The following is a 72,089-nucleotide window of genomic DNA, read 5'->3' as shown; positions in this document are numbered from 1 at the left end:
AATATAGGGCCATGGTGATGCGAGATTTATACGCACACAAATTAAACCCTCTTTTTGACAATTGTAGTATGGATGTAAGTAGGGATCGTTCTGGACCGGGGATTAGGAGGGATTGTTAACCACTTGGATTTGACTTCAAAAACGTAAAAACAATATAAAACACTAAACTAGACTCAAAGAATGTGAAACTAAACGTTAAAACACTAAGACAAACCAAAAGACTCAAAATGCTTTAAAAACACAAACTAAAATGATTTCAAACTAAATTGAACAATAAAGTAAAGGGGGATTGAGTTTTGGACGGAATTAAACTAAATGAACAAATTGCAATTAAAACATAATGTAAATGTGAAATTGATGAAATTGATGAAATGGAATGAATGGATGCTAGCCAAGGGGTTCATCTCCACACACGTTACACTTGCATAATAAAAAGATTTCTAATTGCATTTCAATAAACCATGAATTCTCAACGCTCCGGGTTAATTAGGTCCGCTTAAATTAACCGTCAAGTTTTCCTTAAGTTAATGAATTGGATGATTGCATACGACAACCCAAAGCATTCCTCACTAGTTCCCTACATGAATTGCATAATAGAGATACAAGCAAGAATCATTAAGCAACATGAAAACTATAAGTGTTGACGAGGCATTCGTTACTATGATTGCATGAAACTTATGCCAAGAATTTGTTTAACGCGATTGTTTATAAGCAACCTCCACTACTTGTGAATATAAGTTCATAACTATTACGTGAAACTCACTTATATTCTAGCGTCAAATTCATGCATGAAAATTAAGCGTTCATTCTTAATAAACATACATAAATAGGATATCAATCAAATAGTTAAACAAATTGAATTCACAACTTATGAAACGTAATTAAAAGTACTCAAATCATATTGCAAGCATAAACATATATTTCGAATCACCCCCTAGCTAAGGGGGGTTTAGTTCCTCATACGTACAAAACAAAGAGAATTGAAATTAAACATTGAAATCAAAGAAACGCCTAAACATTCCAACAACTCAAACTTGAATTGTATGAACGTTTAGGCCCTCTTCTCTTCCTCTTCGTTGTAGCATAAGGTCTAAGGATAGTTTGATGGTGTGGATGGTTTGGGGAGTGGTGGAAATGGAAGCAATGGAGGAGAATGGAAGGGAAACTCACGGCCAAAGGGGGAAGAATGGATGATTTTGAAGAGTGTTGTGTTGTGAATGAGATGAAGAATGCCTTGAATGATGAGAGTGCAAGGGTATTTATAGGAGTAGTGGAGGGAACATATAGGGAGAGAATGGATGGGAGAGCATGTGAATGATAGCTAGGAGAATGATTAAAGGGGTGTGAATGGTTGGAAATGCATGTGGGTGAATTGGTGGTGCAATGATGAAAGTGAATAAATAATGCATGTAGGGTTAGCTAGGTTGGCTTTGTTTGGGTGCATGTGAGTTAAAGAGGGAGAATGTGGTGAAATGATGAAGTAGGAAGGTGGAAATGCATGTGAGATGTTGGAAAGGAAATGGGAATATGAGTGCATGTGGGTGAATGATTTGTGGTGCAATGATGAAGAGTGAATAAAGAATGCATGTAGGGTTAGCTAGGAAAGTGGGAATGTGGTTGAATGATTAAAGGGACATGCATGTGGCTTGTTTGATTGCTTGGTGAGATGATGCATGCTTGTAGTTTAGGGTGTTGAATATGGATTTGCATGGCATTTGAATTGATTGTGGGCTTTGGAATTGGAATGAAATGCATGGCAAAGGGCTTGGTTTAAGAGAGAATGGGCTAGGCCCTTTGTTTTATGTCCAAAGTGAATACAAGGCCTTCAAATTCGTCCAACATTTTGGCTCCAATCATATGCCATCCATTCCAAGCCCAATTTTGCTCCAAAATGCTCCAAAATGCATCTTTTTTCTTCCTTAAGCCCTTAGAACCTGAAAACACACAAAAGAAGCATAAAGGACTAAAATAACTAGAGAAACATAACGTAAATGCACGAGAACAAGCCATTTAAGTCGCATGAATATGCTCCTATCAAACTCCCCCACACTTATCTTTTGCTAGTCCTCGAGCAAAACAGAAAGAAAAACAAAACAAAACGAAACGAAACAAAACAAGTAAAACACACCTAAACCTTCCAACAACCGTCTTAGGGATTTCCAATGCACATGACAAGTTAAAAATCATCATTCCCACAGATTTTAGTCATCTTCACACTTAAGTACATTCTTAATCATAGTCACCATATACTAGTTCACAATTAAGCATTTAAAACCATGTTTTGAATGTAGTAACATGCCTTAGAGAATTTGCTCAATTCCTTACAAGATATGCACTCGATTTTCACTCAGAATTTCTAACTACACACCCTAATCTAGTCATATGTGAGAAGATTGATGTAAACATGAAAACGACACTCACATATATGTATCACAAAGAACGCAATTTCTGGAGTTAATAATCAAGTTTAGATATGATCTCATGAATGGAATGCTACTACTTAGACGCGAGAACCAGTGACACCATATGCTCATACCAAGTTCAAACTCCACAAATTGAAACACATAACACTCAAGATTGAAGTCACGGGTTGTAATGGGGCTTGGGGTGTGTGGATAACAAAGAAGGGATATGGAAAACAAAGGTTCTTAAAGAAATAGTGAGCAAGACAATTGAATCAACTTAGAATTCACTTTTGAATGAAAACTCAACTTTGGAACAAAAAGGGGGACAATTTAGGGCCAGAATTGGTGTTTTGAGCCCTTTCTTCAATCACTCATTCTTTCATTTTTCAAGCTCTTTCTTTTTTTTTTTTTTTTTTTTTTTTTTTCTTTCTTTCTTTCTTTTCTGTTTTTCTTTTCTGTTTGAAACTCAAAACATACTTAAGAACAAGCATTCCTTCCCCCACACTAATTTTCTTGCATAATGTAACTCAAAAGGAATTCATTTAAGTTATGCTCACTATCTTTTAAGAACAAGGGTGTGGATTGTCCTAAACTAGGCTAGGTGAGGATAATGTGGGTTGACAAAGAATAAAGGCTAAACAAAGCTCAATGGGGGTAAAAGTTACAACATATACGAAATATGGGAAGTGAGGTTATTTGGCTATGGTGGCAATTACACAACTTCATCTTGAATATGTTATGTAAATCAATAACATGCTTTGAATGAAATGGGCATGAGTTCTAGCATTTGGAACTATATGATGAAACGCCTTCTAAGTAGTAACCAAGCAAAGAATAATGAGATCATGCAACAACTTTGGAAAACAAGAAATCACAGATTATACTCTCCAAAGAACGTTATAGGCTCAAGTCTCTCAGGGTTGTAGCGTTTGTTTGAGTTCCTTCCTTCAAGCATGTTACATAACTAAATTTTTTTTTTTTTTTTTTTTGTCTTTTATGATTACATGTGAAGTCATACATTATAACCATAACCAAGCATATACCAAGAGTAAATCAAACTTTTCTCCATGTTTATAACTCTTTTCAACAGTCATGCAATTAGAAACCAAATCCTTATCATTGTGTTGGAAGGTGACCTACGACACAAAAACGACTCAAAACACTCTTTTTAGGCTTTTCAAAACATGTTTTTCAAATTTTTATGTGATTTTCGAATTTTTTAAGTCAAAACACACTAAACACACTTAAAAACAGCAAGAAACAACATTTGAAGTTTATGGTGGATAAAACCCTTACGAATTTGCATCAAAACACTTTAATAACTCCCCCACACTTAAATCAAACATTGTCCTCAATGTTAAAAGCCACACTAAACATAAACAAACATATAAACAGCAATTAAACATACTAAACATGGCAGAATGTATCTAACAAAGAGAAGAGTTTAGAAATGCAAATCTGGTTGTGGAGTGTTCGTTCCATCTTCTCCTTGATCATTGCAGTGAGGCTTGGATCTTTGTGATTTCACAGGCTTACTCTTGAACTGCGCTGCTCTCATCGTTGATTTTCCTTTGTGCTACTCTTGAACTGGGCAGCAGGCTTCCTTTGGTCTCCCCCGAAGGTCTGAGCTTCCTCCTCTTATCTGTTTCTTTGTTCAATCTCTCCAATTCGTATTGAAGAGGGTTAGAGGATAGCTCGGCAAAGCTAGGTAAGCAACCAGGGAATAGAGTCCATATAGACTCCAAGTGTCGGCTGATTGCTTCTTTCACTTTGCCATGCAAATAATATCAAGGACAAAGGAAAAGACAGGGAAAGAGCATGATATGAGATACCTTTGCTTTTGCCCTTGATGATATGAGATACCTTTGCTTTTGCAGAAGCGGTGAATGGAGTATGCTGCTTCCTCCTGGATCATCTGTACTCCAGGCATCTGGTATCATATTTGGGGAAGAAGAGAGAATGAAGTATCTCGAAAGGCTTTGCTGGGAGTGCACCCTCAGAGGTGAGAAAGAGTTGGGCATTTTCTTCAGTTCTGTCTTGCCAAAAAAATGAAGGTCGACATGTATAGGGAATTCAATAGCAAGTGGTGGTACTGTTCTTTTACCGTTGTCGACAAACGTTTTGATCCCGCAAATCCGGCTTTTTTGGAATAGTGACGACTCTTCGATCTTTGAAGACGCCTCTTCGATTTCTGAGCAGTCGCCCCTTCGATTTCTGAACGACACGTAGTAGCGCGGATGCGGCTCTGTCTGAGATCTTTTGACACGTGGCACGCGTTTTCTGCAAAGCTGAGGGAGCGTCGCCGAACTTTACGCCTCAAATTCCGGCTTTTTGAATCGGTGGACGCGTTGCCTTGGCTTTTTATAGAGCTATCGATCACCGCCAACTTACACACTCTGAAGATTTCCCATTCTTGAAACTCGTTTCCGGCCCTTTGAAAATTTACTCCGTCCACCCCTTCTCTTTGAACACTTTTTTTAAAAAAATGGCAAACCCATCGAACCTTAGCTTAGAATTGAGTCTCCGCAGTGATACGGGCGTGCCGCTTCAAGGTAACGTATGGCGCCCTTCTTTCTTATCTTCTAACGGTCCTCTTACAGGTGAAGATTCCGTGATGCAGGACGCCACAACAGCTACGATAGTAGCTCGGAACCTCCTCACTCCCAGAGATAGTCAGCTGCTTTCAGGACGGTCCGATGAGTTGGCCGTTCAAGAGTCCCTGGCTCTCAGCGTTCAGTGCGCTGGTTCTGTGTCAAACATGGGCCAACGCCTCCTTGCTCGCTCCCGTCAGGTTGAATCATTGATGGCGGAGGTGAAGAACCTGAAGCAAGAGATAAAACAACTTAAGCACGAGAATAGAACTTTGCACGTGCTTGCAAATAATTATTTATCAGGCATGAAGAGGAAGCTTGATGAGCTTGATGACCGTCAACGGTTTGCAGCTTTCTTCCAGAGGCACCTCTTTCCTGGGTCATCCAGCGTTCCACCAAGGTTTGGGGCCTTGAATGATCTATCCTCGGTGCCTCCCGCTCCTATGCCTCCTGCTCCGATGTCTCCTGCTCCTATGCCTCCTGCTCCGATGCCTCCTACTCCGAGACCTCTTGCTCCGAGAGTGTTGCCACGTAGTGGGGCCTCACGTACACAACCTTTGTAAAGGCTCCATCTTTCTGCCATGTTTAGATACAATTGTAATTTATCGAAAAAAATCAATGAACAAGCAAAAGTTTTATTTACTGTATTGGGTTGCCTCCCAAGTAGCGCTTGCTTTTACGTCTTGTAGCCGGACGAAGAACACAATCATGCCTTAATGGAACCCACGGCATGGAGTTGATCATTGAACTGGATGATGATACTTGAAATGTTCCGGCAATGGTTGAATTTCAAGAGTGGGTGCCCTAATCATTGACATCAACAACATATTAGTCAAAAACGACTTTGGATTTTGAGTTGGTGGCTTACCTATGGGCTGCAATATTGGCTCTAAAGTCGCAGCACATTCAACAAATGCACAAGGGATGTTTTCATTCAGATTGGACATTTTGAAGGTTGTGGCTGTGTGATCCACTCCAATTTCCTCCTTGATGAATTCAAGATGCTCCTCAACCACTTTTTCCTCGTGAATTGTTGGAAAGGTGTCCAAGATGTCTTTCTTCCCCTCATCTTTCATGGATTGCATGAACCTGCCAGGGAAGGGTGCATTTGGGGGAACAAAGTTAGAAATAATTAAATTTGGAACAACCTTACTTGAATGGGGTGGTGTAGGAATATTGGGAGGTTGCGGCAAGGGTTGTTCTTCCCTTGCCGTGCCTTGTGCATCCTCCTCCTCTTCGAGCAGTAGCAATTCATCCATGGGCTCATCTTCAACCATTTGTTCTTGAATTTGTTCCATGCATTCTGCATTCTGCCTAAATTGACTGTTCCACTCAGCCAACTTTTTTGCTTGATAGAAATCCTCAATTGGTCGCCAAAATGCGTCTTGTTGAAATGGTTGAGCTTCCCTGCCCTGCTCCACAGAATTCAGTTGTTGAATAACTTCATTATAATAATTTGATATACCTGAATTTGGATGTGAAGATTGAGGGGAAGGCTGTGGTGGTGCATATGAATCCTCATATGATTGCCAATATGTTTCTTGGTGAGTCTCCTTAGCTTGATTTTGTGAACCCTGCACCAAAGAGTTTAATTCATTAAGAATTTGATTATAATCTATTGACGAATTTGAGTTTGGTTGGGCATATTGAATATAAGGTGGCTCCCAATATCTTTCTTGTTGAACATTTTGAGGTTCCCACCACATAGAAGTTGAATGATCACTCCAATCCGAATTGTAAGTATTGGAAAACACGTTATTCCTTGATTGAAGATCAACTATATCAACGTTTTGCATTTGGGACCTTTCCATGAGCTGTGACAAAAGATAAGCATTATCAAATGCCATGTTGTGCTTCTAAAATCAACAAAATAAAACTAAAAATATATACACACAAATGAAAATAAAACAATCCAAGGGATTAGCAAAGTTGCTAATCCCCGGCAACGGCGCCAAAATTTGATGCGAGATTTATACGCACACAAATTAAACCCTCTTTTTGACAATTATAGTATGGATGTAAGTAGGGATCGTTCTGGACCGGGGATTAGGAGGGATTGTTAACCACTTGGATTTGACTTCAAAAACGTAAAAACAATATAAAACACTAAACTAGACTCAAAGAATGTGAAACTAAACGTTAAAACACTAAGACAAACCAAAAGACTCAAAATGCTTTAAAAACACAAACTAAAATGATTTCAAACTAAATTGAACAATAAAGTAAAGGGGGATTGAGTTTTGGACGGAATTAAACTAAATGAACAAATTGCAATTAAAACATAATGTAAATGTGAAATTGATGAAATTGATGAAATGGAATGAATGGATGCTAGCCAAGGGGTTCATCTCCACACACGTTACACTTGCATAATAAAAAGATTTCTAATTGCATTTCAATAAACCATGAATTCTCAACGCTCCGGGTTAATTAGGTCCGCTTAAATTAACCGTCAAGTTTTCCTTAAGTTAATGAATTGGATGATTGCATACGACAACCCAAAGCATTCCTCACTAGTTCCCTACATGAATTGCATAATAGAGATACAAGCAAGAATCATTAAGCAACATGAAAACTATAAGTGTTGACGAGGCATTCGTTACTATGATTGCATGAAACTTATGCCAAGAATTTGTTTAACGCGATTGTTTATAAGCAACCTCCACTACTTGTGAATATAAGTTCATAACTATTACGTGAAACTCACTTATATTCTAGCGTCAAATTCATGCATGAAAATTAAGCGTTCATTCTTAATAAACATACATAAATAGGATATCAATCAAATAGTTAAACAAATTGAATTCACAACTTATGAAACGTAATTAAAAGTACTCAAATCATATTGCAAGCATAAACATATATTTCGAATCACCCCCTAGCTAAGGGGGGTTTAGTTCCTCATACGTACAAAACAAAGAGAATTGAAATTAAACATTGAAATCAAAGAAACGCCTAAACATTCCAACAACTCAAACTTGAATTGTATGAACGTTTAGGCCCTCTTCTCTTCCTCTTCGTTGTAGCATAAGGTCTAAGGATAGTTTGATGGTGTGGATGGTTTGGGGAGTGGTGGAAATGGAAGCAATGGAGGAGAATGGAAGGGAAACTCACGGCCAAAGGGGGAAGAATGGATGATTTTGAAGAGTGTTGTGTTGTGAATGAGATGAAGAATGCCTTGAATGATGAGAGTGCAAGGGTATTTATAGGAGTAGTGGAGGGAACATATAGGGAGAGAATGGATGGGAGAGCATGTGAATGATAGCTAGGAGAATGATTAAAGGGGTGTGAATGGTTGGAAATGCATGTGGGTGAATTGGTGGTGCAATGATGAAAAGTGAATAAATAATGCATGTAGGGTTAGCTAGGTTGGCTTTGTTTGGGTGCATGTGAGTTAAAGAGGGAGAATGTGGTGAAATGATGAAGTAGGAAGGTGGAAATGCATGTGAGATGTTGGAAAGGAAATGGGAATATGAGTGCATGTGGGTGAATGATTTGTGGTGCAATGATGAAGAGTGAATAAAGAATGCATGTAGGGTTAGCTAGGAAAGTGGGAATGTGGTTGAATGATTAAAGGGACATGCATGTGGCTTGTTTGATTGCTTGGTGAGATGATGCATGCTTGTAGTTTAGGGTGTTGAATATGGATTTGCATGGCATTTGAATTGATTGTGGGCTTTGGAATTGGAAGGAAATGCATGGCAAAGGGCTTGGTTTAAGAGAGAATGGGCTAGGCCCTTTGTTTTATGTCCAAAGTGAATACAAGGCCTTCAAATTCGTCCAACATTTTGGCTCCAATCATATGCCATCCATTCCAAGCCCAATTTTGCTCCAAAATGCTCCAAAATGCCTCTTTTTTCTTCCTTAAGCCCTTAGAACCTGAAAACACACAAAAGAAGCATAAAGGACTAAAATAACTAGAGAAACATAACGTAAATGCACGAGAACAAGCCATTTAAGTCGCATGAATATGCTCCTATCAGCTACATTATCAGTTAACGAGAGAGTTAATAGACAAATTAATTTTCAAAATTAATACTTTATGTACTAAATATTGAAAACTATAAAACGTGAGTTTAAACTAAAGAAACTGAGATTTATCCTAAAATAAACATAAACATTATCAACAAAGAATCCTATTTGGTATTTCAATTAGTCTGTCTATGGCAGGATACTAGGCAAAAAGCTGTGGCATCTTTAATTATATTTCCAAATTTGTACCTCCCTTATGAGTGGAAACTTGAAAGGGTCTTGGATTTATTGGGCTATAGAGATTCTGGGAGTTCCCTTCATTGCAGGTTCGCAGTGGAATATGTCAGACACGATACCATATCTAAGCAAAACCAAAGCTGCAGCTGATGATGATCCTAGAGAAACAAAAATAGTGTAGCAGCTGCAGAAAGATCAGTCCTATCAGTCTGAAACCCTAAACCCATTTGTAATTCAAGATTTTGTTTTCAGCTTAACTTCAATAACAATTTAATAAACAAGAAAAAAGCAGACGAAGAGAATTAATAACAATTAATAAACAAGAAAAAAGCAGACGGAGAAAATTAATCAACCTCCTAAAACGGTAAAACCTGCCATAACTTCTTCTTCAACCCTCCTTTGTTTTTTTTTCTCGCGAATCTCTCCAGAAGGTGCACGAAGTTATTGTCTTCTACAATTTATATGGTTGTTAATTCCGTAATAAATATTGGAGCGGCTAAACATAAAGCCAAATCATCCAAAGTTGGTCCACTGGTTGTCTGGTTGGTACAACTTCCGACATTGCAATTGCACTGAAATTAATTAGAAAGTGCAGGAAATACGCCAGCGTACACTTGTGGTGGGTATGAAAATTTACATGCAACTAGAAATATTAAAGTGGTGGCGTTTCAGTTTTACGTAGTAATTGATTTGAACTACTCTCTCTGGTTTCTTCTCGATGGTGAGATAGGAGACACATAGGTATAAAGATGAAAGGGCCTCTAAGAAACCTGCAGAAAACGTAGTAAATCGTACCTAGACAAATTAGGCATCCAAAAAAGTAGGCCCGGATATAAGTGGCGGGTTCGTTACACAACTTTTTTATACAACTTTAGAAATATTTTTTTAGCTCACTTCTTAATGTATTTTAAGGATCCGAATCGTCTATTTTTTAGGTATTCTCATAAATGTCATGTTTACAAAAAAATTATCAAAATCTAAAATCATATGACTGTTAAATTAAGAATTTAAAGTTTCTTTGTAGAATCGTATTCTTCAAATTTTTTTACTACAAATTAATGTTTGAATTTGTCTAATAAATGTTAAGATTTTAGTAAGATCAGTCATCGTGCATGCGTAATTTCTTACCACTTGTAAAATGTGAACTCGGCAAGACCAACGTGCAAACATGCAGGAACGGCTAATCGTGCATAAACCACTGAACATATCGTCGTTCGTATTCTTATTTCTTATGCCAAAGCCAACGATGTCGTATAAATGTGGTTCATGGACCCACAAAGTCTCTGTAACTCTGTTGAAGTCAAAAGCATCCTGAACAGGAGCTTTAGTCATTCTGAACCATGGAAAGAGGTGTGTTCAAAGAGATGTAATTAAGGAAATATTGGATTCATCGACCAAAGGCTGACTATTTGATGCATAATAAAGGAGAATGTGACGGAGGCATGTGTTTTGCCGCAGAGTAACAGGTGTGAACAGTATCACACAGAAGAGAAGATTGTTTTGTTGTCTTGTGGGGTTTTTGCAAAATGTCAGCGATTCTAAACTGCACATTATTAGTGTTAAACTAGGCTTCGGCCGAAAAGAAGAAAAATAAATTAAATTAGGCCTTTTACAGTAGGCCAAAAATTTAAGTTTGATTTCAATTTTATAAGAATCAAACTCCTACAATAGGTCGAAAAAATTTGAGTTTTATTATGAGAATAATTCTGATTGTTGAGTTCAATATATTGACTTCACAAGTTTGATTTGATTCATCTACAACAAATGACTAACCTTTTAAGAGGAAAAGAAAAACTAATAGTAGATTAAGAAGTATATATTACTAGGATACGTACTTAAAAGCCCTTTTTTCTCTCTGGCACGAAACCCCCCGAAATCCCAAACTGGAAATACCTCCTTAAATTCACATCATCCATCGTGATATTCTATTTCAAACTTCACCGAGATAACATGATCAACGACTATGACATTGACAATTAAGATCTATTGTGAACTTGAGGATACGTATGCAGTAAAACATAGAGTAAATAAGACATAATTTTTAAGACGTTCGGCAAGTGTGCCTATGTCATCGGCGTAGTACAGTGGTCCCTCTCCTTATCATTCTGAAATTACAAAGTAATAGAAACAATTGATTGTATATCTTCTTCTCTATATCATTTATGAGCTAATAAGCCTTTATATAGGAAAACATATAGGGCACGTTTGTTTGGCCCCTTTAAGTCTCATTAGCCTGGACTATCTTAGGTAGGAGTCCTAGCCCGTGTTTGGTGCAAACAAAGACCGCCTTTAATGAGATTAAGTCGGACTTGCACCGAATAAAAGCTTCACTAGCTGTTCTTAGCTGGTCCCCCTGAAAACTAGCGGATTGCTAATCCCGTCTCTAGCGCCCACGTCGTCTGCAAACATGCATCCCGAATCTCCTTCTTCCCACGAACCCAGTTACCAAATCATGCCTTCCTCCCTCTTCTTGAGTCACCAAATTTGAAACAACTCTACCCATTCCGTCCTGTGAACCCAACCCCCTCTTTGCTTCAGAGATGAATTCATTCAATTAAGCTTCCAATAAGCTTAATCCACACCATACACAACATTTCAATTCGAAGATTAAACCTTATAAATCCTAAATATAGAAAAATATCAAAATCTGCAATAAACCTAGAAATCTATTACCTTGGGTTGCTGTGCACTTCTCCAGAAATATGTAGGCAAAAAACGAAAGACCTCCAGAAATCCACAATGCTCTTCTCCAGAAACCTAGAAATCTATTACCTTGATTTGGGATTTTTGTGAAAAAGAGGGCTATCTCTGGTTAGAGGAACAAGAAGAAAGACTTGTTGGTCTTTGATCCAAATTAGGTGCAAAATGCACAGCTTCCTCCGTTGAAGAAGAAAACAGGGAGAAAAAGGGGAGAAAAAAGAAGGATGAGAGGGAGACGATGTGCCGGAGAAAACGAGGGAGAATGGTGGAAAAATGGTGGATGTTTCCAGAAAAAAGGAAGAGATTCCAAAAAGAAAAAAATAAATTAAAAATAAAATAGATAAAATATTAATAGATATAAATATAATATTATAATTTATTAATTAGTCTGCTTCTTAGTTCGACGCTGCACCAAACATTTCACTAAGCTAGTTCAGCTTAGTCTAGTTTAAGATAGTTCAGCTTAGTCCCTGAAACTAGTTTAGTTCGAGACAGTTCGGTACAACAAACACCCACATAGTTCTCTTCTAAGACCAAAATATCTTAAAGTAGCACATGCTACATGAGAGTAGCAACATACCTTCAACATTTGTTGGCTGACAAGAACTTCAACATTTATTGGCTGACAAGAAGTGGTACGGTGACTGTTTCTTCATGTGAATCATCCACTTTTATAACAAAATCTTCATTTTCCTTTTCCTATTTTTTTCTCTTTTCTCGAAATATTACCATCCATCTTTGTCTATTCAAACTTGTTAAAGTTCGTTCTCCATTTATTTTTCTTCAACCATTCGGTGAATTGAGTTAATAAAAAATAAAAATAAAAGAAAAAAATTTCCTGATGCACTCATCTATTTACCAGTTTATGCACGGGCCTGGATGCATAATTTGCTTCTCGAAAACTTTCTGCTCAACCATAGATGAGATGGCCTACCAAGTCACCTCAAAGTAAGGCGTGAGAATTAAAAGTAAAAACCTCCACTAGGATAGAATTTGTATTTACCATAATTTTCGTACTTATGGAAACGGTCTTGGGACGTAGCAAGTTAGCAACAAAGAAAACACTACTTCATGACCACAAAAGAAAATAACGAACTCTAGAAGCCAATGCAGAATATTGCATATACCTTGTCGACTGCATTCACTTTACAAGAGCATTTATAGTCAATTTTTATGTGCATCATGACGAACATAGGTAAAACTATTGTCAAGATCCGATTTCGATTCCTTACGCAAAATCTTACCACTGACTTGATCAAATTTAGGATCGGCAAGAAATATTAACCTGAAATTTGTTTGATCTCCTTCTGGAAATAATCAACATCATATGGATGTTTTCTGTTGGGAGGACTACGGTGATCTCCTTCCGTCTTGTTTCCTCGTGAACGCCTTCTTGTCCAATTCGTAGATTTGGGACAACAAATCCACCATAAAAGGCATTTTATACAGCATCCCGTATTTTCTTATCGTCTCATCAACCATGGAGACATGGAATCTATCAATCAACAAAGCCCTAGCTCAAACTTCTCCATACACCATTTGTTGTAGGAAAAACAACAATTTTCATCTCCATTAGCACTTTAAAATATTATTTCTTTTGATGGGAACTCTGAGTATAATGAAGAAATTGTGGCCAAGACGGTTGTCCTTGATACTCTTTGTATGCATGAAGCTATTTGGTGAGATCGTGCTTTGGTTAAATAGCTAGCTGAGGGTGATCGTAATACTGCTCTTTTCATGCTTATGCTGAGTAGGCATTCACTTTCTAGAATTACTACTCTTTTAGATGGTGATAGTGTGCTCTCTTCTCCTGTTAAGATTGTTGATCATGTGGTAAATTTTTATCGATCTTTATATAATTCTTTATTCACTCTAAGTGGAATTGATGATGTTTGTGGTGGATTCCACCTATGGTTAGTGAACATGAAAATTCTACTCTTTTTTATTTGCCTTCAGTGGATGAAATTAGAAATGCTATTTTTCTATGAACCATTCAAATGCTCTAGGACTTGACGATTTTCCTAGTTCTTTCTATCAGTCATGTTGGGATATTATTGGATTAGATACTAACGTTTTTGTACAAGATTCCTTTAAGCGTGGATGATTATATCTAAATGTTAATTGCAACTTTGGGGTACTTATCCTTAAAGTCAAAAGGACCACCACTATCTTTCATTATCGACTCATTGCACTTGCTCACTTTTTGTCAAGGATTATTCCGAAGATTCTTGCTGATCGGCTCGGGCCTATTGTCACACGTATTATCTCTCCCTAACAGACACCATTTTTGAAAGAAAAAAAACGTATTTCTGATTGCATGGTTTGGTTTCAGAACAGTTCAATTTTATGGACAAAAAAATCTTTGAGTGGTAATGTGTGTATTTTTGTAGATATTACTAAGGCCTTTTGATACTTTAAACTGCCATTTTCTTCTTCATGTGCTTTTTCGCTTTAGATTTTCTCTTACTTTTGTAGATTTGGTGCATGTTCTATTATAGTCAGCTTGGCTTTCAATTTTGATGAATTGTACTCGTTCTTCACATATTTGGATAGTACATGTCGATACGAACGCGTAGGTGCAAATAGAATGTAATTTGAAGTTATAACGAAGGAGTTATAAATGATTGAAGTTGATGACAAAATGGTTATTTAGTTATTAATCTAGAAGGCTCCAGATTTGTTGGAGCATGAAATGCTGGGATGAAGCCATTTGTGTGGCTGTGATGGAAAGAAGAGCAGAGAAAGGAGAGAAAAGAGGGGGAAAACTGCCCAATTAGAAGGGAAAGTGAGGAGGGGAAATGAGGGAGAGAAAAGCCACCCAACCGGATCCCAAGTTTTGAGTGGTCCGAAATCCCATTCTTCAGAGATGTAAGCTTCAGCTGAACTGTGTCGCTCTAGTCTTGCATTTTGGTGCATTGTATAGTATATGTTGTTGATTGATAGGATTGTGGAATAGTGTTGGAATGCATATGTGTGTGAATGGCGTACCTGTGTGCATGGCAAGATGACAATTGTTATTTGGCTTATGGTGGATGTGTAGTGTAGTACTTTATGTTTTTTGCTAAAAGTATTTTACGAAAAGTTTAGAGATTAACAAATGGTGAACTATGAATGGTTTGATCCCTTTTTAGGGTACATAGGCAGTCTAACGAGGAGGTTAGATGCAGCCATAAAGTATACAAAAATTTGCACGTAATTCAAATCTTGAGTTGTGCTTTATGCATATTCTGGAGGTAGGGTATGTTAGATATACGGATACTTGATGACGTTACGTGTCGATCCTGGACATATGTTGGGATCGGGGCGTGATAACTTTTAGTGGTACCAAAGCTTAGGTATTAGGTCTAAGTACCTTTACCTGTGGATATTAATAACTGTACCATGGAATTGGTATCGTCTTTGATGACATGGCTATGTTTGTAATTATTTTTGGTATGGTGAATTGAAGTTCAAAACTTGCGAACTTGAGGTTAGCGTAATCTGAGAATTATTGCAATGTTGAGTAAATGGAAATGACAAGGGAAATTTCGATGAAGAAATATTTATAAGGGGAAAGGATGTGAAATCCCGTCCCCATATTTCATTATTTAAAATTACGTATTTCGTATTCATATTCGTAGTTTCAACGCTTTCATATTTACGGCGTATATTTTTTTTTGATAAGTAAAAGGACGAAATTGCCCCTATTGTATTAAACGGGATTCTTCGCAGACGTATTTGATCCTTACATGATTTTCCAGGATTTCTTCACATATTTAGATAGTACGTGTCAATTGTGGAATAGTAATTTGGAGTTATAACAAAGGAGTTATAACTCCAAATGGAATGTAATTTGGAGTTATAAACGATTGAAGTTGAGGACAAAATGGTCCTTTAGTTATTAATCTGGAAGGCTCCATATTTGTTGAAGCAAGAACAGCTGGGATGAAGCCACTTGTGTATTTGTGATGGAAAGAAGAGTAGAGAAAGACAAGAAAAGAGGGGGAAAACCGCCTAATCAGAAGGGAAAGTGAGTAAGGGAAAGGAAGGAGAGAAAAACCACCCAACCAGAACCCAAGTTTTGACCCGGTTTTGACCCGGTTCTAACCCGACGACCTGAACATAGACCTAGTTCCCTGTGATTATTCTGATGGGTTTTCCGTGGATTTTTCCGACTTTCTTCAATCTCCCATCACCACCAAACCTCACCACAACATCCCAGCGTTCAATTAAAGCCAAAATCGACGAGTTTTCATCTTGATTTCACGAATGACACCTATACAGGTGCCGTGAAACCCGAGCATTTGATCTACCATTTCTGAAACGTTCTCCGTCAACCACCACCACCACCCTTAGGTGTCTCTTGAGCCCAGGAACAAACCCCAAACAAGTTTGGGGTTGGTGGAGCTTCGAATTGACGCATTGAGGTTCACCCATTTTCGGGATTTCTGACGATTCGAGGGATTTTTTGGCCAGTTGCCAGCCGAATTGGACTTCGGCCTAGGTATGAAAATGTTTCTCTCATTGAGTTGTACATTTCTGTAAAATTTGGTAATTTTTAAAGTTAGTCGGAAAAATTAGATGTCCTAATTTCATATTCGATATCCGCTTGATGTGATTTGATTGTTTGAACCTATTTTTATTATAATACACCACTTAATCATTATTTGAATCGATGATCCGACTCTTGGATCGTCAGCAAACTTTTATATATTATAGTACATAATATTTGAGACATTAAAAACTGACGGATTGGGAATCTGATGTACGGATCTTCTCGAATTGAATTTCTAAGTTTGTAAAACCAAATGTTGATCGCCACTTGAATTTGTGATTGGCAGAGATCTGACCGTTGGATTGCAATGAAATTTTAATATGTTGTTCTATGAGCATAATGAGGACCTTAGAAAGTTACAGATCTGAAATTAGATGTGCGGATCTTCCGGATCGAATTATGTAGTGTTCTGGACCACACTGTTAACTGAGAGTTGACTTTTGGTCAACATTCTTGAATCGTTTTAAATACTAAAATTAGTACTACGGGAGACTATGTGAAGTCTAGTGGGCATTGGTTAGTAAGTGGCTTGAATATATGTGATATGGTTACTACTTGCTATCGTATTTAGCATTCTTTGTGGTTATCACTTGATTTTATTGAATGTGATTTGACTTTGTACTGAAAACATTTGTGAAATGTGATTGACAAGCATATTTGATATGTGGTTTGATTTGCATGATTGGTATGATGTGATGAAATGTGAGGGCTAGTAGTGGACCGTTAACCATTGCCATGAGGTTTGTTGCTTTAGAGCTTGTTTCATATCCCGTTTCATTGTATCATTTCTCGCTTCGTTGAACCATTCTAAATTCAGTACATGTTCTTTGTTTCATTTCGTTGAGCTTTTGTAATTGAACACTTGAGTCATATTTTGTTTCTTCGAGCCGTTGTTATGTTCCTTGGACTTCCGCTCGGTTCCGTTGAGTGATCCGGAACAGGGTTCCACTGGGGTTCCGTTGAGTGATCTGGAATCTTTCGTGTTCCACAGTTTTGTTGAGTGGTCCGGAATCATATCCTGCCTTGGATTTCATTAAGTGGTTGATAGCCATTATACTCCACGATTCCGTTAAGTGGTCCGAAATTGTATCCACTCGAATTCCATTGAGAGGTCCGGAATCCCTTCTACTCTGCAATTCTGTTGAGTGGTCCGGAATCGTATCCTGGTTTGGATTTCGTTGAGTGGTCCGAAATGCCGCTTGGTATTTTGGTTCTGTTGAGTGGTCCAAAACTTGATGTTGTTGGATAGATGCAGCCATAAAGTATACAAAAATTTGTATGCAATTCAAATATGGAGATATGCTTTGTGCATATTCCGAAGATGGGGTATATTAGATATACAAATACTTGATGACGTTACGTGTCGATCCTGGATATATGTCGAGATCGAGGCATGACATGACGAGTTCAATTGGTGCAGTTTGTTTATCAAAGTTATTTTTTGCATAGTTTCTCAGTATGTTAGTGGCCAACTTACCTTTTGAAGCATATTTCTACTTGTGCAAATAACTTTATTTGGTCTAGAGGTTTGACATCCCATTAATTGGTAACTGTTAAATGGAATATGGTGTGCACACTTATAATGTCTTAACCTTCGTGATTTAGCTACTTTGAACATGACGGATTTGCTCAATTTTGATTGGATGCTTTACTATCTTTTGCTTTATAGGGTTCTTTTGCTCGTCAGCATTTTCAGCTTGCACCTTGCAAAAAATAAGATATCTATTGCATTATTCTATGTGGCATGGTTTAAAGGGTGCTTTACCTGTTCTAAATAATGGCAGTTGTTGAATTAGTGATGATGGAAGGTCAGTTTTCTATATGGCATGGTCTAAAGGGTGCTTTACCTATTAGATGACCCATGTGGGTTATCTTAAAGTGTGTCCTAGCTTGTGAAAGCAGCGAGAAGTTTTGACTAGACAGAACCTCTAGACAAAATAAACTTGAAATAATGGCGTGAAATGCATTTGTATGAACAAAACTTTGATGTAAGAAGTTAAGCTCTTGAAGTGATATTTCCAGTAGCAAGATCCCAAAGTAGCATTTTAACCCTAAATCTAACTAGAGCATGGTGGTCCAATTTACAACCTTTGACAAGGGAAGCCAAACAATAAAACTAAACTTTACAATCTCCCCCTTTGGCTTTCCTTGACAAAATAACCCAAACCTATAACTAAATTCACTCCCCCACACTCAAGAGAACCCAAAGAACGAATCCTACAAATAAGTACTCTTGACAAGAACAAGTGAAAGTTACCAAGGTTAAAGCAATTGCAAGGAATGTAGATTGATTGTGACATGAATTTTTTTCCTCATTTTGTCATGGCAAAGACAAAGGATTTAAAATAAATGATATGCCCATTTAATTAAACAAAATAAATGATATGTCAATTGAGCTCATAAAAGAAATGTCTAACCACAAACGAAAGGCCAATAAGAACAAACAATCAAGATTAGGCACAAGGTTTACAATATAGCATGGCAACACAAGAAAGACTGATAGATGATTTTGCAGTAATAATTAGAACAATCCAAGAACATAAGTACAATATGAGCAAGATAGACAACGCAAACCATAAAGGTACAATTCTCGATGCCAAGACATTTAAAGCAAGTAAATTGTTCAAAAACAACCACAACAAAGACTTACACTAGGAATATCTCAATCAAGGTACATCAGAAGAGAGGTTCAAAAATAATAAAGCCCCAAAATATATCAAGTTTGCCTAATAAAAATTTGAACTCCCCCATAATTTGTACTCTCCTAGACAATAACTCCCCCATAAACCTAGAAGTCTACATACTAAGTGGCGGCAACAAATTGGAAATATCAAAATTTGCATAAAATACACAATGCAAGGATAGCAAAAGCACAAGGAATAAAGAATTAGCAATAGATCATATAAGCATATCAAAGTAAACTGAAGCAACGATTAAGCACAAGTAAGTGAACCAACTCCCCCACAAATGATGCATGTGATACGAATAAACTTCCCCAGAAACCAAGACCACGGCTTGAAACAAGCATTAATAGTGAAAACCTTAAAAGATTTCACTTTTTCGACCAGGGACAGTGACTCAACAGAAAAGGAAGATGTCTAATTACAAATTGTTTTGTGCAAAAGCAAAAAACAATGTACCCAAAAATATTTGTGCAAACATATAAAAAGATGGAGAACATGATGACGCCTTTGGACAGAGGAACAGTGGGTTCCTGATAGGATTGATGGTGGCAGACTTCTATGTCATAGCGACAAGTGAACAACTTATAAGGGTGCATACTAGCAGTGGAGGTGAAAGTGAAACTCTAGATATGTTAGAGAAGGTAAATGCCTAAGATACCAAGAAGAAATCTAAACCGTAGAAGCGACATGAACGGTTGAGATGAGGAGATTAAAAACATAAAGTGCAATGATGTACATGCCCTTAAAAATCTTCACTTTTCTAACAAGAACTAGTGACTCGTCAGAAGAGGAAAGTGTCCATTTTTGAAAACAGATAATACAAGATCTTACAACAATAAAGTTAACTAATCCAGACACCGCACAAAAACCATGATAGATCATAGGAGAACAACATGATCTTAGCACCAATAAGCTGCAACTAACCAGACAATCCACAAAGAAAATGAGTGAATGAACAACTCTAATATATATGCTTCCATGAGAAGGAACCAAAAATAAGTAACGACTTGAAATTAAACATGCAATGCAATTCTTAAATAGCATGTCTTTAAGGTCACACATGGACAGTAAAGCATAGATTAACACAAGTTCATCAGTTAAGTCTTCAGAATCATCCAACACAAGTTCATCATCATTGAGATGACCTTTTTCCACTAAAGCAATATGAGCAACACTTGTACTTCATCATCTAATGACTAGTTAGATAGTTGAGAGTGCTCAGTATAATTATTACTTGAAGGTTCTGTCTTAGCTTTATCTCTTGTGTAAATTGGTATTTTCATGTTATTGGAACATGTAACAACATAATGACCAACTCCATAACAACTGAAACATGATCCAAACATACTTAAGATGATGATTTCTATGATTGAAAACATTTCCTTGTTTCTTTCCGAAGAATGGGTCCCCGTTCCTTTTAACATCATTTCCTTTGTTCTTGAGAATTCTTCCAAATTGTTTGACAAACAAAGCCAAATCCTCTTCAGGAGATAGATCATTTGATCTCTTAGTAGCTTTAGCTTTTGGAATCCCATGGAAAGCAACATCATTCCCTTTTTTTTTAGTCTACATCTTCCATGTCAGTGAGGAGATAATCAATAGTGTGATTGGATCCCAAGCATCTAGAAAGATTTGAAACTTCTCATTCATGTGGCATAGTACGACCCATGTGCAAGAGCTAGTAACACGATCACTATCCATGGTGAGATTCCACCCAATACCAATAAACCCTATAGATCATTATTTGTGTATCTAGAGCATCACTGTATATCTAGGCCGAATATTTTGCAAATAAAGATTTAACTTTGCACATTAGACTAGTCAAATGAGCTAGTCAACTAGTTACAAGTTAGTCAGTGACAAAAAATGCAGTTGCAAGAACAAAACCTAACTAACCAATATGTTCAACTAGTCAGAGTCTGCCCAGCTTAGTTTCACAATGATAATTCCTAAACATGAACACATTTACATATCAGTTCATTATGCAAACAACAATGACAAAGCAATTATGAATTAAAGTATGTTAGATTGACTAGTCAAGCTCACCAGTAAACTAAATACATATTTGTCAGTTAATCAAACGCAAATCTGCAAAACAAACTTAGTTCACTACAAGTTATCATAGTCAACGACAATTCAGTTCATTGCTCATAATATACAGTATAAACTTAGTCTCTTAACACATATCAAATAACAATTCATAGGATGCATGAAGCATATGCAAGTAAATAAGATATGTGAACAAGTTTAAGAGACAAAGAACGCAATAAGTTTTTGGCCGAAAAAACACACCTATGAGTTAAAAAACCGAGGACTCTCCATTAAGTCCAATCAACTAGTATAATCAACATTCTTACAAAGTACCACGCCAAGCTCAATTCCTAGGCCTAGTCTACGGAGCAGCTTTACCTTTTGTGTAACCTTGCCTTACACAAAATGGCTCCTTTGGTCTTCATGAAGTTGTAGCTCCTTCAAAGCTCTTCACCTTGTGGCACCGAAATAGTGTTGTCTCCAGTTTTCACAAAATGGCAGCTTATCCTGAACTCTTCACCTTTTGGCGCCGAGACCAACACACAAACTATGTATATGATGATATGGCAATGATATGTAGATCTGGATTCAAATGTCTAGTCAGTTTCTCAAGTCAAACTGTTGAAAGAAGAAACTGACGAGAATCTAAAGAATGGGTTCAATTTAAAGATTTGAAACTTAAAGAACTTGACCACCAAATTAAAACAAAACCACGAAGTCAATGCTACCCTAATATGCAGTGATTAGCTATTTGATGAACATGGTTTTGTGGTTAGGGTTTCAATGAAGAACACAAGAGGTAGCTCAAAGCTAAAATCAACTCTTTTCTAAAAAATGTAAAACTCCTAGCCAAACAAGTGAGCATATAAAACAAATTTAAGAAGAAATTTCAAAGATAGATTTAGAAATATTCGATGAAGAACATTACCCATAAAATAGCTTGATACTCCTAGGAGGTCTGGGATAGAGATGAAAAATAAAGTTTTAAAATTTTTTCAATCTCAAATCCCAAAAACCAAATGAACCCTAGCTTGATCTTTATAAAGAGGCTTGATATTTAAACAAGAAAAGGGATCAGAAAAGCCACGTATCATGTGCAAAATCAATATGGAAAGATATAAGGTTGAAAAATCATTTTCAGGTAAAAGCAGTTAGATGACCTATGTAGGTTCTCTTAAAGTGTGCTCAACTCGCGTGAAAGTTGCGAGAAGTTTTGACTAGATAGAACCACTAGACAAAATGAATTAAAAATAATGAAATGCATTTGCATAAACAAACCTTTGATGTATGAAGTTAAGCTCTTGAAATGATATTTCCAGTAGCAAGATCCCAAAGTAGCATTTTAACCCTAAATCTAATTAGAGCATGGTGGTACAATTTACAACATTTGACAAGGGAAGCTAAACAATAAATCTTGACTTCACATTTATTTTTAGGGGTGTGATATCCACACACCTCTCACACACCTTTTTAATTTTCGACCGTCAGATCAGATAAATTGAAGAAGATTAACGGACAGAAATTATCAATGGATGTATGAGAAGTAAAATGGGGTGTGTGGATAGCATACCCCTATTTTTATCGCTCTTTTTATTTAATAAAATTACATAGATAGGGGACATGGGGTCGTTCTATCGAGGAGTAAACACTTTCTAATTGCTCTAAGCAGGAAAGAAGCAGCCTACTTTGTAGTTGATGGCTAAATATTGGGGTCTTGATTCTTTCTAACCATCTTATGCGAGCTTAGAGAGTAAGACTACTATGGTAGACCAATGATCAAGTCATATGTATAGCTAAATTCGGGTAATCCTTTATCATCCTTTTACGAAGAAAAAAAAAATCGATGTGACTTGTGTCGAAAACAAAACAAAAGCATACAGTTGATCACAACACACAATGGAAATTTTGGAAAATGGCCATTTAGATTTGAGTAAAAAAATCAACGTGCTATTAAGTTCGGTCCAGTTTTACCTTTTTAGACTAGTATTTTTTTTTTAATATTCATTTTACATGTTTTTAAATATATTATAGATAAATTAAAATTTTCAAATTTTATGCATCTTTCTATTTGAATTTGTATTTTTTATTTTTTGAATATTTGAACACTGGCTTATTTTCAAGAAAGAAACTAATACTCAAACATAAACCCACCAGCAAAACATATGACCTAACTCAAAAAATAAATACATGAATGGATAGTTACTTATAAGCAAGATATAAGACTAACTAAAACGCACAAAAACATAACATACTTACAAGTAAGGCACATTAATATGTAATATAGGTTCATTATTAAAAAGAAATAGTCGTACAAGAAGATAAATATAATTAACATGTGAAACAGGTTGATTATAAAAAATAAAATAAAAAATCTATGCATGAGGTTTAGAGCTTTATTTATAATTTCTAATATTCTATATGTACAAATATTAATTCAGTCAACTCTTGAGTTGATCGATGAATCTATTGATTCAAAACCATAGGATGGGTAAATTTCACAAATGATGAATTGATTTCTTACTTATGTTACTCTATTTTTATTACCATCGTCTATAATATTGATGAATAAAATATTTTCAATTGGTTGGTATTTTTGTTTATCCTCATATCTTCAAAAATTGAAACATAAAGAAGTGCTTTAGAAACTTATGAGAGTAGACCTATTTCAATAAAATAGACTATTCCTAATAATAACTTACAAAATTGACTTAAATCAAATTTTCTTTGAAAGCCGCATGTTTTAAAGGCTTAAAAATAATTTACCCATCTTTTTAAAAGTCTAGAATTGTTTATTCTTTACTTATAAGAAGACTTGACGTTATAGTTTAAATTGGATTGCGTAATTCTCATTGTTCGATATCTCATCAAGAACAGCTCGAACTCATCTCGGCACCCCTCAAATAAATATGGCAGCAATCAAATATAACACTTTAGATGAAAGAGATTGCTCGACAAACACTCGATATCGGCTCGAGTGGTTCACAAGGCGAGCTCGAGTTGTTCTCGAGCAACCATGGAGCTTGAATGCAAATAGCTATATAGGGCCAACCAAGTCTTTTTCACATGTAAAAAAATTTAAAATTCTAAAATTTTGAAAAGAAGGGCATAAAATTTTGAACCTCTAAGAAGGAAACGTTTTCAAATTTCTCAGCATAAATCATTACCAACATCACCAATATTGTTCTCAATTTAGTCACATATTACTAGACTTGGGGTTTTTAAAAGTTAACCTCCTAAATGTAAGTTGTATATTATTTCATTATATTTTTTAATGTGGGACTCTATACTCCAACACCCCCTCGTGAATGATCCCACACAGGGTCACACCAAAACCAATTCCCACATTAGGAACTACTTAATTCATTATACAGAGCTAACATAACTTTTCAAGAGTCTGGTCATTCACTAGATCCAACATAACTTTTTGAAGACCTAGTCATTATTCAACCCCCTAAACTGAAGTTAGCGCAACTTTTCAACTTAAGGAAGCATATTCAAGTTTTGCAAATTAGGGCTATGATGTACCAAAGAATAACCTGCTTTTAAGCTCAGCATGACCCATCACTAACATTGGACTCGTTTGGATCTGCTTTTAAAATAACTGAAAGAGCTTTTGGTGAAATTGATCTTGAGTTCAAAAAGCACTTGGAAGAAGCACCAGATATGTGCTTCTTGCAGGAAGCACTTAAAGTGTTTTTTCAAGATTCACTTGAATTTTTACTAAGGATTGGTTTCAAAAACATTTCCACCAAAAGCGCTTTTAATCATTTTAAAAGCACATCCAAACGAGCCAATTATCTATATTGTCTCCAACTTAACCACCTATTACTAGGTTTGGAGTTTTATACTAAAAGTCATTGTTGATATTAGAAGTTAACCTCCCACGTATAAATTGTGTATTATTTTGTTATATTTTCGATATGGGATTTTATCCTCCAATAAGAGTTTTCTTTGAATAAGAAATAAATTTTCATTCCTAGTGGTGAATATCTTTTGTGAGAAAGAGTCCGTGTACGCGTTTTCTTTGGATTAGGAATTTCCTTTTGATTTAGAAATCGCAACATAATTATTTGAATTAGAAATCACAATGCAACATAATCCTCTAAATTAGATGAATTAGAAATCGCAATGCAACGAATCATCTGAATTAGAAATCTCAACGGAATTCTTTGAATTAGAAATCACAACGAAAATTATTTATAAGGTATAAAATTTAAAGCGTTTGAATAAGAGTCAAATAAGATAGAACAGACATAAAACCGGACTACAACCGTCTGCCCTGGTAGCGTATAAAATAAGAAAGGTAATCAATACACCAAAAAGAAAAATCTGAAGTGTAGAAGGAATAGTCACCTATACAAACTAGGAAGGTAATCTCCTAAAATTAACTACAGGTCCTTTATAACAAGATGTTGTGAGTGGATCTCAAAGGCATCCTCTTGTTACATGATAGTGCATGACACGGATTTCTTCCTCAACCAAAAGTTGGAGTTCTCGCCCTATTTCTCACATTGAAAGTCAGATGAATTAAATGTGGTAGGGAAGAAAGATGCAGGGGGGGGAACAAGAAAAGTAGAAGAGGAAAAATCACTCGTCCGTACCACGCGGCAGCTCCCGAAGCTAAAGGCCATGGCCACTATGTCCCCCACTGAGACAATGACATGTAAACAAAGGACTCAGATCCTCTCCTGAGCCGTTGCCAACGGGGCCTAGGGATCAATTGATCCCAGCCCTTCAAATTCATCCTGCGGCCAAAAAAGAGACAGTTGGAAATAGAGGGAGAGAGAGAGGCAGTGAGAGGTGGAGGAAGATAAGCGAAAGCTGAGATCCTTGTGTGTGGGAATAGCCTTGTGAGAGAGATCGTCGTTGACGGGGTTGGGAGTCGGAGCATGCAAATCCGGCCCGGCGGGTTTGACTAAATTATCCGGCGAATTATGGTGGGTTTCCGGTGATGAGAGATGGGATTAGAGTCCTGTGTGTAGCTGATTTGTTTGTAGTTAATATTATTAGATATGGATTCGTAGGAAGCTGGAGATTAGGGGTTAGGGGAGAGGGAATTGTTGGGAAGGCAAACAAAATTGCCTTCGGCTGCGTGGAAAAAATTTGAAAGCCGCTTGGCCGTTCTTGGCCGCAGGATGAATTTGAAGGGCTGGGATCAATTGATCCCTAGGCCCCGTTGGCAACGGCTCAGGAGAGGATCTGAGTTTTGTTTACAGAATAGTGAAGCTTTGTTAATGGCAGTGAGTAGTAAAGAGAAGGTGTTTTTGTTTACGGACACACAGACACATTACGAAACCGATTTGATATTTAATTTTGCAGCCTCACATAAAAAAAAAAGGCACACTTTTCTAGGAAAACGTATCATATATTGTGGAGACAGCAAATCCAAAGCTGCAGCTATCTTAAATTAAAAAAAAATTTTCTGACTTTTTTGTATCTGTATATGTGGAATAATATTGATAGATTAAATTTTATAAATTAATTAACATAAAAGTTTGTAGATTAAATTTAATTAAATTATGAGAATTGTTATTAATATTTTAAAATTTTTATTTTATATTTCAAATTTTTATATTTGTAAGAAATGTAAAATGTGATTTTTGAAGTGACAATAACATTTGCCTAAATTTTTTTTTTTTCATTAGATAAAGTATGTTAAAGACGAATGAAAACGTTTACATCCTTAGCTAGACTGTTAAATAAAAAATCTGAAACGATACAATCCCAGATAAAAGCACGACCCTCCTTAAAAACACACTTAGCCATCTAATGGCCAGCACAATTGCTCTCCCTAGGTACAGAGGTGAACATCACCGATGTCAACCTGCGTGCTAACTCTTAATTGACGTCTTTACTTTTTATTTATGATATTATTTAATTTGCAAATTTATTTCATAAATTTAGTCTATTACTCATCCTTTAGTTTTAATGAATTTTTCTGTCGTGTAGAGATTGAGAAACAGGGCGGCAAGAAGGAGCAGCTATCCGGACCCCAGTGGAGACACAGTGAGGTCCTTCCCCCGTTTGGCCTACACTACGCACGTGGGACCATACAGAGGTCATACGTGGGCCCACACTCATGTGAGTATTGCGCAGAGGCAGCTTCTGTAGAGCTGCAGAGCCAGTAGCACCAACAGAGTTGCAGTCATAATAAAGAGCAGAAAACTTCGTCAGAAGACTCAGAGGGTAGAGAGAGAAAGTGTGTCATCACACATCATCACAGCCATTGAATTAGTTTCGCCCCATGCATATAAACACCCTGCAAAAACCAATGGATTAACCAAAATCTTCAACTCTACATAAACACACAATTTTTACTTCGTCTACAAAATCTCCAAACCTTTGTTATTCCTCTGCCCTTTTTTTAACTTGTTTTTCTTCATCTTGGTAACATTTTAGGGTTTTAGTCCTTTATTTTTGTTGGTTTTTTCCCTTTGAAAAAGTGAAAATGATGAGTGGAAATCCAAGTAGTGCAGCAAGAAATAGGTATCCTTTCACAGCAACTCAGTGGCAAGAGCTAGAACATCAGGCCCTAATCTTCAAGTACATGGCCTCAGGAGTCCCCATCCCGAATGACCTTGTCTACTCTTTCAAAAGAAGGTTGGACTCCTCCATTTCCTCAAGACTCTTCCCCCATCACCCCAGTAAGTTTTTTACTGGATTTTTAAATAAAAAGTTGACTCTTGTAATTTATTTTACATTTTTTTTTTTTGTAATTTTGGGTGTCTAAGGTAACTGTGTGGGTGTGTGCAGTGGGATGGGGGTGCTATGAGATGGGATTTGGCAGAAAAGTAGACCCAGAGCCAGGAAGGTGCAGAAGAACAGATGGCAAAAAATGGAGGTGTTCAAAGGAAGCGTATCCAGATTCCAAGTACTGCGAGAGGCACATGCACAGAGGCAGAAACCGTTCAAGAAAGCCTGTGGAAGTTTCCTCTTCTTCTTCTGCATTATCATCTCCTACTGCAGCATCCACAGCAACAGCTGAGCACCTTTCTTCTCCTTCTGCCACCTCACCATCATCATCTTCCCTTCACAGAAACCTCTGCAAAACCTCCTCTTCCTCCTACACCCTCACTCCACTCTCCTCATCAATCTCCACTCAACAAACCCACCAGTCAAATTCATCTCTCTACCCTTTCCTTAATTATCCTTATTCTTCCTCCTCTTCCAGTTCTGCCCCTCAGCTTTTTCTGAACTCTGCATCTTATTCAGATAAAGATTACAGGTTTGTGTTGATTACTTATGCAAAACCAAAAAAAAACCCATTATTTATTTTGTCTTGTTTTTCAAATTTTTCCTAAAGTTTTGATCTTTCTTATAGCTTTGTTTTTTAAGCAAAACTAAATCAGACCCATATCTTATTCTTGTCTTGTTTTTTCAATTTCTCTCATAGTTTTGAACTTTTTGATAATTTTTTTACAGGTTAGTGTATTAGTTATAAGCTAAGCCAAATAAAACCCATGATTTATTTTGGTCTTAGTGTTCATTTTTTCTCGTAAGTTTTGATCTTTCTTTTGTTAAATAGGTATCTTCAAGGAGCAAAGGAAGGTGTGGATGAGCTAGCTTTCTTTCCAGATTCTTCAGCAGATGAAAGAAACTTATTAATGAATTCCTACAGAGGCTACTCCCCCACCCAACAATCACAGGAGGACCAACAGCAACATTGTTTTGTTTGGGGGACTGATTTCAAATCAGTTCAAACAGAGAAAGAATCAGCAGCAGCAGCAGCAGCAGCTGAATCCCAAAAGTCACTTCACCACTTCTTTGGAGAGTGGCAGCAGCCAACCAAGAGCTCTGGAGACACCTGGCTTGATCTTGCTTCCAATTCTGGAGGTCCTAATGGTAAATTCGATTTACTTTCTGGTCCCAATACTTCTCATTATTCATCTCTTTGGTTCTTTAATTTGAAACAACTGTCCTTTCTGGTGGTGCAGATGGTTAATAATAAAGTGTTTCATTTGTGGAGACTTAATTTTGAAGGCCAAAGGAGTACTTGCCGTCGGTGGGTCATTGGACTTTTTCTAAATTCAGCTGGTGGCTAGGGAGCGGTCTTTAATTTGTTGCTGAAGAGTGAAGGCTTTGTGAGTGAGTGAGTGTGTGAGTGAATAATGTAGGGCCCCATGCACACAGGAGCATTGCTGTCTTTTTGCTTTGTTTGATATATTTCATCATCATCTTCTTCTTCTGCTTTCCACCCCTCTGAGGAACATGTCTGATATTTATGGACTTGCTTGTTTGACCGGAAGCATTTTGAATTGCTATATGATATGGGGCCTCCACCCCACTCCACTCCAGGGGAACATTGCAATGAATTGGCTCTTTTCCCACTTTTATCTATGGGACCCTTTGTGTGTTTTTCAAAGGCTCATCATTATTTGATTTATATTTAGTAACTTTCTTTGTAATCACATCGAAACCTTACGTAACAAAACTCGTAAAATAAAGTTAAAGAACAATATAGATGTGATTAGTAAGAGAGGCATTATCTATTTAATTGATAAAAGACAACTAAAACAACTAAATGTTGTTAATAATGGATTGTTAATCCGTCTTTCTAAAATCTTGTTATCTTTCTCATCCATCATACGATAACGGTGTCTTCTCTTTTCTTGAATCTCATGGCCATTATATTACTTTTCCAACGTCCAAGCTACACACTTGGATTGGATCATGTGAGTGAGCGAGCGAGCTGTTAAACCACCGTTTCTTTTCATGGATCATCAGATGACATATCTTGGTCTGCTAATTGTCTGCATGAGAGAGCATTAATGAAACATCCCCTTGTCATACATGAGAAGGGATTTGATGACACAGGCCCGAGCACTTCTAGCGATGTTTGATACAAAAATTTAAAATTAATTATGAAATTATAAAATCACTGTCATGTGTTTTTATAAAACATTTCGGATTTAAAATATAAACTTTGTCCTACTTCGAACAAAAACGTTTATGAGCAAAATACCGACTACAGAAAACGGATCCTAATGAGTTTTGTATGATTAAACTTGCTTATTTTGGTTGGTTGTTTACCTAGTTTCTTCATCTTCTTTGTTGACTGTGTTTTGGGTTGATCTTCTGGACTTGCTTTTTATTTGTTGGGCCCAGGTTTCCCTTTGGGGCGCCTTAGGTTTTTTGGGTCACGCCTACGCGGACAGAAATTCAACTTGAGTGAGCAGTGTGAAAGTTGGTAATATAAAGTCTAACGTAACATGCGACATCCCCCACCTCTTTATTGTAAGTAATATTGTTTATTTCAAAAAAATAATAAAAAATAAAAAACATAATATGTGATGCTGGTAGTGTAGTGTGCAATTCCTTTGCACTCAAGAGGGAATCTCCTTCTCCTTAAACTAGAGTACTTACCATTTTCAACTCTTTGGTTAAAACCAAAAATTTTTAACTCAGAAAATTTAGGTTTTAACCTAGAAACTGTTTTTTTTTTTACTAGCACGAGATTGTTAAAGAATGAATTTAAGCTAAACTTTTTTTTGGTAACTTTTTTCAAAATTGAATTTAAGTAGATTATTATTTTTATGAATATTTTAATCTAAAAATATTTAGGTTTGATCATATTTGACTTCAATATATGTAAAATTTTAATATAGCCCCAAATTTTAGATTTTAACCCAAAACATATTTTAGATTCAAACCACTGAAAAAGAATTGTGTTAGTTTAAAACCTAAAGTTTCGTGAGCCAACCTTTTTAACCCTGCCTAAATTCTGAGTTAAATGTGTCCAAATTTTAAGTTTTAATCCTAAACTTATTTTGTTCAACCATTGGACAAGGATTGGGTTCCTTTTTAACCCAAGAATTAGAAATGCTTTTAAGATGGCTAAAGCAGTTTACACCCAAGAGGGAATCCCTTGTGCATAAACTAGAGTATTTAGACATAGATCGTCTGGTCAAAGAATAGAAGTCTTAACATAACGTGACATCTTGGTTTGGGTTTCATATTATGATGGAGCATCGCATCCCTTAGATGGGGAATATTTAGGATGGAGTGTTTTAAAAGCACACCAGATGCTCCTTCAAGAATCAAAGGTCTTGGCATTCAGACGACTAGGCAAAACACAAATGCACTTGATACGGCCAGACTATGTTTTTCCAATTTTCGGTTGAGAAAATGGGCAAAATTTGGCCAGTCAATTCCAAGTTACAACTAAGGAAACTATCATATCATATCCAACAAACCATATTCCGTGCACATAGCCCACATTGTCCTCCGTGATGAATCATATTCCACAGATTGGTGCCCACTGCCCAGTTCACAGCTATTGCATGGAAACTGGGTAGCTGCCTTCTTTCTCATCGCGAGATGAGCCCTTCATCGTGCTCCATGGAAGCAAGCAAGCAAGCACGAGTATCACTCAGAATAGATCACCGTCGCCTTCCCTTTTCTCTTGCGCTGATCTACAACTTCGAACGTTAACATAATAGAGAAAAGATAAAGTCGATGACCAGCATATCCTTGGTAAAACGAGGGGATGGCAGTAGTTCTTCCACAATGTAGGCACAAAGCAAATGGTATGAAGACCTCTTCAAAAATCTGTACCACCGGACTCAACATGTCGCGCTGAACACAAAACCAGCTGCAGATTGATAATTCATTCACCCAATCCATGTCCGTGACAATCAATTAATAAGGTAAATCAAACAACCATTACATATCTTCCTCCAATACAGCACAATGCATCAAGGAAACTATCATGAACCGGGAAAACATGAACAGTAAATGTTTGAATAAGGCTCCCATCCACAAATATATCTTCTGGGAACATGACACATTTAAATCAGATAAACCCAGTTTCCGCAGCAAAGGTTGAGTCTGTAAACATTTTTTCCATAACTAGGAATGTATACATGAGAAGACTCCAATGCAGAGTGAGAAAAATAAGAAGGTTCAGGCTGAGAAACATGAAAAATCAAACTCACATCTAATTCCATTTCAAGGAACATGACATGTAATTCACATCTTGCACTCGCATGTTCAAGCTGAGAAACAATTTAGGAACCGGAAACTGCTATGAACAATTCAACTTTGCAGGAAGCAATAAAACTGGGTACGGAACATGTATTTTCCATTGTACCAGGATCAACACATGCATCTTGCAGTGTTTTCATGTCAAGGCTAACTTCTGACAATATACTTAGCTGCTACACTTCCTACTTCAATGGTGGCTGATCTCCTAAACATATTCAAAACAAGCTGTTCCCCTACATATATACAAAACAAACCTCTTTTCAGGCATGCATCAGATGCAGCTAGTTCCAGTTTCTGAAGTGAAATTGCTATGAAACATTTTTCAAATACTACCAGAAAACAAAAATCAGAGTTTCTAGCAATTACTCCCAAGTCCTAAGTCTAGCATTGTCATGCAGAAGTCAACCGCACCGTCAACAAATGTTCCATAGTGAGACCAATATATCAAGATATCAATAGTCAAGACAACAATTGGATATATTCATGCAAAGAGAAAAATTTAGATATTATAATTGCAGTTCCTACCATTAGAAAACCAGATATCATCGTAAAGGGAGAAAATTAGATATTGTCATGTAATTCTCCATGATTTCTACAATGTTATACAGTCAGAAGGTCAAAAGTTAGCAGGGACAAAAATAAAGGGCAGTAGCTCAAGACACAAATCCTAAAATGGTTTCTTGTGCTTTAAATTATAAGCCGTGTAAACAAGCCAAGGAACAAAAAAAAAAATCAACATAAAAAGAAAGAAACATGAAGAAAATTTCAAGCAACAATAACACATTTACAGAGCAACTGCGAGGAGTCCGATCGGAGCAGCCACCAATCCCCCATTCCATTTGCAATCCATATAGATCTGTCTGTGATTCATACACTGCCGCCCGTTCACCAAAGAAAATTCAGTAAAAGCCCCAGTATGATGTGCTCAATCGAAGAACTTCCAATGCAATGCGCTCAGCGAAACAAAAGAATTTGCGTGAAATCTGATACCAAAATATTCAAGAACAAGTCCCATATCTATCCTTGACTTTTAGAAGCTGCCTTCTCTTGAAAACCAAGAACCCAATTACCCCAATCTGAAGAATAGAAGCGGTACCAACAAATAGCAGCCCAATCTTCTTCCCCGCGTTGTACTTGTGCCCTCGCTGGGGCGGCAGAGAATGTTCACGACGACCACTTTTAGGCTTCTGCCCCTTATATGGTGGGGGAGGAGGCCTCTTCGAATCATTATTGGAACTGATCTGATTTGGAGGCCGATCGGGTGGCAGGGGAGATTCTGATGGGGATGGCATGTTCGGAGATTCTGGAAGAGGCGGTGGGTTTGGAGGCGGGGTCGGAGATTCGGGAGGTGGCGGTGACAGGGTCGAAGATTGCGGAGGCGGTGGCGATGGTGGCGGTGGGAGTGGCGGTAGGGGTTGCGAAGATGGTGGCGGTGGGGGTTTCGAGACGGTTCCATTTTGAGATTGAGACTGGACGAGAAGAGTACAGTGGCTAATAGAAAACCACAAAACCACAAAGACTAAGCTTGAAAATGGCAGCTCCATCAAAACAACAACCACAGGACTCACACTCTCAAGGAAAATTAGGGCTTGGATTTTGTTTTCCAGAGAACTCTCGCATCTGGGTCTAACCCAAAATTCCAAATTTCCTTCTCATCGGCTCTGAATTCAAAGAACAAAAGAAAGGGAATACCTTACGGTTTCTGAATCTGAGCAGTTTTCGAATCAGTTTCCTCTTCCTTTCACAATTCGACCAAAAGGGTCAAATGGGTTCGGCCCCAAATGCTCGATTTCGTCCGCCTGGGGCCTGCCTCAGAAATCTGGGTTCCTGATAGATATGGCCCCCAGAGGTCTAGGGTTTTTTGGGGATGAACTCAATTGATCTTGTTCCAATCCGGATTGCGATTTAACCTTCAGCAGAATAAAAACTAATAGGTCAAATGGTGGATTGGTCGGAATTGCTTGATTGCAAGTTCAAATTAGTGGCAGAAAGGAGAAGGCTTTTGGGCAAAAGGAATCGTACGTGTTTGTGAGTTTGCTGTCGAGAATTGGAAGAATGAATCAAATGGGCAGTTGGAACGTATAGTGGGGGAAGAGTGGGCTCTTTTTTTTTTTTGTTATCTTCGCCACCTTCTCAGAAACAGAGAGGGACAGCGAAGGAGGAAGAGAGAGAGTCTACGCGGGCTTCAACGGTTGGGCTAATTTTGGTGAATGATTGCCTAGGAAGAATCTTTAAGCTGTTTTTCTCAGCGAGAGAGAAAGAGAGAGGACAGTGTCTGTGTGCGTAGCTTTGTGACTTGTCCAATGGTGTGCTATCGTGAAGTTGGCGAGAAGAAAAATAATTTCACAGAGGAAGGAGGTTTCTCTTCCTTTTTAATTTCTCTCTTCTTCCTTCCATTTTAATTGAACGGTTACGATTTAATTACGTTAATATTTTATATTAATTTTTTTATAAAGATAATAAAACAAAAAAATATGCGAGAGGAGGAGAGAAAAGAGAATGAAAATAAAAAGGAAGAGAATCCTACTCCTTAAAAGAGACCTATGCAAAACTTACCAGTGTCACTTTGACTTACCCAATTAAGATGTGTGTAATCAAACTCAGATTTGAGAGAATTTTAAAGGATTTTAGAATCTATTCAAATCTAGGTATAGTCAATTAAAAAATTTTAAAATCCATCCAAATCTAAGTGTATTCAAAAAATTAAGATTTTGAAGGATTTTCATTAAGTTGTGGATTTTATGAGATTTGAGAGCAAGAAGTATATATAACCAAAACTAAAAAGAATTCAACCTCACCCCCTAAGATTTCAAATCCTTTTCCATCTGGGCAGTCTTCAAATCTCTATCAACCCTAGCCACACACAGGTAACCACCATATACTTTGGTGGAATCTCACCCCCTAAGATTTCAAATCCTTTTCCATCTGGGCAGTCCTCAAATCTCTACCAACCCCAGCCACACACATGTACCACATCGTACGTCTGTGGCAAAAGGGCAGTCAGTGGTGTAGTGTTCTAAAGCTCACCAAAGTTATGTTGATCTATCAATTGAGAAAAAGATGGAGTCATGGTTGTGTGAAAGAGGACCCAAAAAAGAAGGGGATAAAGTGGCTATCGAGTAAAATAGGGCAAGGGGATAGATTTTTCCCTTTTTTTTTTTTTTTTCAATATTAGATAGATGTGAATGGAGTGTATGAATGATGGAGAATGGGGTCTAAGGCTTGCGGCAAGGGTTTTCTGAATAGCATAAAGGGTTCATACGAATTTGTGGCTGAAAATGTGAATATATAGTTTGGCCAACCCTAGGGTTAATTAGATTAGGGTTACAACTTAGTAGATTTTATGAATTAGGGCCCTAGGGTTCGGCACAAGTAACTTAAATCCACTTAGGAGAGTGTTTGGCCCAATTAATTTCATAAAAGGATTTGTGTAACCCAAATCCACAAGGAATGAGGCCTAATAAATCAGAATCCATAAGGGAAAAGGTTTAGGAAATTCGTCCAAAATTGGGCCTTCTAGAAACTAGGTGTTTTGTGGCTGATTTTGGGTTTTCTAGAAGAGATAAAAGGGGGAAGGGTGCGGCACCCTTTTAGGGTCAGAGAAGGCTTCTAGAAATCATGTTTTTAGGTCCACTTGCAGCTAGGATTAAGGTGGAACAAGATTAGGTTAGGATAAGATAGAATAAGGTTTGGATAAGATAAGGTTGTTAGGATAAGTTTCCATATTTCTTGCTATTTCCTTATCTTCTTTGTCTTAAACTTTCATTTTCTGATTTGTATCATGTTCCTAGCCTCTTTTGACTTCAAATTCATCCATCCACCTTGCTCCATATACAAGCTATCCATTTAGTGCCCAAAACTGCTCCAAAATGCACCAAAATGCACTTTCTTGGTACTTTAACCCTTTGGCCCTACAAACACACGAAAGTGACTTGAAATACTACATTAACTAAGAAATAACAACACAAATGCACAAAAACAAGCTAACTAAGTTGCATAAATATGCTCCTATCAAATTCCCCCACACTTGGCTTTTGCTAGTCCTCGAGCAAAACAAACAAACAAAAGAACAAAACAAACAATCTAAACCTTCCAACGTTTGCCTCAGGGACTTCCAATAAAACATAACATGTCAAAGATCACCACTCTCATAGATTTAGGCAATCCTTACCCTTGAACATACTTAATCATAGTCACCATTCACTAGCTCACATTTAATCAATTAAAACAACATTTTGAATGTAGTAACATGCCTTAGAGAATTCCCTCAATTCCTCACCGGATATACTCTCTATTTTCACTCAGATTTTCTGACTACACTCCCTACACTAGGTATATGTGAGAAGATTGATGTAAACATGTACACGTGCCACTTGCATATGTTTTAAACGAAGGAAGCACTTTTTGGAATTATTAATGCATGTATATATATATGATCTCATGAATAGAATGTCACTACTTAGATGCGACCACCAAAATCTACAAACTAGATTTATTCAAATTCTTTAAAATCCATATGAATTTTGTAGGAGTCTTAAACCCTCCTAGATCCTATCAAATCTATCATTTTTAAAATTCTTTAAAATCTTAGTTTGACTACAACCCCCCTAAAAGTTTATAACTTGAGAGCTGAGACCTCTTTAGACCAAATTTATAAATTGAGAATGCTTGGCCAACTTCAATAATTGGAGTTAAAATTTTAATTTTAATCTGAAAAATTTTAGTTTGGCCGAAAAAAAGTTTTGCTCCTTCAATGATTTTAACTTAAAATTAGCCCAAAAATATTAAATATAATTTTGTGTGGATATCTTAATTTCTTTTTAAGAACATCTTAATTTATAAATATGAAGATTCCGTTAAATAATATAAAAATAATTAAATATGCTTCAATTTGTAGTGAAATTTGATTAAAATAATTATTTTATTATTATTTAGTCCTTGGATTTAATTTTGGTTAGATTTTTTTTTACTGTTAGATTTAATCATATTTGATATCAACCGCTGAAATTAATGTATTTATAAACTATATTTTAGATTAAAAAAAAGTGTGAATCTAGACTGTTAAATCAACCAGCGGTACAATCTCTACAACCATTAGATTACAAAATAGTCGTTGGATGGGATAAGGTGGTAGACAAAGCTATCAGTGATGGATTGCACCCCCTGCAACTTTGCCGCATGCAAGAAAGCAAAGCGATGTGGTTTCAGCTTTCGTGCACATTCATGCTCATCATGGTGGGCCCGCCGCTAACCTGGCTTATTTTGTTGGATAAATCTACCCAAATTTTAAGTTTTATCTCAATCTCAAATTTTAGATTATTGAAGGAGATTCGGTGGATTTAAAACCTAAAATTTAGTTTATAAGTTTTAACTCAACCATTGGAGTTGGTCTTTTAACTTTAATTTTATATGTAATGCCTACAATCTTATCATACACACACACACACACACAGGCCTTTAAGGGTAGGGATCCCCATTTTTCAAAAAAAATAAGGACATCCTCTTGACCATTAAACTTGACTTTAATGAAATTTTGTGGCTGAGATTAAATCACAGGCCACATAATCTTAACCACAAGATTTTATTAAAACCAAATCTAAATGGCAAGAGGATGTCCCCATTTTTTTTTTTTTTTGAAAAATAGGATCTCTTCCCTTAAAGGCTTCCTATGTGTGTGTGTGCGCGCGCGCGCGCGCGTGTGTGTGTGTAGCACAATTAAACTAAGGGCAATGATGATCATAATTGAATGAATTGTTAATTGAATAATTGGAAACTTGATGTGGAGGATAACCAGGATTAAATATGTCATGGAACCAATTGTTATAAATGAATAAAAAGAATTGAACAAATGATTGATCTGTATTTACCTAGAATTTGAGCTATTCGATGAATTGACTATGAGTAAGAATTTTATGCCATCCAAAATTAGTTGTTATGAAAATATTCATAATGAAAACAATGAATTCAAAATAATGATGCAATTATAATTTGAAAATAAATTTTATTGCAAAATTTACACTGAAACTTACAATTAATTTACTGACGATTGACTCAGCAAATAAGAAATTGACTGGTGAAAAGGATATTGGTGCACCCAAGCATCCTTGACATTTGAAAATTAAAAGTATTTACAATTTTGATTTCTTTGGGTATAGTATGAACTTAAAGAAATTTTTGACTGAGAAAATGAAAAATTTAACTTGGTTTCTTCTTCTCTGGAGACATCTTCTTAAAGACTTGAAAGAGAGACTTAGATGATTGATTGCTTTACTGTGGAAGCACGGGATGGATGGTGACTTGCTTTTACTGTTGATGAATAGTGGTCTTTGTTGGAATAATTGCTACTTTTACTAAAGGAAGGAAAATGGAGGGGGGATTGTTGAGAGTTATCATAGAATGGGTACCTCGATTTAATATTTGTACATGTTATTTATTGTTATATATATTGAGAGTTTGTATTTTATATATGCAATTGCTTGTGAAATTAGAAATTTTAATTGGTAAAGTTACTACTCTAAGTTGTGACAACCCGTCCCTAATTCTATGATTTTATAAATTTTAAAAATGTGAATTGACAAAAATACCTCTAGAGGTAAGGATTTTGACTTCTGTTGACCATTGTTTAGAGAGACGTATGACTCATTCTTTTAGCGTATTTGCATAGTACGCGACGATACGAACACGTAAACACAAGCAGAATCGAATTTGGTGTTACGACAAAAAATTTACGAAACTTCAAACATGAAATACGTTTTAGTAATTTCGCATTTACAGAAGATAATTTTTATTCCTGTTTTGATTTTTTTTTGTTTTTTGGTTTGGGCTATGCGCCATGTGGGGCCCACGCCCCATTCCTTCCATCTCTCCCGTGTCTTCTTTTTTGTCTTCCTCTTTTTTCCCTCATTTTCTCTCTTTCAACTCTCATTCTTAAACTCTCTTTTCTCTGTGAACCACAGGGAAGCTAGGACGAAACCACACCATCACAAATGCTCTTCCTCCTCCAATACTTCTCCTTCTTGGACAACTCTTCATGCCATATGTTCTTACAATGAAACCCTCGGTTTCACTAATGTCACTGACAAACCATCACTACAATAGCAACCTAGATGATGACACCACCATCTATGGGTCTTCACCTTCCTCCCTTATCTTCTACTTTCCCCGAGTCTAAGAACCACCACCAGTGCTTATTGTCCAGCGAACCCGCAGCAATTCCACCACGGTGAGCCTTGGGACTACCCCCAACCTCAAACCTTTCTTATTTTGAACCCCTAATAATGTTTTTAACCTTAAAATAACGATTGGGGGTGATTTAGTGTAGAAAACAAGTCGAGGAAGATTTCCCCAGATTTTTGGAAGGAACCAACCGTGGTTGTCAAACCACTTTCAGAACACTTTTCTGGCGAACTCCGAACATGACACAGCCTCAAATGGGTATAGATCTATTCTCCACATTTCTAGCTTTACTCTAGTTTTTAAATCACTGAAAATGACTGAGAATTGAGCTCATTAGGAACTCTGGAAATTGGACCAAAAACCTGCAAAACTACATGAACTTGCGAGAAAGATGAGTACAGTCGTACTTGTAGGCGCGTTGATGCATGAGGGTGGTCAGCGTGTGCTGCGAGTGGCTGCCAGTGCAACCACCTTATGGCAGCGCTTGGCGGCGAATGAAAGAGCCTGAGGTCCCTCCTTAAGTGTCTCGATATGCCGAATCTGAATCCGCCGTCCGTTTTTCGAAATTCGACAGTTTTAAAATAATTCCTTTATTAGCCATACTTTGTACGAAAACACGTTTTTATGTTAGTACGTTACATATTTATGTAAATGGTTTTGTTTCTAGGTGAAATGCATCGCAAGGATCTTCGATGCTCACAAAGTGGGTTCGACCCGATGACATGATTTGTGAGTGGGTCGTTTCTTTGATATATACATATATTTGCTTCTTTTCATATATACATCTAATAATGAATTTTCTATGTGATTGTCGTAATTAAATTAACGTTTATAGGAAATGACGTAACGATAAGAATTAGGAAACCATTATAAATCATATGGGATGCCTTAATTAGATTTACGGCTATGAATAATTTTATGTTGACTAGAATTATCAAATCATTGTGGCATGATTATATTTATATTATCTGCTCATTATTTGCTGCACCAATGTTTGTACTCACCCGGGCCAAGGCCAGTATTTCACGTGTGTGTTCGCATCGAACCATACGCTCACTTTGGATCCATTGTAGCCTTGAAGGTGCCAGTCCTGTCCTAAATTGCTATAGGCAATTAGGACTTGTATGTGATGCGTATAGCACCAGTCTTCACGTGATTGTAGTACTAGAGGTATATCATTGTTACACCCAATCATGTTCATGTCAGAATATCTTTGCATGAACTTGTGTGTTAGTATGTGTTGATGAGCACTTGATATGATATGTTTGCTTATGCGAGATTATGTGATTACAGACGTCATGTGTTTACTTATGAAATATTGTGCCGTATTGAATTCTTGAGATATTGCATGTTACAATAAGTTTTTTCTTACTATACGTAGTATGTATATTTTGGAAACTATATTTGTTTTACATTGAGGCGTTATTATGTTTGCGAAATTTTTTTTACAAAGCCTTATTTTCAGGCTCACTCACCCTTGTTTTTCACCCCTCCAAGTTTTAATGGTTGAGCTTTCGAATTGACCAAGATTCCTGGCAAAGCTTGGTATAGGTGGTTACCTTCGATGGTATAATTCTTATCCTATCTTACTATACTTTACTTATGCTCTGACATCACATGTGAAATGCGTTCATTCCTACTCACAAGCGCACTCTTATATTTAGGCACTTTTAGGTTTAAATTTATTCACATTTTCCACATCACTACACTTTATGACTTCGTCACTCTCCTGGTATCGGCTAGTACAACTCGATTTGGAGTTCAGGTAGACATTCTAGGTCAGGGTGTGTCAAAGCAATATCAAAAGACCCCTTTTGTTACACCTCTTTATCAAAAGACCCCTTTTGTTACACCTCTTTAAGAGGGTCAAGACTAATTGAGACTATAATCTCATGTTTCGTGCATCAAGGAATTAAGATAAATGAGACTAAATAGGACTCGTCTAAACTATACGGCTCCTTAAGTGTTATTTAACAGAGAGCTTTTATTCAATACTAGTTAGGATTGTTGTCACTCCCTTCTTGTCTTCCCCAAACCCATCTCAATATACTAGTTAGGATTATTGACAAAAAAAAAAAACAATTAAATAAATAAAAGAATCAATAGAGAAACAGGTGAAGAAGGAGAAAATTGGTTTTTGGTTTAGGCAAAAGTAATTAAAAATAGCAAGCATTTGTTGGGTCTTAAAATATATTTTTGTTTGTGGCTTAGTTTGGCACTATCCCAACAACTTCACACAAGTCTTATATCACTTAGCGCAAAACAAATTCTGCTTAACTCGCAAAACTAGTATAGTTCAAGACAATTCGTTATTGTAACGGGGCTGAGAGGAAATACCTCACCAAGAAAAATCTTAAACAAAATCTTCTTTTAAACCAGTCTTGAATCATTTGCAACCTATTAGAAGTGTCGTGATGTTTAGGCTCCGAGTATGTTTTAGGCCAAGGAAAGTTTATATTTATGTGTGTTTAATGGACATAAGAGATTGAAGAGATCAAATAACTTAGAAATATGAGTAGGAGAGGGAATCAGATCAACTAGCCCACCTAATTAATCAAATTTCTAATTTGTAGATATATAATTATGAATTTTAAAGAGAAACTCACGTTTTTTTTATAATTCCTATCTCATTCGAAATCTATTTCTTTTTTTTTCTAGTATGTGCGCTTGGCATCGCTTGTCTTGTCAGATCATATGTAGCTTCTAATATAAGAGTTGGGGAAGGAACCCAAGTAGGATCTCATATGAATAGGAGCTCATATCTTATGTTCACGGGTTCTTAATGTGTGACTCAACAACAACTTGATTTGTTAACGTATTTGCACAAAATTCATTATTTTCTTATCGTTTTAGATTAAAAAATAGACCGTGTAAGAAATTGTGAAGTGTAAAAACCATGTTGGTCTCCCAAGTGCTCCTTTCCAATTGCTTCCTTTTCATCGGCCATTGTGGGGCACTGTATAATTTGACTAGTAGTCTTGAAGTTTCCTTTTTCTATTTCGTTGTGTTTATTACTATTTTATTTTTTACCCTATTTTTCTTTTGTTCTCTGTTAGTGAACGTGTACGTACTTGTGACATGTTTACTTACCATAAATTATACGCAAAATATGAGTATAACTCATTATCCTGACATATCTTGAGTTTATTAACACACAAAAAATAGAAAGAAAAAAATAAGTAAATTGCATAGTGAAATTAGTTAGGCAATACCCAATTCAAACCAGAAATCATTACAAAGGGGATTGTTTATGAATTTGGATCTTTTTTGTGAGGATTTTGGGAATCAGTAAATCAAATTTGTTCATCGTATATCGTGCGATCAGAAATCATTTTAAATATTTTTATTTAAAATTAAATACAAACAGTACCTAACAAAAACTGACCGCACATTGTACGATGAACAAATACGATTTACAGATCTCCAAGATCCTCACCAAAAGGATCCGAAGAGGATCCTATTGGATTGTTTATGTCATGTATGAATAACTAGGTATTACTCTCATACCTTAAAAAAAGTAAGCATTCATTTAGAGTGAGAGAAGCCAAAAATGAGAATGATACAACGCTGTTTACGTGTGTGATAAACAACATTTCTTGGTGATCTCATACCTAGTTGCTCAAATATGAGTATGACATAACTATTTCTCAGGTACATTTAACTTACTTTTTCATTTTCTATGCTAGTAAACGCAATTATATATATGAGAAATGCAAATAACATCCTTGTCAAGTATCGAAGACCTCATATTTACAAGCAGAATGAAATGTCAACCACCATATTGCTAATTGCAATACGCATTTATATTTTTTAATTAAAAAGCTTTTACCCCTAATCCCCTGGGGGATAATTGGTCGCCGGCCTGCAAGTATGAAATGTCATGCTTAAGACAAATTAGATCAGTTTTTTAAGTGATCTATTTCTCAGTGATCTGGATCTTTAAAAAAATATAACCTAATTGTATTATATTCTTCACACCAGCACCAGCAGATTGACAATCTGATTCCTCACATATATATAAAAATTAAAATAAATAGATCACACATTGTTTACATTATTTAATTATCTTTCCTATCCACCATTTCTTAATCATGTTCTCATCACCAAATTCAATGGGTGGTACAGCCAGTGAAGCCACGGAGAAAAAGTCATCTCCACTTTCAATTAATTTTTCTTCGTATCCGACTCTGTATTGGCGTACCATTTGCCTCAAACGTCAAAAGTACATTGTTATCTCATACGGTATTCGAGCTACATGAAAAAGAGAGATTAATATGTTATCAATACATTATGGGATCCCTCCGATATTCAATAAAAGTAGAAATTTGATAAAGAAATCTGTATTAAAAGAGGTAGAAATTCTGTGGAATCCAAAGCGCTGCCTGGCAATCTGGTGGCCTGGCTTAAAAGACAGTTTAGCAAGCTCCTTCCTAATCATGGAACCCACAAATTATCTTCTTAAAGAATGTTAATATCGTATCAAAATCTTTGTATAAATTAAATGAAATTATGGAACAAAATAGGGAGAGAAAATCCTCATCATGCTAATTAAAATATGTATTGCAAAGTGAATTTTAATTGAATCCTCCAGCTGGATCCAGGAGCATAAGTATGCTTTAGAAAGGGTATAAACACCTTGTGAATTTTATCAAAAGTTTATGGCTTTGCATGCAAGAAAGAAATCTAATTGAACAAAAATCAGGAAATTTTGTTTGTGCCCTTGTTCTAGACTTCTAGTGAGCCTTTTGTTGGGCTTGGTTTGATGTTTGATGTGTTTCAATTGCGTGGGGAGCTGTTGGGTTGGGCTTAACATGCAACCCAAAGGCCAACCTTTTGGGCTCTGACATATGGGTTTCTGGAGCCCAACACAATTTCCATTGGACTGTGGATCAAATGAAAGGAAAATCTAGAAGACAGAGAGTGATTAAAAATCTAACCACTGTACCACAATAATAATGAGATTCATTTTCTTCGTTAAACAATAACTAAAGAGTAAATGCCACGTACAATCAACATCTAAAGAAATACATTTGTTAATTAATATTGACGTGTACACATTACTATATATTATTTGTTACGTCAGATGATACACTGATATGGTACAAAAATCTAATACCCTAACATTTTCTATAATTAAAACTTTGTGTTGAAGAAAAATAACCTTTTTTTTAATTACTCCGACTGTCATTGCACTACATGCGAGGATTTTTGTTTTATTTCAGTATTTCGATTTTACTTGGTGTTTGTCAATGTTGACGCATAAAATTGAATCAAAATATATATTAAATTTGAGTATATTCAACAGGAAATTAGATTTAAGCCCTCAACTTCTATATTTATTGGTTAAATATTTTTGGTTTTTAACTTTTAATTAAAGCGCTCTATATTTTGGTTGAAGTTCTTTCATCTTTTCCATTTTATTTTTTTTTAATTTTCATCTCAACATTTTATATAGAATTTAAAGAAATAAGAGTTTTTTTCTTATTGAAATTGACACCTAGGATCCGTAAATTCATGAAAATTGAAAATAGATTTGAATTTTCTAATAGGTAATTGCATAAGCGTGAACTAAGAGTCTCTCTTTTTAGTTTAAAGTTTGATTGTTAAGAATTGACAGAATATGATTTTAGAACAAATTTTTAATGAAAAATTAAATTCTGTTGAGGATTATACATAATATATATACCATTAGCATTGTTCGTATCAAAATTAAAATAACACAACATATTAGTAACTTGGTACAACCAAAATAAGAATTACATAACATACCAAAATACTAATACATACCCAAATTATGATAACATAACGTACCAATAATGTACCAAACTATTGGTACGTTATATATAATATACATATAAGAGTCACTTGATTAAGAGGATGTTGTAGGATCAGAAGGGTTTGGCACCGTTTATAGAATGGCCATGAATAATTGTAGAATTTTTGCTTTTTGAAAAATTAACAGAAATTGGGAAGGAAGTGATAATTATACATGTTTTAATTAGAAAATTCAAATTTGAAGCGTCTATATCAAAATGCCTTTATTTTCAAGTTCAATTTGGAATATACTTGGAGAGACATGGACCTAAAATCTTACAGAACTTGAAGTTGTTTTGCAAAGACCTTTGGCCTTAGTATAATATGTACACTTAGGAGGGTCAAGTTTCTTTCTTTCTCTATAAGCAGTTGGTCAATGTCCTTGGCATCTTTTTGGGATCGTTTTCTCTTCTTTGTAGGATTCTGGACTTGATGTATTATTTGCACTCACTCAACCGGCGTAGATGGAAATTGGTATCAATATTCACTAACTGCGTAAATAATAAAAGATTTTTTTATGTATTCTTTGAGCTGCATTCTTAATGATCATAAAATGAAAAACATAGAGTGCGAGAAGAACCAACATTTCATTATTTTTACTGCCTACAACGTACAACAATCGTTTTAGTAAATTACTTTGTAATTTGTATGATTAAGATTCGGATTAATAGATAAAATCTGTTGGATGGATTGGATGTTACTACTGACACACCCCGACCGAGGTAGGAGCATGCTGGCCGTCACACAAAGGCGACGTAGCCATGTGCACGTGCGGAAGCTAATAGAGTAGTAATATAAAAGTACGAGTAAATAAAAACTAGCATTCAAGTACTAGGATAAGTGCTAGTTAGTGCGATACAAAATCAGAGCAGGTCTATAGCAGTCCGAATAAAATAACAACCGTAGTACGCCCGAAGGCGAACCTACAAGGTAGAGTGTCTGTCAGAACGCCGAAAAGCTCGCAAGGGAAACCACCGCAACGGCTAAGCAACTAGAACCTGGAGGGGCGCAAAACAAAAGCGTGAGTGGGCAAAAACAAAGCTCTTTGAAAACCATTAAATAAAACACAATCTAACCCCTCGCCGTAAAACCTGTATACGTCCCAGAAAATAACATATGTACGTATGTATAGATATGCTTAAACATGTTCAAGGGTATGCCAATCATGCTCAAAATATGCTATGACAAAATCTCTTAATGATATGCAAGTGCTCAGGTGTAAGTCGTATCAATCACACAATCCTCTGGCAGCCGGAGTCACCTAACGTGACCTGTACGGCTGTATATAGAGCTCAACTGTCAATCTCAATAACTAAACCTGCCCACGAGTCGGAACCACCTCAAGGGGTCTGTACGACAGGCCTGGGTGTAACATGTATATACGCTCTAGTGCTACGATCACGTGAAGGCTGTGCGAGTAATCGCGGGTCACCTACGAGTCGGAACCACCTACTGTGGTCTGTACGACAGGCCTATGCACCTAACTTGGATCCAAGCTGAGCGTATGGTGCGGGAGGTGAACAACACGTGAAGGACTGTGCCCTACTCTGGGCGGAAGCACTAACACCGGGGGTGCAGGTTATGAGCTCTCTAATCATCTCTAACCACTATTTAATGCAATCGTTAATTAACGCTTACCTGGCACTTACCTATGCCTCCACAGCACCCACACATAAATATATGTAACATATGCATATGTATATGTATGCCACAAATAATGCATGCAACGATGCATAAACGATAAATAATAAAGTACATGGCATAAGGCAAATAACCCTTTTTAAATCAATTTCTGGGAATATAAATGTATATAGGTATATACGGAAAACAAAAGCCCACTCACTGGTATGTAGAAGGGTCGTAGCCCCCCTGCCTCGAATGTGCACGCTCGTCCTCGGGATACGTGTCACCTATATGCGAATTAACTACAAAAACGTTAACTTTAAAGCACATAACCGTCCATTCAAAATAACTTCTCATACATTGCTCAAAATGGACAAATGAATATACCAACGTGACCTACACAACCTCACGATCACAACCATATTTTTAAAATAATTTTTGGACCACGCACGCGCCCCCACGCGCCTGGAATGGCACGGGTCCACGCGCCCCCACGCGCGGCCACGTGCACGGCACACCGACGGAATATTCCGTTGACTGACGGAATATTCCGTTGACTGACGCCGTTAGTCCTGTGGGAATATTCCGTTAAGTCCAACGGAATATTCCCCTGTCTTCTCCGGCGAGCCGCCGCCGCCTGCGCCGCCGCCGGCGCCGCCGCCGTCGCCGGCGCCGTCGCCGGAAAACTGGAAATTTTTCAAACTTCGTTTTCTCACTCGTTTTTCAACCATTTTTCACGTTCTTTATACCAAAATGAAGCTTAGGACTAGTAGAATCACGTTAGACTACTTTTAAGGCCTAAAAATCAAAGAATCTCACCTGCAACAACGATCCAAGTTCGGCCAACTTTGAAACTAAGCTTTCCCGACGTCCAAATTCGCCCAACGAAGCATTCCCAAGCTCCTTGAGGTCTCTCTAACACAACTACAAGCTTAAAAAGTCCAAAAACACAATGTATAAAACTTGCATGAACAGTACTCAATTCGGCCATTGTTGAATCGACGTGAAAACGAAGTATTCCTCACCTGAAAATGGTACCACTAGACTCCTCTCGGCCTCACCATCACGATGGTGTACTTGGTTCCCTCGATCTGCAAGGTTTTGGATGGTTTTGGGTTTGGTCCGTACGTTTTCAAAGGGAAGGAGGAGAAATGGAGCTCGGGGGAGAGAGAGAGAGGAAAGTCAGAGGGAGAGAGAGATAGCAAGTGTGAATGTGTGTGTGTGTGACCCCCACAACTGTCCACACCACACTAAACACCAAAAACCTAATAGAACAAACTAGGGGTAAAATGGTCATTTCACACGTACGGTTCGATCGTTTCGGGACGGGATGTCACAACCTTCCCACCTTAAAAGAATTTCGTCCCGAAATTCAAAACAACCAAACAGCAGCCCCTACTGGCCAAAGAACAGACGAGGGTACAAATCCCTCATTCGACCTTCTGTCTCCCACGTAGCTTCCTCGACGGAATGGTTCCTCCACAAAACCTTCACTAATTTCACTGTCTTGTTCCGCAGAACCTTCTCCTTCCAATCGATGATCGTCACCGGTTCCTCGTCATACGTCAAGTCTGGGTTAATTTCCAACGGTTGAGGAGGTATCTCATGGGATGGATCAGCAACATAATGTCGGAGCATAGACACGTGAAAAACGTTATGCACTCTGGCTAGCTCCGGAGGTAACTCTAACCTGTAAGCTACCTCACCAACTCGCTCCACGACCATGTATGGTCCGATGTACCGTGGACTTAATTTTCCCTTTTTCCCTAATCTCACTACACCTCTCCACGGCGAAAGCTTCAAAAATACCCAATCTCCGACTTCGTACACCCTGTCTGTAGCATGCCGATCCGCTAAACTCTTTTGTCTGTCTTGTGCCGCTTTCAAATTAGTCTTGATTACCTGGACGTTCTGGGTAGTCTCCTCAACGATCTCCGGACCTACTAAGACCCTTTCTCCGACTTCTGACCAACACAACGGTGTGCGACAAGCTCTACCATACAAAGCCTCAAATGGTGCCATGCCAATACTTGAATGAAAACTATTATTATAGGCAAATTCCATCAAATCTAACCGCTGGTGCCAAGCGTCACCAAACTGCAACACCGAAGCTCGCAGCATGTCCTCTAAGGTCTGAATAGTTCTCTCTGACTGCCCGTCGGTCTGCGGATGATACGCCGTACTGTAAAGTAGTCTCGTACCCAAAGCTTCCTGGAAAGCCACCCAAAACTTAGATGTGAACCGTGGGTCACGATCCGAGACAATACTCACCGGAACACCATGGTACTTCACAACCTTCGAGATGAACAACTCCGCTAAACGGCTCAAAGAATACTTCTCTCTCACTGGAATAAAATGAGCCGACTTAGTGAGTCGATCAACGATCACCCAAATGCCGTCAAAGCCATTATGTGTACGCGGCAACTTGTACACAAAATCCATGGTGATATTTTCCCACTTCCACTCGGGAACTGGAAGCGGCTGCAACAACCCAAACGGCTTCTTCCTTTCTGCTTTAACTTGCTGACAAACAGCACAACTGCTCACATACTCGGCTATCTCCCTCTTCATACCAGGCCAATAATAAAATGGTCGAATGGTATGATACATTTTAGTAGCTCCTGGATGCATGGCGTAAGCCGAGATATGTGCTTCATCCAGAATTTCTTTCTTTAAATCCACGACATTCGGCACGAACATTCTACCCTCTAGCATCAACATGCCATCCGAATCACGAACTCTGAGGTCTCGCCTCCTTCCTTGCTCTCGAGCTTGAATAAGTTCTCGAGTCTCTTGATCAGCTACTTGGGCCTCAAGCACCCGATCAATAAGAATTGGCCTAACTTGGAAATTAGCAAGTAACGCCACATTTCGATCTTCAACTTCTAACCTCACTCCTGTAGCACGCAAGTCCGCCAAAAGGGGAATACGGCTTGCATACAACGCATTAATGCGGCCTTGAGACTTTCGGCTAAGTGCATCAGCAACTACATTCGCACGACCAGGGTGATAATCAATCGTACAGTCGTAATCGCTGAGCAACTCCAACCACCTCCGCTGACGAAGATTAAGTTCCTTCTGAGTAAAGAGATACTGGAGACTCTTGTGATCTGTAAAGATCCTGCACTTTTCTCCGTAAAGATAGTGTCTCCACAACTTCAACGCAAAAATGATAGCAGCCAACTCCAAATCATGTGTAGGGTAATTCATCTCATGAGGTTTCAACTGCCGCGAAGCATAAGCAATCACCCTACCCTGCTGCATCAATACACATCCCAAACCATTCAAGGAAGCATCGCTATAAACCTCGAAATCACCGCTATCGTCTGGGAGTGCCAAAACAGGTGCATGAGTGAGACAATGCTTCAACTGTTGGAAACTCTGTTCACACCTATCATCCCACTCAAATTTAACATCCTTCCTTGTTAACCTCGTCAGTGGTAAGGCAATCACCGAAAAATCCTTAACGAATCTCCGATAATACCCTGCCAATCCAAGGAAACTTCTCACCTCGGTGACGGTTCGCGGTTGCTCCCAATTCTCTACCGCTGCAACTTTCTGAGGGTCAACCAAAATACCCTGAGCAGAAATGACGTGCCCCAAGAACGCAACTTGGTCTAACCAGAACTGGCACTTGCTAAACTTAGCATATAGTTGGTGTTCCCTCAACCTCTTTAACACCAAGGTAAGATGTCGAACATGCTCCGCTTTCGACTTAGAATACACCAGAATATCGTCAATAAAGACAATGACAAATCTATCCAAGTAAGGCTGGAATACTCGGTTCATCAAATCCATGAAAGCGGCTGGTGCATTCGTCAACCCAAATGGCATAACCAGAAACTCGTAATGACCGTAACGAGTCCTGAACGCCGTCTTAGGGACATCATCCCTACTGATCTTCAGCTGATAGTAACCAGACCTCAAGTCTATCTTAGAGAACACGCAAGCACCTCTCAGCTGATCAAACAAATCATCGATACGAGGCAAGGGATAACGGTTTTTAATCGTCACCCGATTGAGTTGCCTGTAGTCGATGCACAGTCTCAAAGTTCCATCCTTCTTCCTTACGAATAACACTGGAGCGCCCCAAGGTGAAGTACTAGGCTGAATAAAACCCTTATCCACTAATTCTTGCAGTTGCACTTTCAATTCCCTTAATTCAGCAGGTGCCATACGGTAAGGAGTCAACGAAATAGGATTAGTACCTGGAAGCAACTCGATAGTGAACTCTAAATCTCGATCTGGTGGTAACCCAGGCAATTCCTCGGGAAAAACATCTGGAAAGTGTCGGACGACCCTCACGTCCTCAACACCACAAGGAGGAACCTCATCCAACACCACATGGGCTAAATACCCCTGACAACCCTTAGTCAACAACTTTTTCGCCCGTAGCGCCGAAATAACACCATGTCTCACCCCACTCTGCTCACCAACAAAGGTAACCACGGGTAGTCCAGGACGACGAAATGTAACTACCTTCCCGTAACAATCAATATTGGCACGATTGGGGTGCAACCAATCCGCGCCCAAAATCACATCAAAATCCACAATATCTAACGGAATAAGATCAGCGGGCATAACCACGCCCTCCACTATCACTGGACAACCTGGGTACACGCGATCCACAATACATCTCTCCCCTCTAGGCATAGCGAACTCTAAATCATACCCTAGGGGTGTGGGGCGAGGTTGCGTCACTTGAGCAAATGTATGAGAAATCACAGAATGTGTAGCTCCACAATCAATTAAGACTCTAGCAAAATAACCAAGAATATTTAACGTACCCATAATCAGATCCGGGTTGTTCTGAGCATCCTGCAAAGAAATGTTGTGTATACGCCCCTGGCCCTGCTGCCGTCCGCCACGACCTCTGCTCGCCTGAGCACCACGACTATGTGTACCACGCCCCTGACTGGGCTGACCGGTCTGTCTCGAAGACCCTGCACTACTGGTAGCAATCTCTCCTGTCTGAAACTGTCCTCCCTGATACCATTGAGAAGTGCCGGCTGGAGCTGGAGGATACGGCATATAGCCGCCCGAATACTGAGGGTAACTACCCTGGGAGTAGGGGTCCTGAGGATACTGATACTGTCCCGAGGCATAGGGTACAGCATCACCCTGGTAGTGGTAGGCACCACCTCGACCTGCTTGTCCGTAACCACTAGGACCCTGGATCTGTTGAAGTGGTGCAGGTGGTGGCATAAAGGTCTGCTGTGGTTTCTGCTGCTGCTGGCCCTGGGGACAATGTGCCGCTCTATGTCCCACCTGTCCACATGTGAAGCAACCATTGCTACCACGTCTACACTCACCAAAATGCCGGTTGTTACACCTACGACAAACTGGGGCTCTGCCTCGCCCACCATCGCCCTGCCTCTGGCCTCTAGCGCCACCAGAAAATCTACCTCCACGACCCTGCCCAGTGGCACTGAAGCCACCACTCGAAGAACTAGAACTAGCTCCACCTCTCTTGAAGTTCTGAGTCTGACGGGGCCCAAGCGATGCTTGACCTTTACCTTTGTCATCTTTCTTCTGGTTGCCGTCCTTTTCTTCATCAGTATCGCTCGACATATTCTCCGAATCCTCGATCCTCAGTAGTATCTCATAGAAGTCCCGATAAGTCTCGCTGTGGATTGCAGACGCCATAGAACGCCACTTCTTCCTAGTGCCCAAACGGAAAAGACGGAGCATCTCCGCCGGATTACCAGCGACATCAGGGTGGTAACGGGACAAGTCCGTAAACTTACGGTAGTACTCATTCGCTGACATCTTCCGCTGTTTCAGTTCGGAAAACTCCTGTTTCTTACGGTCAATATACTCAGGGGGCACATACCTTCTCCTAAACAACCTCGTAAAAACATTCCACTCGACCCTCTGATCCGGAGTCAACCTACGAAGCTCCTGCTCCCACCAAGCTGCCGACTCCGTATCAAGAAACCAAGCGGTCGTCTCAACCCATCTCTCCATAGGCAAGTTCCCCTGATTATGTAGCACCCGAAAAGTCTTCTCTATGTGTTCTAGCCAGCGCTCTGCGTTCTCGGGTCCCTCACTGCCCTTAAACTTATCCAACTTCAGATTGTACATAGTTTCCAGAGGAGTCCTCTGGGGAGGGCGCATCACTGCCTGAAGGGCTGTAGCAAAAGCTTCCCCCAATTGAGTAATATCGGGGAACATAGGCTCAGAAGAGCGACGGGGTTCCCGACGAGGCGGCATAGTTCTGACAGAAGACACCAAAATTATTAGAATACTCACAAGGACACAGGACTGCCAAACCTAGGCTCTGATACCAAACTGACACACCCCGACCGAGGTAGGAGCATGCTGGCCGTCACACAAAGGCAACGTAGCCATGTGCACGTGCGGAAGCTAATAGAGTAGTAATATAAAAGTACGAGTAAATAAAAACTAGCATTCAAGTACTAGGATAAGTGCTAGTTAGTGCGATACAAAATCAGAGCAGGTCTATAGCAGTCCGAATAAAATAACAACCGTAGTACGCCCGAAGGCGAACCTACAAGGTAGAGTGTCTGTCAGAACGCCGAAAAGCTCGCAAGGGAAACCACCGCAACGGCTAAGCAACTAGAACCTGGAGGGGCGCAAAACAAAAGCGTGAGTGGGCAAAAACAAAGCTCTTTGAAAACCATTAAATAAAACACAATCTAACCCCTCGCCGTAAAACCTGTATACGTCCCAGAAAATAACATATGTACGTATGTATAGATATGCTTAAACATGTTCAAGGGTATGCCAATCATGCTCAAAATATGCTATGACAAAATCTCTTAATGATATGCAAGTGCTCAGGTGTAAGTCGTATCAATCACACAATCCTCTGGCAGCCGGAGTCACCTAACGTGACCTGTACGGCTGTATATAGAGCTCAACTGTCAATCTCAATAACTAAACCTGCCCACGAGTCGGAACCACCTCAAGGGGTCTGTACGACAGGCCTGGGTGTAACATGTATATACGCTCTAGTGCTACGATCACGTGAAGGCTGTGCGAGTAATCGCGGGTCACCTACGAGTCGGAACCACCTACTGTGGTCTGTACGACAGGCCTATGCACCTAACTTGGATCCAAGCTGAGCGTATGGTGCGGGAGGTGAACAACACGTGAAGGACTGTGCCCTACTCTGGGCGGAAGCACTAACACCGGGGGTGCAGGTTATGAGCTCTCTAATCATCTCTAACCACTATTTAATGCAATCGTTAATTAACGCTTACCTGGCACTTACCTATGCCTCCACAGCACCCACACATAAATATATGTAACATATGCATATGTATATGTATGCCACAAATAATGCATGCAACGATGCATAAACGATAAATAATAAAGTACATGGCATAAGGCAAATAACCCTTTTTAAATCAATTTCTGGGAATATAAATGTATATAGGTATATACGGAAAACAAAAGCCCACTCACTGGTATGTAGAAGGGTCGTAGCCCCCCTGCCTCGAATGTGCACGCTCGTCCTCGGGATACGTGTCACCTATATGCGAATTAACTACAAAAACGTTAACTTTAAAGCACATAACCGTCCATTCAAAATAACTTCTCATACATTGCTCAAAATGGACAAATGAATATACCAACGTGACCTACACAACCTCACGATCACAACCATATTTTTAAAATAATTTTTGGACCACGCACGCGCCCCCACGCGCCTGGAATGGCACGGGTCCACGCGCCCCCACGCGCGGCCACGTGCACGGCACACCGACGGAATATTCCGTTGACTGACGGAATATTCCGTTGACTGACGCCGTTAGTCCTGTGGGAATATTCCGTTAAGTCCAACGGAATATTCCCCTGTCTTCTCCGGCGAGCCGCCGCCGCCTGCGCCGCCGCCGGCGCCGCCGCCGCCTGCGCCGCCGCCGGCGCCGCCGCCGTCGCCGCCGCCGTCGCCGGAAAACTGGAAAATTTTTCAAACTTCGTTTTCTCACTCGTTTTTCAACCATTTTTCACGTTCTTTATACCAAAATGAAGCTTAGGACTAGTAGAATCACGTTAGACTACTTTTAAGGCCTAAAAATCAAAGAATCTCACCTGCAACAACGATCCAAGTTCGGCCAACTTTGAAACTAAGCTTTCCCGACGTCCAAATTCGCCCAACGAAGCATTCCCAAGCTCCTTGAGGTCTCTCTAACACAACTACAAGCTTAAAAAGTCCAAAAACACAATGTATAAAACTTGCATGAATAGTACTCAATTCGGCCATTGTTGAATCGACGTGAAAACGAAGTATTCCTCACCTGAAAATGGTACCACTAGACTCCTCTCGGCCTCACCATCACGATGGTGTACTTGGTTCCCTCGATCTGCAAGGTTTTGGATGGTTTTGGGTTTGGTCCGTACGTTTTCAAAGGGAAGGAGGAGAAATGGAGCTCGGGGGAGAGAGAGAGAGGAAAGTCAGAGGGAGAGAGAGATAGCAAGTGTGAATGTGTGTGTGTGTGACCCCCACAACTGTCCACACCACACTAAACACCAAAAACCTAATAGAACAAACTAGGGGTAAAATGGTCATTTCACACGTACGGTTCGATCGTTTCGGGACGGGATGTCACAACTACCCCCAGTGTTTAAAATATCTATGAATTTGGAATGGGGTGGGTATATTGATTCACTACAGAAATTTTGCTGGAATTCATTTTTGAACTTCATTTTTTTTTTTGACAAATTTTTCTCTAATCTAGTCGAAATTAGAGAAAATTTTCTCTAATTTCGACTAAATTTGCAATGGTGTGGGTATATGAGTAAAAATATTTCATAATTACTCTTGAATGCAATCAATATTTCCATAAATTTGTATATTTATATTTGCACCTATATTGATATTTTAAACACTACTTAATTACATCTATCATTACATATTTCGCACCTCCTCTCTAGAAATTTCCTATTATCTTTACCTATATTCACATCTTCAAATTAATTTCTTTAACACTAAAACGTTAAATGAAAAAGTAAAATTGCATATGATTTAATATTTTAGTAAATAGGCTATTGTGTTTATATTTATGCGTCATGAGTTCAAAACTCCACCTCTTGTAAATTAATGTAATAGTTTCGAACCTTCTTGCCCACCTCCTCTTACTAATAGTAAAAATATAATAAAAATGAAAAAACAAAATTAAGATTGGCCATGGCTATCGGACGAGAAAGAAGACATTCTATGAAATTTTTGGGACAGAGAACAGTGAATGCAAAATACAAGTACGCTTGCAAATGGCAATATGGCATGCATGCTATGTTATTTGACCACTTTTTGTCCCCAAAATGACAAAAGTAACCTCGGTGAAGGGAGCAACGTTCACATGGGAGAGAGCAGGCCATAGTCCACAGAGCAGTGTAGCTACTATTAGAGCACGAAGCATGTTTGGCCGGATCTAATAAGCCTTTTACTGGAGGCACGGCAGGCGGCTGCATATCGCAGTCTCTCTTTTTACAGTGTCCCAAAACCAATGTCAGCCAAACTGTCCTCTGGCTCTTGCTTAGCAAACGGGTCTCGCCGGAAGCCTCAAGCTTTTGTCCCATCAAAACTCTAGAGAATGAATGAATACTCTGTTATAGTAGCATTTTGTGTCAATAATACAACAGAAGATTATTGAACTTTACCCTCGCTGTATTATTTTTCAAGAAACACTACACTGTAAATGCACTAGTGCCATTTAAGTCACTCTTTTGAAAATGACCTCTTTACTCACAGTAACAAATTGGTCATTTGATCCCTACTCAAAGTTCGCTATATAGATGAGACAGAGATGTAGGAATTGCAGAGACAGATGAAGAGAATAGATGGCATGGGGCAGGGGATGGGCCGAAGGCCACATATTATGAGGGCTTTTTTTACACATAAATGGTTGCATTATGTGATGTATGCCTTGGAAATTGATGCTTTTGTTTCTTTTAGTGGTTAAGAGATGTTGAAACGTTGCACCTGGCTTGAGGCATGAGATGTGACCATCAGAAAGAAAGGTTGATCCATATCCCGCCATGATTCGTGTCTTTTGGACCTCTCTAGTGAAATTGTACGTACCTTATTCCAAACTAGGGTTTGCTAACCTTAATTTAGACATATACACATGCTAACTAACGATATTAATCACTCTCAATCCTTGATCTTGATCAGGATGAAGTTTTTCGGAATCTTTATACTAGTCAACGAAATTCATCCATTTTTTCTGTGATTTATACTAATTAATGACAAACAATAAATCATATGTACTTTACTTGCTAATAAAAATAATCATTTGAGTCAACTAAAGTTCGTATAATAAAGCGGTTATAATCTTGTAAAACATAATACATTTGTTTAACAAAGATAACATCTTTCATCTTTTCTATTTTCTTTTTAGTGGGTAATCGATCTTTACTATTTAGTACCAAGCATTGAATGGATATTGATGCCTTTTTTTTTCTCTCTCTCTCTGTTTACGTTATGTGTAATTTTATCTTTTTGGGTTTTTGACTACCAATTTGTACATCAAAAACCAGCTCAAGATTTAAAGGAATGGTTCTTGGTTCTGGGAATATATATCCAAAACGCTATTCACCAAACGCAGAAGCTAACAGCACACATCAAGCAATACCTATAGCTGGTAAGAAAAGCTTAAGCCATGCAAAACAAACTGAGCCCTATCAGCCAAAAAGCACTGCTGACCCTAAAACTGTACGCTTTCAGACAATACAGGAGAGGAAAAAGATTCTCGCCGGATTTTTCTTTTAGCGATCTTAAGAATTTCGTGATTGTAATCGTTTATTGTATATCATACGATTATAAATCATTTCAAAATTTAAAATTTAAAATTTAAAATTAAATATAAATAATACCTGACAAAAACTAATTGCATGGTATACAATTAAAAATCACAATCATAAAATCCCTTGGAAAAGAAACCGAAGTACTACCTCTAAAATCTAATATAGATTACACGATGTAAAGAGGGGGAGGGTGTGGGCTGGGTAGGGTTAGGGTTAGGGCAGCAATGATGGGAGAAATGTCTCTGCTGCAATTGCATGAGGTATCTTGTCCTTTAGATATTGTCTCTTTGTGTGTATTTACGGTTCCTGCCAGGTTTTTGTTGATAGATTTATGTGGATCCACCATTCCTGCCCCAAATCTATCTCAAATTTTCTCCCTGCCAAAACTTCTCACGTTCCGTACGTACATATTCTCCAACACAACGAGCATCAAAACCCAACCGAGTAGAAATAATAGTAACAGTAGAATTGGAATGTTGGATATTCGAAAATACGAATAATATCTTATTTGATTGATATTTTCTTTACGGTGTTGTTATCAACTTATCTTATTTTATCTTTCACGCATTTATTATTAATTTTTATTATTTGTTTATCTTTAATTAATTTAATTCGATAATCGAAAATTGAATAAGGTGTGTAAAATGTAAAAAGAGATAACACTCCTCATTCCGTTATTAAATATTGGACATGGATTTTACCCAAAAAAAAAAAAAGAAAAAAAAAATATTTGGCATGCATATTGTTAATTACAAATCTGTCACTTGGAATTTAGTGGTTGTCTTACTTTGGTCTCCCCACATTCTTTTCCTTCCAAATCTCAAAATTGATTCAAAAAATTTTGGGGTCTTTTAACTTTAATCATTCAAGAATATTGAAATTTAAAATAAATCTAGTGTTAGATTACATATTGATTATAATCATTTGATGTGTCCTTAATTCAAAATAATTAATGTGCATTTTATTTAATATCTCCCATTAAATATTTAAATTTACTAATATACAGATTTTAATTTATTTTTTGACCAAAAAAGAGTTTTTTAATTTATTAATTTTATTTAACATTCATCAAACTTGAAATACTCAATTAATGTACCTAAATGTACCGAAATGTATTATATTGAACTAATGTATTTAAATGTTAGTACCAAAATGTATATACCGAAATATATGCATTGAAATGTATTATATTAAATTAATGTACCTAAATGTGTGTACCAAAATGTATGCACCGAAATGTTAGTATCGAAATGTATTATATTGAATTAATGTACCTAAATATTTGTATCAAAATGTATGTACCAAAATGTGTGTACCTAAATGTATGCACCGAAATCTATTATAATGAATTTAATGTACCTAAATGAAGAAGATAAAGTACATCGAAATATATTGTATAACAAAAATTAGTTTATCTAAATGTTTACAACAAAATATATTACGATAAATAAAATGAAAATGAAAATTATAATTAAATAAAATTAATATATTAAAAATTAGGAAGAAAAAAGAGAAATAATTAAACAAATCAAAATATAATTAATAAATGAGGTTATTAATATACCAAGGGACTAAAATTAGATTTTGATCTTACTCATTGTTTTAATCTAAAAGTTATCTTTGCCAAGGATTAAAATGAAGTTTTCTATAAAAAACAAATTAGTGTGTTTACCACAGATAAAATTACATCAATTATTAAGAGTGTTGTTAAGCCCACATTTTCCCCTTATTTTTCAACCACATCAAATTAAATATTTTGTTGACAAATTTGCCCTCTTGCAAATTGACATTGAAGGATCAACATAGAGACTTCTAAATAGGGATGGCAAATGCTCGGTTTGGGATGAAAATGCTTTATCCATCTCATAACAACAAAAATTAATCATATCCATAACCGTCAATTAATAATCGGGGATTCCATAACCATATCCACCGGGTAACGGATTCTCCATCGATTAACAGTTATACCCATCTTAATCAATACAAAAAATATATTCATTCAATTTACTTATGATAATTTAGTAAATATTAATTTTATCATTCAATATTTGATGTATAAAATGATTTAATTAATGGATCTTATGGAGCATAAAAATTAAAGCTAAACATTGATAATGTTGGCTGATCTTTGATATCTCTCATAAGTACTATTAGCCTGGATTCTCATAGATTTTGATTCATATCGGTTTAACTTGACCACAAAATGCAACTCACACAATGCAACTTTTGTTTTCTCAAGATAATGGATTCGGTGAAAATAAATAAATAAATATATATATATATATTATATATGATTATATATAAATACTATTATATTATATATAATTCGGTTCGGATTCGGGAATGAATACATATTGGGAACTCCTATAATCATATACAAAATCATAACCGAATATTATTCACGATTTTTCCCCATATTCAAAATATACCCAAATTTTCATACTAAAATCTAATTCATTCAGACGGTTATCTACGGTTATCGATTTTAACGGTTAGAATTATCATCTCTACTTCTAAATAAAATAAAAATGAAAATGTTAAAAATAAAAACCCAAACGACGTCACCCCTACAAACCAACCTTGACAGCCAACCCATCACCCAACGCTCCTCTCTCTCTCGTGATAGTGTGCCACATTGATTCAAATTCGGCGATAAAAAAATGTGTACAAGAGGCCTAATTAATGGGTGGAGGTAGGTTGTTTTGGAGCCATAGTGGTTACACCCTCGGTGATTTAGTTGTAGGAAAGGCCTGAGATTATAGATTTGGTGTGGGTTTGCTTGAGTTGTTGAAGGCTTGTGCAGGTCTCGATGAGAGTTAGGAGGGGTTTGGGGACCTGAGATTTCATTGGGAATTTGGGAACATGAAGTGAATCTACCAAATTAGAATTTCAATATTAAATAGTAAATACCGCTTGAATGAAAATTCAGAAGTCTATTTCTTTTTATGAACAAATAATTTTCTAGACATTTCATCAAACAACTAATGGACGCACACCTATAACCATGCAACTGGCCTTTGGTAATCGATGATGACGTGAGCTACGTACATCATGTTAGCAAGTGCTTATCCTCTAAACCCCATCGATTGCAAATTTTCCAAAGTCGATAATTTCGAAATTGTATGACGCTCGCACAGTATCAGCATATGTCCTATTACGACAACCAATTGTAAATTCGTAAATAAATTTAGAAAAAAAATTCAAAAGATTAAGGCTATTTTAAGAATAATGTTGGGTGTGAAAATAATATCCTATTATTTTGTACTTTTAATTGTGGGTGGCAAAATAAGTGAGATAAGAAATGGAGTGAGCACAATAGTACAATAGTGCTCATTATAAAATATGATTTAAACATGAATATCAAACCTTAACTTTGAGCTCCATTTACTTCAAAGTGTTGTACTTTATGCGCAAATAGAAATGAATTCTAACAAAGTACCAATATCAACGTTATAGGTGAAAGCTAATCAAACAATCTCAAACTAACGTAAGAGATTTACATGGTTCGGCGTAAAGTCTACGTCTACGAGCGAAGCATGGTGAGAAATTTCACTAAACAAACGGAGATTACAAAAGAGTGTTTAAACTTTCACAACCCAAATCCCACAATTTACAAACCTTAAACCAAACGAGTAGAGAACCCAAAACTAACAAACCTTAAACCAAACGAGTAGAGAACCCAAAACTAACGGAGAAGATTCTCCCAAATTGCTCTCTAACTCACAAACTCAATTACTCTCACCAAATTGAAACACGAAAGAGCCACACAAAATACACTAACCCTAAGGCCTATTTATATGTATAGGACTTAGGTTACAATAAGAATCCTAATAGGAAGTAAAAACAAATCCTAATCAAAAAGGCAATTAACAAAATCTATCCACCAAAGAAACCAACTAAGAAGTCAAAATCCAAATCCAAATCCAAATAGGACACGAAAACCAAATAGGTAACACAAACCTAATTTTTTGCTCATCCTAATTTTGAGCCGTAAAACCCAACACAAAGTTTAGAGCAAATCCAGTGTGGTGAATGGCCCAGTGGACAGTGAGCAAATCCAATCTACCTCTCAAACTTGCTACAGCCTATGCGGGCAATTGGGCTAAGGGGTAGCCTGTGGGAAAGGGCAAGCGGGAGTCCAAGGTCCGAGTGCCTAAGGGTTTTGTGATGTAAGGCTGACGTTAGCCATGTTATAAGAAAATTTGCATCAGGCGAATGCATAACACGCGCATGTGAAAGCGAGTCACTGACAAGATTTCAGACGATGGGGCTTGCGGTTTACACTCTAATATGTTACCGTTATTGGGTGCAACGTGGCACCCTTTCAGCCGTTGGATTTTAATGGCTCTTTTTTTTTGGACCGTTCGATTTCCAACGGTAAAAATAATTTTCAAAACTCCCCCAACGGCTAGATGATGTGGCACAATCTGAGTAGTTTGATTCCAGATCAACAATCCAAGTTTTTCAGCTTTAAAAATAAAAATAAAAATGATATGTTACCGTTATGCCATGTGTCATGATCTGGAGGGTTGGATTTCAAATTTTCTGTAATCCAAAGGTAGAAATTAATTAAGTTAATAAAAATTAAAAAAAAATGTTAAAAATTAATTAAAAAAAATCTGAAAAAAATTTTATAAATTTTTTTTATTTTCTATAAATACCTTATCATTATCTTCCACCTTACACCACACTTTCATATTTTCTGAAATACTTTCAACCACATTCCAATCTTTATCTCAAAGTTTCTATATAGTTTTGTTTCCAAAAAAATGGCTAATGATGCAGGTACGAATTGGACGCTTATTGAAGATGTTACGTTATGTTCTAACTGGGTTGAAGTTACTCATGATCCAATTACGGGTAATGAGATGCAGTTGCGAGAAATGTGGAGCAATATTCATTCCCTTTTTCTTGAGAAAATTGGTGGCAAAAGAACGGAACAATCGATCTCAAGTCGTTGGAGAATACTTAGCCAATCGTTTACCCATTAGAGAAACGCCTTGGCACAAGTTAGTACTAATATTCGAAGTGGGAAAAATTACGCGGATCAGATAACAATACATTATTTATTTGTTTGTACTATACCCAAATTTACATTATCTATTTTAATTATAATTTTTTCTGCTCCCGCATTTTGTAGACACTTCAAGCACAAGCTTGGTATAATGTCAAAAAACAAAAACAACATTCAACCGGTGTGAATGTTGGAATATTGTCAAAGATTGTCCCATCAAAGTTGTGCATGTCGGTCCAGAAGTTGTCATGAACAGCACCCCTCTACACTTTACACCAGATCACGACTCACGTGTTCATAAAAGTGACACAGAACAAGTGTCGGAAATGACCCTTGAACAAGTGTCATGATCGACCCGTTATCTACTTAGTCCTCAAGGTAAGAAGGTTTCAAAGAGAAAATGGAGTTTTCCAAGAATGATTATGCAAAATATATGGAAAAACTTGCTCGCCAAGGTGAATTGACTTTGGCGTGGGGAATTGGCTAAATTTAAGGCTGATAAGACTAGAGATAAGGCAAAAGTTGCAGCTATTGAGAGATTATTTCTAGCTAATGAGAGATAAAGAGAGTTACTTAGGCAAGAAATGGAAGAGCTTAAAGAAGAAAGAAGGGCTCAACAAGATCGTGACATTATGAAGGAGCATGTAGATACAATGTCTCTGAATTCTAAATATTTTTGGAATTCAGAGAAAGCGGACATGTTGCGGAGGAGGCATGCAAGAGAAGAGAGAAAGCAAGTAGAGATGATCCTAGCACCACAAATTGGTTAGGTGATGATTTTCCATTCACGAGGGACTAAGATATTTGTTGTATAATTGGAGCCCATAGTTTTCCAATCACTTTGTGTTGTAATTTCGTATTTATTTATTTTGGTACTTTATGTAATTTTGTATTTAATGATTTGAGTACTTTATGTAATTTAGTATTTAAACTAAGGGTATCTTTATTTAATTTGGTACTTTATTTAAACTAAGAAAATCTTTATTCAAAGAACATAAACACACCAAATAAATTACATAAACACACCAAATAAAAAAAAAACACACTAAATGAACTTAAACACACCAAAGAAAATTACATAAACACACCAAATAAAATAAAAAAACACACTAAAGAAACTTCAAAAACACACCAAACAAACTAAGAGCATTCTTCTTCCACCACAAGCTTGTTTTTAAGTTTCTTGAGTATGTTTCAATTCCCACAAGTGCTTTATCAAGTCACTTTGCCTGGCTTTGTGATAGTATGAAGATTGGAGTGAAGTATATTGTTGAATGAGACTTTCATTGTAATGTCCATCCCTTTCTAATGGCTCGTGTCACATAGGTTCTTCGGTGGTGTCATGAGCATAATATATTTGTGTTTTGAAATTGTTTATCGTGTCTAGCTCAAATTCATCAATGGCATCATAATCATACTCATCTTCCACAATCATGTTATGAAGAACGAAACACGTCATCATGACGGATCGAAGCAACTCTAAATCAAATAATCTGGCTGCACCCCTGACAATCGCCTAACGAGCCTGGAGGATACCAAAACAACACTCCACATTCTTCATACACCCCTATTGACAACTTGCGAAGTGTTTTTTCTTTTCACTTTGCGGACGTGGTACTATTTTGACAAACGATGTCCACCTTGAGTAAATGTTTTCTACTAGGTAGTATGCTCCTTCGTACTTATGTCCAGTGACCCAATACGTGACTTTCGGTGTTTTTACTTGTAGCACCTCATTGAACACTAGAGATTGGGTAAGGACATTGAGGTCATTTTGAGCTCATGTACCATTGAAAAAAGCATGCTAAATTCATTTATCAAATGATGCCAACACCTCCAAAATGATACTTTTTACTCATTTTCTGTCCCCATAAGCTCTTTGCCATGTACTTGGATAGTTTTTCCAAGTCCAATGCATATAGTCGATGCTTCCAATCATGCCAGGAAAAACTCTCATCTCACCCTTCTTCAAAAGCCTTTGCAAGTCAATTGTCATAGGTTTCCGAATGTACTCTTTGGTGTAGATAGATTCGATTACGGAGCAAAAACTCATCAGGGACTCAAGAATAGTTGATTTCCCCATCCTCACTATCTTATCCACTTGGTCTGCAGATATTCCATATGCAAGCATCCATAAGGCAGAAGTAATTTTTTGCTCAGGTAGAAGACCCATGACACCAAAAGCATCATTCTTTTGCACAAAGTAAGAATCATGGTTGCAAATAGCAATTATGATTTTGTTGAACAAATGTCGTTGCATTCTAAAACAACGTCTAAAGTACGTATCAGGGAATGCACTGTTACGGACAAAATAATCATCTAAGAGATCATTACCTCGTCGTTGCCTGCTTCTATCAATGTTTACGAAACGGTTGAGCCTGGAGATCTCAGCCACAGTTTGGATGACTTGACAGGAATGTGAGGCTATTTGGCTTCTTGCATCATCATCTCTCCTTCTACGCTCCTCATCATCTTCTTCTTCCATCTCATTTTCTCCCTCCTGGAGATTGAACATTTCTTCCCCTTGCTTAAACAATTCTTTCTCTTGCTAATCGATTTCCCACAACATCCTTGAAGAAGACATTGTAAGAAGGAAAGAGAAACTATGAATAAGGATAGAGATTTTGAGAGATTTTGATTTTGGTGTGTGATTTCTTAGGATGGATAGTGAGTTATATGGAGAAAAAAGAAAGGATTAGATTGTAGATAATGCCACGTGGCACGCCATGATTCGTTAAAAATCTTATCAAAATCTAACCTCAAAGATTCTAAACAAATTGTAACACGTGGCACGACGAGATTGGTTAAAAATCCTATCAAAAATCTATCACCAAAAGTTGTACTTTCAGATAATGACACGTGGCGTAACGAGACCGGTTAAAAATCCTATCCGAAATTACAAATAAAATTATTAGCAAACAATCCTAAAAGTTGTTTATATCATATTAGCAAACATTAATGCAGTGTAATTAAATACAAATCTTGAGAAAAGTTGCCATGTTACTACGTCAAGCCCTTCTTTATTGAATATGTTCTTCTATTTGGGGATTTAGCTCAGTTTTATGTATTTTTGTCTTTTATTTTAATTTATCTTTTTTCCTTTAAAAAACTATGACAATAAGTCCTTGAACTTTTTATTGTATATAATTCTTGTTTGATTCATGTCACTTAATACTATGGTCTAATGATATTTCTCTTCATTTTGTAAGTGAGAGTTCTTAAGTTCAATTCTTGCCAAAGACGAATTTGAACCACATTATTATGGCTTGGCGAATTTGAACCACATTATTTTGGCTCGCCCATTATGAGGCTTAGTCCATTCCTCCACCCGCTTAGTGTAGAAAATATTGCTTCTTAAAAAAAATGAATTAATTAATTAAAAAAAAAAACTTGTTTGATTCATAGATTTCTCTATGAACTCTTTTTGGTAATGTCTTGGAATTTTTTTTTTAAACAAACGTATTATCTATACTAAGACCATCTCAAACCTTTGAGTTAAAACAAAAATTTTTAATTCAAAAAATTTAGGTTTAACCCAAAAACAGTTTTTCTCCTCTAATTCTTCTGGATTAAATTTTTAGTCCGATATTATTAAAAATGAATTTAGGATAATTTTTTTCTTAAAGGAACTTTTTTTTTTTTGGAAAAATTTTGGGAAAAAAATTATGTAGACTACCCTAGTTTAATTTTATGAACATTTTAACCTAAATATATTTAGATTCCGATAAATATTAAAAATTCACTATCCGATACCATGAAACTCGTGGAACGCTACGAAAGAATATGACATACATAAAAGATTTTTTTTAATTACTTGTTAAATTTAAATTTGGACTGTTAGATTTTTTTCTTACCGTTGGATTTGATCATATTATATCTTAGTCGTTGGATTCAATGAATTTATAAATATAAAACTAAAAAAAAATACATATATATGGTAGCCTAGCTCTACTAACCCATGAGAAATCCTGACCTAAATTTGGCCTAAAAAATGATTTGTGGGTTAAAACTCATATTTGCCTCTAGGGTTGGAGCAAGTTGAGATAAGTTTAGAACCAAAAATTTGATTTTTACTCCAAGGGTTGGAGTAGGTCTACGGGGGTTAGGGGAGTGGGTTAAACCTCACAATAGGCTAGCAATAATGTGGTTCAAATTTACTTTTAGCGAGAATTGAATCTAGGAGACCTCACTTACCAATGAAGAAGAAAACTAGTAGACCGTAATATTAAGTGGCATGTCTTGGCAATTCAGTAATTTTGTTTCGACTAGCGTTTATATAATTTTTATACTTTTATTGTTTTATTTTTTGGTCCCCCACACTTAAATTCTAGCTCCACCTTGTTAGGAAACTCTAACTTCCAAATGAAAATAAATAATAAATAAATAAGATAATTTAGCCAAAAATCAATAAAAACGTTACTATTTAAACATTTATCAATGACATATTTTTGTTTTAGACTTAATCAATAATAGATTTTTATTAATTAGGCCTAGGTCAATGATGAATGTCACAGTGGCTTTAAGTGATTATAAACACTTGGAATTTGACTTTTCTATCCATCTTTCCTTATCTCTCTTTATATGTTAACACACGTTATGTCCTACCATCCTTTAACTATTTCCCCTTCACTATCTCTTCTCTCTCTAACACTACAACGAAGTGTTTGAATCTATAGAACAGGAAATATACATTGCAATGCTGTGTCGAAACCACATAAGCTTTTGAATATCAAAGTACAATCACATAACAGGAAATAAACATTGCAACACAGTATCTGAATCCACATAAACTATTTGAATATCAATGCACAATCACAGAACATGAAATAGACACTGCATTGCAGTGCATGAATCCACATTACAGGAAACAGACATTGCAACGCATTATCGGAATCACATAAACTTTTGAATATCAAAAAGGATAAAAATTTCGCACCTTAAATGAAATGGGCAGACTAGAATCAGTTGTATTCTATGAGATACAATAGTATGGTTGAAAGATTCAGATATTTCTTTCTACCATAGTATCTAGTATTGTTATTGTAGTGTATAAAGTTGTATTGTAATGCGGCCTACAATCTGAACTGAGGATGGGTTTTTGGAGTTAGCTCACCCTTGTGGGATCGCGACCCTTTGTCCCGGCCATTGTAGCACGTGTGTTGCCCAGGGCATAAGGGGCATGATGACTTGATGTCATCCTCACCTTCCTCCGGCTTATCACCAACAGTCTGCTTAGGGTTCCAAACTCAACGGTGGCAACTAAACACAAGGGTTGCGCTCGTTGAGGGACTTAACCCAACACCTTACGACACGAGTTAACAATAGCCATGCACCACCTGTGTCCACGTTCCCAAATGCACCCCTTTCTTTCAAGAGTATTTGCGGCATGTCAAGCCCTGGTAAGGTTCTTTGCTTTTCGTCGAATTAAACCGTATGTCTCAAAACAAGAAACAAACATTGCAACTTAGTGTCTGAATCCATGGAAACTATTTGAATATCAATGCACAATCATAGAACATGAGACATACACTGCAACGAAGTGTCTGAATCCACAGAACAAGAAACAGACACTGCAACGCAGTGTCTAAATCACAAACTTTTGAATATCAACGTACAATCATAGAACAGGAAACAGACACTGAAACAGTGTTTAAATTCACAAAACTTTTTGAATATCAATGTACAATCATAGGATAGGAAATAGACACTACATTGCAGTGTCTGAATCCACAAAACTTAGAATTTGAAATGGAGCACATAACATAAGAAAATGAGCACGAGGAGTGGTGATTAGGCTAAACGACATAACCACCATGAATAAACATACACAGAGCCAACAAATATATCTAAACAGACTAAATCTGTAATATGCCCAAACCAATTTTAACATCCAAACAAGCTCAAATTCAAGACCAAAAAAGGTGTAATGTGCAAAATTACACCAAATCTCTCAAAAACACAACTTAAATAACCTAAAACATTAGAATTGAAGAACAAGAAGAAAATAGAAAGAAAAAAAAAACTTGATCGTGATTTCTCAAGTGCAAGTGCGAATCGTTTGTTGGAATCAAGGTAAAAGTATGAAATCGTTTGAAGTGGCACAAAGTTGATAAGGCAGGTGTTGTGAGGACAAAAAATGGAGGTTGAAGGTAGTGGGAGGCGGTGGAGGTTGCTGTCTGAGAGCGTTTTATGGTTGCGAGGTGATGGAGGTTGAAGTCTGAGAGTGTTTTACGCGGTTTACAATGAGGAATATGAAGAGGTTGGATGTTTTAAATGACAATGGCATGAATTGTAATTTTCATTTCATTGAGGTGTTTTAATGTAGCTTAAAGTCTCATTGATCTATTTATAATTGAAATAAATTTGATTGATATATTGTCAATATCATAACATTTGATTGATTTTATACAAAATCATTCTAAAAAAATTCAAAATACTCTCTAAAATTTAAAAGCACGAGCTAAAGATTTCTGGCAAAACAAACTCCAACTCAATAGTATAAAAATTGACATCTAAGGGCTCTTTTAAAAGTGTTTTTAAAATGATTGAAAGTCTTTTTAAAGAAAATGTTTTTGGGTTTCAAATGCATTTGAAATGCTTTCTGAGCAAGCATTAGTTATGTGTTTTTTATACGAAGCACTTCAAGTGTTTTTTTAAGATTCACTTAGATTTTTACTAAGAATTGGTTAAAAAAATATTTTCACCAAAATCGTTTTTAATCATTTTAAAGTCTCTCCTAAACAAGCTCTAAATTTTGGAAAAGAAGCTTAAAAACTAAGCCAACTTTTTTACAATTAATTCTTCTTGGATTTACACTTAGCAAGGTTTTTTATTATTTTTATTTTTATTTTTATTTTTAAGTGATATTATTTACACTAAGAGAGTAGGAAAATAGCTTAGCAATAATGTTGAAATTTGCATTTGGAGATAATCAAACATAAGACATCTCTCACAAATAAAAAAATATATATTAAACTATAGTATTAAGTAGTTTTCACTTGCTAAACTTAAATTCAATTTATCATAAAGTCCATAATCTCAAACAATACTCAGAACTCATTTTTCATCTACTTTTTCAAAAAGAGTAATAACAGGAAAGCTAACTTATAAAATCAAATATAGAGAGTAATATGAATAGATTATTTATAATTAAATTATTTCTCAGTTGTGATTAATAAGTTTATTTTTTATTAATAATACATCGTATAATTTTTTATTTGTCTCAAGAATTAGCCTAACTAGTATTATTCTTTCAAAAATATCTCATTAGAGACGTCCTCCAGTTTAGGCTTTATTCAGGTGTTAAAAACGAAATTTAATTGATCCAAATTAATTGAAGCGAAGTACTTGTTGACCTGTCTTTTCATTTGATTGATGGGTTGGCTGGCTGCATGCCTGCAGAGCCTTCGACCGGACAGATTTTTCAATGTGCAGTATCTCATGTATTTTTTATTTTTTTAACAGTAGATATTATTTATAAAAGAAGAAAGTGAGTTTAATTTTATAATACGTTTGTAATAATGTGATTTAAATTTATCTTTAACGAAAATTGAACATAAAATCTCTTGCTTACTTGTGAGTAGGAATACCACTAGAATCAAATTACTAGATTGTATTATTATATAAGAAGAATTTTTTAAGTTTTTTTATTTGTATAATGATGTACAACGTATGTAATCATATTCTAATCAGACTTAAAAATCTCTTTTTTTGGCTACACGTACTGATAGAAATAGTAAATTTATAGATAAATTTAACTAAATAATATATCATTAATAAAAATATACATATTTATTAATATTCAAATAATAATCTAATCTTCAACATTTACGTTATTACAAACTTATTCATCTTCCCATTACTCCTTTGCTAGAGATAGAGAGAGGCGCACTGCTGCACAGTCCAGCAGAAAATGCCAAAGGGCACGCAAATTAAGGCACCGCACCTCCTCAGTCTCAGCTCATCAGGAAAAACTGGCTGGATTCTTTTTCTTTTCCGCGAGTCAAAGGGACGTGCCCCCACTTCTTTGACTTTTTCTTTCATAATGTACTACGTAACCTGCGTATTTTAGCAAACCGCCATGCACGCACCGCTATTGCTGCCCAAGAGGAAAGAATTCCACTGCATGAGTTTGCCTACGATTTTGAGGCCTAAATTCAATAAAATTAATCTTAGAAACAGCTTTTACAACATTACTTTACTTGTGTTGTGTCCAAATAAAGTTTTTTTTCATGACACTACTTGGCAGAACGAAATTCATCACGAATTTTATTTAGTACGTATTTTGAAAAATAAGCATCGTTCAAGTTGAAATATTACAATGTTCAACCTAGTACAACTTACGTTACATGAGCTATGAGAAGATTTTTTTTTTTTTTCCTTTTAAATATACTTATATTTTGATAAAGTATGTCAAATCTCTTCTCAAAGAATAAAAAATATTTGATGTCATGGCTTTTTACCTTCCCAAGAAAAATTTAAAACTTTTGTCAAGTTGGTCTTCATCTAAAGAGCTTCCATCGTTTTCGCAGTTTACTCAACTGAGTACTTCGAATTGTCTACTTCAATCTTCCAAGTGACACTTTTTTTCCTTCTGTTACTTTTCGTTAAAATAAATAGACTAAATTTATAGCATTAGTCTCCTAATTAGAACATTTCTATCCATTGATCAAAGGCAAGGGCAATAAAATTGCCTTTACTTTCCACTCAAAACAGTAAATATTTTTGTGCAAGTCTTTCAGTTTGAAAGGAGAAGGGGTAAGAACAAGAACGATCACTATTTTCAATATATTTTTTATCTTCTAATGTTTTTTTTTTGTCTTACCCCACATATAATTATCGTAGTAGATTTTTGTTTAATTTGCAATTGAGTTACACTTGATAAGAATTCGTAAGCATGGACTTTGTAAGTTTTTTGAACATTTTTAATTATTTCTTTTTAATTTTTTTAGTAATTTGTAGAGTTGGATTAATCCTTGCAATTAAAGTTTTCAAATTTTTAGAATTTGAAGCTCCACAAAGTACCACGTGGCGCAGCCCAAAATTTTTAAATTTTTGTAACGTTGGAAATCCCACGTTTCCGCTCAACAGATCGAACTAATATCAATTTAATAGAAAAAAATAAGATAAATTGGATTTTTTTAGGCATGAAATAAGACAATCTAGTTAATAATAAAAAGAAACCGGCGCTAAGTAAGGTCTGCTAGTATTCCTCTTCATTTCAAAATGAGAGGTCATAGATTCGAATCTCGTGAATGACGAATTCGATATCAAATTAGGCTGCTCATTGTGTAGCTTAGCCAAACTCCCCCTCGTCGTAATGTTAAAATATCGATATACTACAAAAATAATAATAAAAAGAGACCATGCCCTAGTGGCCCAGTAGTAAAGATCGAATTACAAGACTTCATTAAAACTAAAAATCCGAGGTATCGGGTTCAAAACCCTATGTGATTCTTCCTGACTCTCGAAAGAGATAAATAATCGTGGTTTGCCACTAGTTCATTTTTTTGAAGAAAAAATAGTTAATAATAAAAAAGATCGTATAAAATT

General features: G+C 36.9%; 2 protein-coding genes and 1 long non-coding RNA gene across 3 annotated transcripts; 1 reads left to right on the top strand and 2 right to left on the bottom strand.

Annotated features, from left to right (window-relative positions):
* Nucleotides 1-11,178: 11,178 nt before the first annotated feature.
* Nucleotides 11,179-12,443, bottom strand: LOC125478740. The gene is made up of 2 exons (XR_007259487.1): nt 11,879-12,443; nt 11,179-11,775 (listed from the first exon to the last, which is right to left on the bottom strand). It is a non-coding gene; the product is annotated as an uncharacterized LOC125478740 (long non-coding RNA).
* A 14,909-nt stretch (nt 12,444-27,352) lies between these two features.
* LOC103961512 (growth-regulating factor 5) lies at nt 27,353-29,487 on the top strand. The gene is made up of 4 exons (XM_009374061.3): nt 27,353-27,798; nt 27,908-28,379; nt 28,680-28,996; nt 29,089-29,487. The coding sequence occupies exons 1-4, from the start codon at nt 27,603-27,605 to the stop codon at nt 29,094-29,096; spliced, it is 993 nt and encodes a 330-aa protein (XP_009372336.2). The 5' UTR covers nt 27,353-27,602; the 3' UTR covers nt 29,097-29,487.
* Nucleotides 29,488-32,679: 3,192 nt separating this feature from the next.
* LOC103961567 (leucine-rich repeat extensin-like protein 3) lies at nt 32,680-33,706 on the bottom strand. Its single transcript, XM_018650963.2, has one exon. It carries the CDS (start codon nt 33,679-33,681, stop codon nt 33,136-33,138), a length of 546 nt encoding a protein of 181 aa, XP_018506479.2. The 5' UTR covers nt 33,682-33,706; the 3' UTR covers nt 32,680-33,135.
* Nucleotides 33,707-72,089: the final 38,383 nt, after the last annotated feature.

Source organism: the organism of the source record quoted next, unplaced genomic scaffold, assembly GCF_019419815.1.
Source record: "Pyrus x bretschneideri cultivar Hongxiangsu unplaced genomic scaffold, Pyrus_bretschneideri_v1 Contig26, whole genome shotgun sequence".
Classification (NCBI taxonomy): Eukaryota; Viridiplantae; Streptophyta; class Magnoliopsida; order Rosales; family Rosaceae; genus Pyrus; species Pyrus x bretschneideri.
This window is presented reverse-complemented; position numbering and strand designations above follow the sequence as displayed.

Excerpts from the sequence above, each read along its gene's own strand:
- LOC103961567 (XM_018650963.2), bottom strand. The coding sequence starts at position 33,681 with ATGGAGCTGCCATTTTCAAGCTTAGTCTTTGTGGTTTTGTGGTTTTCT.
- LOC103961512 (XM_009374061.3), top strand. The coding sequence starts at position 27,603 with ATGATGAGTGGAAATCCAAGTAGTGCAGCAAGAAATAGGTATCCTTTC. Across the intron at positions 27,799-27,907 it reads ACTCTTCCCCCATCACCCCA|TGGGATGGGGGTGCTATGAG; the intron begins GTAAGTTTTTTA and ends GGGTGTGTGCAG. Across the intron at positions 28,380-28,679 it reads TATTCAGATAAAGATTACAG|GTATCTTCAAGGAGCAAAGG; the intron begins GTTTGTGTTGAT and ends TTTGTTAAATAG.